The sequence below is a fragment of the Nerophis ophidion genome, linkage group LG18 (assembly GCF_033978795.1).
Source record: "Nerophis ophidion isolate RoL-2023_Sa linkage group LG18, RoL_Noph_v1.0, whole genome shotgun sequence".
NCBI lineage: Eukaryota > Metazoa > Chordata > Actinopteri > Syngnathiformes > Syngnathidae > Nerophis > Nerophis ophidion.
In genome coordinates, this window is record NC_084628.1 from 25271290 (window position 1) to 25343378 (window position 72089).

Consider the following 72089-nt stretch of genomic DNA (forward strand, 5'->3'; position numbering starts at 1 on the left):
CTCCCTGCTTGGCACTCAGCATTCAGGGTTGGAATTGAGGGTTAAATCACCAAAAATGATTCCTGGGCGCGGCACCGCCGCTGCCCACGCTCTCCTCACCTCCCTGGGGTGGTCAACGGTTATGGGTCAAATGCAGAGAATAATTTCGCCACATCTCGTATGTGTGACAATCATTGGTACTTTAACTTTATAAGCTTTGGCTTCAGCCTAATCCTTTTTTGCTCATTATTTTCCTTTTCTTTTTTGTGTGTATGTGTATGATTGTTTATGTATAACCTGTACTGTAGTGACGGGTCCGGCAACACCGATGCATCGGCGCATGCGTCGAGCTCGTAGAGCGAAACCCTGTGTCGGTACGCGTGACGCCGTTCGAAAGTCAAGTGACCGATCATGGGCTGTTTTGGTCACGTGACCGATATGCAAACTGTGTGTCGCACTGGCACCTGCGCGCCAAACTGTGTTTATAAGGAAGTGCATCTGTCAACGAGATGCTGCTGCCAACAGAACCGCCGCACTTCTGTCGTTGGTCATTTGTCATTTATCGCCGTCGGAGATCATTTCTGCCGTGTGGGAATATTTTGATCATATATCGGAAAAAATGGTATTTGAGTTCATTTCCTGTCGTTTCATCCAAAGTTTCCAGTATTGTCCCACCCACACAACCATCGTAAAAAACGGCAACAACGAATCTCTTCGATAGCTCAGTTGGTAAAGTCAAGGTCCGTAGTTGTTCATGCTGAGTTCCAAAGGCCACTTGTTCGAAACCGGCTCGAACTCATTGCCTTTTTACCATGAATTGATTAACGTGGACCCCGACTTAAACAATTTGAAAAACTTATTGGGGTGTTGCCATTTAGTGGTAAATTGTACGGAATATGCACTGTACTGTGCAATCTACAAATAAAAGTTTCAATCAATCAATCAATCAACAGTGCGTATTTAGAGCGCATGTAAAAAAAAAAAAAATCCCAGTCCACAAGTATCCTCATTCACAACACGTTCTCTTAGATTTCCATGTTATGATACAAGTTCACATTATTTATTACTGTATTTAAAAAAGATAAAAATATATTTTTATTTAAATGAAGATATAAAATAATCCTAAATGAAATACAATGACGTGGTTTATATTAGTGTATATACTTGGTCATAAAATCAGTGTCAGTTGAGTCGGTCCATATGTTGCCTGTAGGGATTTTTAATGTCCAGCAGATGTCAGTATTTTGTGACACAGTATCAATACAGCTTTGCAATGTGTTGAAACAATACATGACGCCTCATCAACCCATCACTACTGTACTGTAAAACTGAACAAACAAAACGGTTGATTGATTATATGACTGAAATAAACTTATTTCATATATATATATATATATATATATATATATATATATATATGTAGGTGTGGGAAAAAATCACAAGACTACTTCATCTCTACAGATCTGTTTCATGAGGGGTTCCCTCAATCATCAGGAGATGATCTCCCACACCTACATATTGCGCTCTACCACGGTATCGAGCACTATTCTCTGGATAATCCAATCAAGACATATATATATATATATATATATATATATATATATATATATATATATATATATATATATATATATATATATATATATATATACACACACACACACGCACACACACACACACACACACACACACACACACACACACACACACACTGCCTCGAAAGAAAATAATGTTTGCCTTGGTGCCTTAAAACAGTGGTTCTCAAATGGGGGTACATGTACCACTGGGGGTACTTGAAGGTATTCCAAGGGGTACGTGAGATTTTTTAAAACTATTCTACAAATAGCTACAATTCAAAAATCCTTTATAAATATATTTATTGAATAATACTTCAACAAAATATGAACGTAAGTGCTTAAAGTGTGAAAAGAAATGCAACGATGCAATAGTCAGTGTTGACGGATAGATTTTTAGTGGACATGTTCCATAAATATTGATGTTAAAGATTTCTTTTTTGTGTAGAAATATTAAGAATGAAGTTGATGAATCCAGATGGATCTCCATTACAATCCCCAAAGAGGGCACTTTAAGTTGATGATTACTTCTATGTGTAGAAATCTTTATTTATAATTGAATCACTTGTTTATTTTTTAACAAGTTTTTAGTTATTTTTTTCCAAATAGTTCAAGAAAGACCACTACAAATGAGCAATATTTTGCACGGCGTGGCGCAGTGGGAGAGTGGCCGTGCGCAACCCGAGGGTCACTGGTTCAAATCCCACCTAGAACCGACCTCGTCACGTCCGTTGTGTCCTGAGCAAGACACTTCACCCTTGCTCCTGATGGGTGCTGGTTGGCGCCTTGCATGGCAGCTCCCTCCATCAGTGTGTGTGAATGGGTAAATGTGGAAGTAGTGTCAAAGCGCTTTGAGTACCTTGAAGGTAGAAAAGCGCTATACAAGTACAACCCATTTATCATTTATTTCATAAATCAGAAACTGATGACATAGTGCTGTATTTTACTTCTTTATGTCTTTTTTTCAACCAAAAATGTTTTGCTCTGATTAGGGGGTACTTGAATTAAAAAAAATGTTCACAGGGGGTACATCACTGAAAAAAGGTTGAGAACCACTGCCTTAAAATATGAGCCCTCCTTATGGCAACACTTGCCTTGACCCTAAAAGTAATCCATTTGCTTTTGAATTCATGCATTTGTGAAAAATAATAATGGAGCGATAATGTTATGAAGTTATTTTTTCCAAATATAGGTCACACATGTCTCTATTGTCTTAAGAGATAAAGACAAAACAATTGGTAGCTCCCTTAATATTTGGCCTATCAGAAAGGTTCGAGTGCCATTATAACGTTTTCTCCAAGGTCTTTGCAATGGTTTCAATTCTTGTGAGATATTTAGAAACTGTCGTTTTTTTGTCCCGTACCTACATGTGTGCGTTAAAAACTCACCTTTCATGGCATGAGTGGGATCCTTCAGCATGCTTTTAAAAACAGTCCCGTTGAACTCGGAAAACTTTTCTTTTTTGGCCGCCACATGGTGTTCCACTGCATCTTTATTGCAACGCTTCCTACTCATTTTTATTATCAATAAATCCTAAATACCAAGCATTAACGGCAGACTGAGCTGTGCTAAGTGTAATTCTGCTACTGCTATGCACGTTGGGGCGTAAAGAGACTCAGGCGTCCGACTGGATTGGCACCCGGAAGGAAACATTGAGAACAGAAAATTCGTTCCTTACAGCCACTCGAGAACTCTGCGTAATGCATTCTCAACATATTTTTTAAATAAATGTAAAATATCAATTAATATTTTTCTATTCATCCCACCAATTTTGGTTACTCATTTTCATACTTGCCAACCTTGAGACCTCCAAATTCGGGAGATGGAGGTTGTGTGTGTGTGTGTGGGGGGGAGTATATTTTCAAGTATTTTATATATATATATATATATATATATATATATATATATATATATATATATATATATATATATATATATATATATATATATATATATATATATATATATGTACACGTGTACATATGTGTAAATATATGTGTATACATATATATATATTTGTGTACATATATGTATGTCGTCGGCTACCCACCCGACCCGTCTTGAAACACGGACCAAGGAGTCTAATGCACGCGAGGGTCAAAGGGCACGCAACGAAACCCCACGGCGCAATGAAAGTGAAGGCCGGTCTACGGCGGCCGAGGTGGTATCCCGGCCCCCCGGGGTCGGGTGCACCACCGGCCCGTCTCGCCCGCAGCGTCGGGGAGGTGGAGCATGAGCGCGTGCGGTGGGACCCGAAAGATGGTGAACTATGCCTGCGCAGGGCGAAGCCATGTATTCTATATGTGTGTAAATGTGTTTATGTGTATATATGTGTGTATACATATGCTGTATGTGTGTATACTTATATATGTGTATATATAATATATGGGTAAACGGGTACATATGTGCAAATATATGTGTATACATATATATATTTGTGTACATATATGTATGTATGTATGTATATCTATATATGTGTGTAAATGTGTTTATGTGTATATATGTGTGTATACTTATATATGTATATATATAAATATGTGTATACATATGTGTATACATATATACATATACATATGTATATATAAATATATATTCAAATATGCATATATAAATGTATATATACATACATATATATGTATATATATGTATATACCTATATATACATATATATGTACATATATACATATATATACATATATATATGTGTATACATATATATACGTACAAATATGTATATATAAATATATATATTCAAATATGCATATATAAATGTATATATACATACATATATATGTATATACCTATATGTACATATATATGTACATATATACATATATATGTATATATATACACATATACATACACACATACATACATATATATATATATATATATATATATATATATATATATATATATATATATATATATATATACACACAGTGGGGCAAAAAAGTATTTAGTCAGCCACCCATTGTGCAAGTTCTCCCACTTAAAATGATGACAGAGGTCTGTAATTTTCATCATAGGTACACTTCAACTGTGAGGGACAGAATGTGAAAAAAAAATACAGGAATTCACACTGTAGGAATTTTAAAGAATTTATTTGTAAATTATGGTAGAAAATAGCTATTTGGTCAACCATTCAAAGCTCTCATTGATGGAAGGAGGTTTTGGCTCAAAATCTCACGATACATGGGCCCATTCATTATTTCTTTAACACGGATCAATCGTCCTGTCCCCTTAGCAGAAAAACAGCCCCAAATCATGATGTTTCCACCCCCATGCTTTTACAGTAGGTATGGTGTTCTTGGGATGCAACTCAGTATTCTTCTTCCTCAAAACACGACGAGTTGATTTTATAGCAAAAAGTTCTATTTTGGTTTCATCTGACCACATGACATTCTCCCAATCCTCTGCTGTATCATCCATGTATCCATTTTGGTACATGGTGTGCCTTTAAAGCACGCCCCCAATATTGTTGCCCAGGTGGAAATTGGGAGAAATTTGGGACAATGGTTGCCCCGGGAGATTTTCGGGAGGGGCACTGAAATTCGTGAGTCTCCCGGGAAAATAGGGAGGGTTGGCAAGTATAGATATTGATGTGAATGATATCAGCAGGAATTATACATACTTGTATTATTTAGTAGTGTGCAATGTTAGAAAAGGTTTGATGAAGTGATGAGAAATGAGTTAAACAGAACATCATATTCATTATTCGCCGTCTGGGATGGATGCATGCTGTCTTTGAGTTGAAGTGGAGTGGTATTTGCTTTGGTGACAATAATTCATTAGGTTAAGCTCATGACGCAGCACATACTCAGTGGCCTAGTGGTTATAGTGTCCACCCTGAGATCAGCAGGTTGTGAGTTCAAACCCCGGCCCAGTCCTACCAAAGACTTTTAAATGGGACCTGTTACCGCCCTGCTTGGCACTCAGCATCAAGGGTTGGAATTGGGAGTTAAATCAACAAAAATGATTCCTGGGCGCAGCCACCGCTGCTGCTCACTGCTCCCCTCACCACCCAGGGGGTGATCAAGGTTGATGGGTCAAATGCAGAGAATAATTTCCCCACACCTAGTGTGTGTGTGACAATCATTGATACTTTAACTTTTAACGTTGAAGGATGCGGACATGTTTGTTACTGGGTACTTTCTCGTACGCCTTGGAGACTGGATGAGTAAGTAATATGCGACAATTTATATTTGATACTTGTTTATATTGTTCAATGATTATTAAGTGTGTCTAGCTTGAGTGCTATTGTGTGCTTAGCTGTTGTGTAGCTGCTAGCCCCTGTTGCCTAGCATGTTTACATTTGTGTATATGACTACAATTTGTGATAGTTGGTTCACTTTGTTAAAAAAAAAAAAAGATTAGATATAATTAATAAATCAGGTTTATAATGTGCTCATTAAAGCCACTAAAGTATTATGGTCATTTAAAGTGACAGCGCTGAACAAATGTAGAGTAGTCAGAGTACAGCTTGTCTAACATTTATTGTCCCTTCAAAATAACACAAGTCGTTCTCATCTTCTCTACCATGTTTTTTTGACAATAGTACGATAAACGACAACATTATCGAGCAGATGTAAGAAAGTAGGACACCATACCAAATACTTGAAAAAAAATGCTCCAAGAGGCAAGATTGTGCTTCAGGTGGCTCGGTTGACTAATCAAGCGCTCCTTTTTCTCCTACTTGTGCTGCCGTGCTGTCGTAAAACGTTCCCCGCTCTCGCAGTATAAACAAACACGGCGTCGATCGTGTGGGACTTCTTCGCGGTTTCAGAGGAAGACATTTCATGCGCCGTTTGCACCAAATTTTCTGCATCATCACGCTTCAACACATCAAACATCATCGGCCCCCTGAAAGGTCAGTATTTCTACAATCGTGTTTTGAATAAAGATGGCCACTGCTAAAGAAGTACTGAATATCTGCTTTTGAAGCATGCACTGCAGGAGAGGCAAAGTGTGCGCGCGCACGCGCACACACACACACACACACACACACACACACACACACACACACACACACACACACACACACACACACACACACACACACACACACACACACACACGCTGTGTACAGCAGGAGTGTCCATTTAAGGCCTGTGGCTAATTTTTAACGGCACATTTGAAGAAAAAAAAAAGTGTAATAAAACAGCAAACAGGTGAAATGTAAAGAGAACATATTGACACTAATAACACAAAACTGCCATGCAGCTATTTTTTTTTCACTTTAAAACGGTCATTGCTCAAACAATAAAAAACTTATAACCAACGGATATATTTGAAGTTGATCTGGAGATGTAAGCGTTAAAAGTAATATGTATTGATGTATGACTTATTTTTAACACTTTTATGAGTGGGGCCCTTTTGGATCCCCGAGACATTTTAGCGTGTTTTTTCAGTGTCATTGTTCAAAAAAATATGATGAATATTATGAATTACTTACATATTTGAGGTTCGTATCCAAATGAATTGATTAATCCACTTCGAACATTTTTTGGGGGAAAATATTGAATTTTTTTTTTTTTTGCCATAAAATACAGGGTTTTCATAGACAAAAAGGGTTAAAAAAACAACAACAAAAAACTGTCAAAGAAAACAAAAAAAAAACATTTGTCAACAGTTCTGAAATTAATTCATGTATATTTTAGCAATGAAAGAAAGAAAATATGTATCTCACTAAATTCAACACTTTAATGACCCTTCTGGGTCCCCGGGACCTATAGTGTGATTTCAGAATGGTATTTGTTAAAAAAATTTAAGGCAAATCAATGTTATGAATTATTTACATTAGAGATGTCCGATAATATTGGCAGTCCGATATTATCAGCCGATAAATACTTTAAAATGTAATATCGGAAATAATCGGTATAGGTTACAAAAAGTAAAATGTATGACTTTTTAAAACGCTGCTGTACAGAGTGGTACACAGACGTAGTAGAAAGAAAAAAAACAGAGCAGTTGCGTCTCCCAGTCATACTTGCCAACCCCCCCGGATTTTCCGGGAGACTCCCGAAATTCAGTGCCTCTCCCGAAAACCTCCTGGAAGAAAATGTCTCCCGAAAATCTCCCGAAATTCAGATGGGACTGGAGGCCACGCCCCCTACAGTTCAACCATGCACAGTTCGAAGCTTGAGAAGGAGGATTGCAGGTGGATCTGACGGCATTTAAAGTCATTTTTAAAAACGACTGCTAATCCTCCTCCTTTTCGACCGGACGACCGCGGAGAATTAAAGTAGGAACACTCCGGAGGCAGAAGTTTATTAAGAGGGGCGGACTCACCGCCTCTCAGCCATGTTTCCGTCACACAGAGGAAACATCCATCCATCCATCCATTTTCTACCGCTTATTCCCTTTCGGGGTAGCGGGTGGTGCTGGCGCCTATCTCAGCTACAATCGGGCGGAAGGCGGGGTACACCCTGGACAAGTCGCCATCTCATCGCAGGGCCAAAACAGATAGACAGACAACATTCACACTCACATTCACACACTAGGGCCAATTTAGTGTTGCCAATCAACCTATCCCCAGGTGCATGTCTTTGGAAGTGGGAGGAAGCATATATATATATATATATATATATATATATATATATATATATATATATATATATATATATATATATATATATATATATATATATATATATATGAAATACTCAAGTTGGTGAATTGGCTGTAAATATATTCTCCACTTAACCACGCCCCCCACCCAAACCACGCCACCGCCCCCCACCTCCCGAAGTCGGAGGTCTCAAGGTTGGCAAGTATGCCCGGGAGACTCCCGAATTTTAGTGCCCCTCTCGAAAATCTCCCGGGGGAACCATTCTCCCGAATTTCTCCCAACTTCCACCAAGACAACAATATTGGGGGTGTGCCTTAAAGGCACTGCCTTTGTGTGCCGGCCCAATCACATAACATCTACGGCTTTTCACACCCAAAAGTGAATGCAAGCCATACTTGGTCAACAGCCATACAGGTCACACTGAGGGTGGCCGTATAAACAACTTTAATACTGTGTAGAGAGGTGGAGCCGGCAGTCTGACAGCGAAGCAGGGCACACCGGAGCCCACTCCAAGATGGCGGTGACTAGGCGGGGACGGCGAGCAAGCAGCGAGGTGGGGTGCACCGAGATCGACGCCGCAATTATTATCAGATGCCTGGACCGCCCAGCTGGGCACAATTAAGTAATCCTCTCGAACTGTGCAAAAGTGCGGCAGCCATAAACGTCGGGGAGAGAGAGCGAGAGAGAAACCAGAGCCAACGAGAAGCGGATGCTAAGTGAGAGCGACAAAGAGCCCGAGGAAGAACACGACGCACAAAGCTGAAAAGCCGGGGCGGAAGAGCAAGCAGCAAACGGCAAGGCTGGAAAGCAACCTGGAAGAGACTTTGTTATTGAAAAATAAAAGAAGTCTAAACCTGCTCGCCAAGGTGTCCTTCCTTGGTGGTCCCTGGAACCCGCACGACAGCGAGCGACTTTCACACACTGTTTACAAATATGCGCCACACTGTGAACCCACACCAAACAAGAATGACAAACACATTTCAGAAGAACATCCGTACCGTAACACAACAGAACAAATACCCAGAACCCCTTGCAGCACTAACTCTTCTGGGACGCTACAATATACACCCCCCGCTACCGAGAACCCCGAGCCCCCCAACCCTGCCCACCTTAACCTCCTCATGCTCACTCAGGGAGAGGATGTCCCAAATTCCAAACTGCTGTTTTGAGGCATGTTAAAAAAAAAATAATGCACTTTGTGACTTCAATAATAAATATGGCAGTGCCATGTTGGCATTTTTTTCCATAACTTGAGTTGATTTATTTTGGAAAACCTTGTTACGTTGTTTAATGCATCCAGCGGGGATGCGACTGTATACATCTGTATCGGTTGATATCGGAATTGGTAATTAAGATTTGGACAATATCGGAATATCGGATATCGGCAAAAAAGCCATTATCGGACATCTCTAATTTACATACTTAAGGCTACAATAAAAATGGATACAATAGTCCGAGTTTAACATTTTTTGGTGGAAAATATTGCATATTTTGCCATCCAAAATAAGGTTTTCATTGACAAAAAGGGCATAAAACATAAAATAAAATTTAAGTTTATGTTGCTTGTTAACACTTTAATGACTGAGACCCTTTTGGGTCCCCAGGACCTATAGTGTGGAATGTTTTTTTAAAACTCCCATTGTTAAAATAAATAATGAAAATCAATCTTATGAATTATTTACATATTTAAGGCTCTAATAAAAGTAGGTCACATATTCTGACTTGAACATTTTGGGGAGGGGGGATGCATATTTAGTTTTTGTCATAAAACAGGGTTTCCATTGACAAAAAGGCCCTAAAACGGAAAATGGAACTTTGCCAACAAATAGATCTGAAGTTGATGTATAGATATTTTAGAGTAAAGTAAAAAAAAATACATATCTGACTGGTTTTTAATGCTTTAATGACTGAGACCATTTTGGGTCCTCGTGACCTTAAGTGTCATTTTATTTTTTAAACTCTCATTGTTCAAAAAATTATAATCAAAAGCAAAGTTTTAATGAATTATTTAGATATTTAAGGCTACAATAAAAATGGATCCAATATACTGTGTTGAACATTTTTGGGGGGGGGAAATATTGCATATTTAGTTTTTGCTGTAAAAACAGGGCATAAAACATAAAATAGAATTTAAGTTTGTCATCAAATAAATCTGAAGTTGATAGATATTTTAGCGTTGGAAGTTAAAAAGTGTATGTCTGACTTGTTAATACTTTAATGACTAAGACCCTTTTAGGTCCCCGAGACCTTTAGTGTGTAATGTTGTTGTTTTTTAAACTCCTATAGTCAAAAATAAAAAAATAATGAAAATCAATGTTGTGAATTATTTACATTTTTAAGGCTCAAATGAAAATATGTCACATATTTTGAGTAAACATTTTTTTCGGGGAAAATATATCATGTTTAATTTTTGTCAAAAAAACATTGACAAAAAGGTCATAAAACTTAACAGAAAATTTAACTGTCAACAAATACATCAGATGTGGATATATAGATATGTTATAGTAAATTAAAAAAATCATATCTGACTTGTTTTCAACATTTTAATGACTGAGACCCTTTTGGGTCCCCTTGACGCTTAGTGTGATTTTTTCCCCCCACCTCTCATTGTTTACAAAAGCAATGTTATTATGAATTTTGTTATGTTTAAGGCTCCAATTTAAATGGATCAAATATTTTGAGTTGAACTTTTTTTGGGGGGGTGGGGAATATTAGAAATTTTATTTTTGAAAAAAACAGGTTTTTCAATGACTAAAAGGGCGTCAAACATAAAAAAATATAACTTTTTCAACAAATAGATCTTAAGTTGATAAAAATATATTTTAGCTTCAAAAGTTAAAATAATATATATATTGGACATTATTTAACACTTTAATGACCGAGACCCTTTTGGGTCCCCAGGACTTTTAGTGTTCACCAAACCTGATGGAACCTCTAAGAGTAAAAATTGGTTTTGAAAATGAAAAATATTTTTCAGTGGAAAAAGTTTAGACACCCCTGCTATAGACGCTTCTACATATCTAATGCATGTTTCTATAACATAATACACATCTCTATACAAATATACATACATAAGAAATCTATAGAAATATATGCATTGCAGTCGATTCCCGCAAGTCACATTTCAGCAGTAATATTAATAAGTAGAGGACATGTTGGAGAAGGTCATAAAGGAGATTGACCTTCAGGATAAAAGCACTGACCCAGCAAGTTTTGTTACTTTTTGTAGGGTTTCTTCGCTCTGTAAAGTAGCCAAAAATTTTACCCAAGTACTTTTAAGTAAAAGTAGTCATTCAAATATTTACTTAAGAAGTCAATGAGAAAAACTACTCAAGTACCGAATAACTTAGTTTTTATTGTGTAGCTATTTTTAATGGTGCTTGTATTACAACTGTGTGCGTGTGAGACAGGGATACTACTACAGCGTTTAAACAAAAGATGCACATTTGACATTCACTTGGGAGGTTATAACAGGGCTAATGTGAGCTACAATATGACAAAAAAACATCTACAACTTAGTGCAGCATGTCTTCTCTCGTTGGAAGTGGAATTATTGTTAACATTTCTGATATGTTTTTTTTTTCCTACTTTGTAAGTAAACGTTGAAGAGTTGTGACGTTCGAGTGCGGTCACGTGACCGCTGGGCTTCGTTTGATTGGTGGAACTGAGTTAGTTCTATTGTGATTAAATACAAACCCTGTTTCCATATGAGTTGGGAAATTGTGTTAGATGTAAATATAAACGGAATATAATGATTTGCACATCCTTTTAAACCCATATTCAATTGAATGCACTACAAAGACAAGATATTTGATGTTCAAACTCATAAACTTTTTTTTTTTTTTTTGCAAATAATAATTAACTTAGAATTTCATGGCTGCAACACGTGCCAAAGTAGTTGGGAAAGGGCATGTTCACCACTGTGTTACATCACCTTTTCTTTTAACTGTTATGATCCGCTGCCTTGATCATATCATATTCTGGTTTTGTTCCGTTTTTATGTTATATTCTGCTAATGTTTGCCCAAGTTCCTTGTTTGTTCTGTTACCATAGTTTCTTATTTGTTTCACCTGCTTCTTGTTTCCGGACGCACACCTGTTTGTAATTACTGTCCTTATTTAAGCCTGCCTTTTCTGTTGACTCGTTCTCGTTTCCTAGCTTTTGTTGCACGCAACAAGTGACGACGCTGATTCCAGATTCTGGTAAACCTGCTTTGTACTTACTAGCTTCCGCGCTATGCTTTTGTGTTTTCTAGCTCCCATGCTAGTGCTGTTGATTTTGCCTTTGTGCCTCGTGCAAGTTTTTTCTGTTCTTAGTCTGTTTTTAGTTTAAATAAATCAACATTTCTTACATTACGCTGTGTCCGAGCCCGTACTGCATCATTGTTAGAACAACCCGCATCACCATGCCCAGCAAACGTCACATTAACAACACTGAATAAACGTTTGGGAACTGAGGAAACTAATTGTTGAAGCTTTGAAAGTGGAATTCTTTCCCATTCTTGTTTTATGTAGAGCTTCAGTCGTTCAACAGTCCGGGTCTCCGCTGTCGTATTTTACGCTTCATATTGCGCAACACATTTTCGATGGGGGACAGGTCTGGACTGCAGGCGGGCCAGGAAAGTACCCGCACTCTTTTACTATGAAACCACTCTGTTGTAACACGTGGCTTCGAATTGTCTCGCTGAAATAAGCAGGGGTGTCCATGATAACGTTGCTTGGATGACAACATATGTTGCTCCAAAACCTGTATGGACCATTCAGCATTAATAAAGCCTTCACAGATGTGTAAGTTACCCATGCTTTAGGCACTAATACACCCCCATACCATCACAGATGCTAGCTTTTGAACTTCGCGCCTATAACAATCCGGATGGTTATTTTCCTCTTTGTTCCGGAGGACACCCCGTCCACAGTTTCTAAACATAATTTGAAATGTGAACTCATCAGACCACAGAACACCTTTCCACTTTGCATCAGTCCATCTTAAATGAGCTCGGGCCCAGCGAAGCCAGCGGCATTTCAGGGGGTTGTTGATAAATGGGTTTTGCTTTGGATAGTAGATTTTTAACTTGCACTCACAGATGTAGCGACCAGCTGTAGTTACTGACAGTGGTTTTATGAAGTGTTCCTGAGACCATGTGATGATATCCTTTACACACTGATGTCTGTTTTTGATGCGGTACCGCCTGAGGGCTCAAAGGTCCGTAATGTCATCGCTTACTTGCAGTGATTTCTCCAGATTCTCTGAACTTTTTGATGATTTTACGGACCGTAGATGGTAAAATCCCTAAATTCCTTGCAATAGCTCGTTGAGAAATGTTGTTCTAAAACTGTTCGACGATTTGCTTACAAAGTGGTGAACCTCGCCCCATCCTTGTTAGCATTTAATGGAAGCTGCTTTTATACCCAATCATGGCACCCAACTGTTCCCAATTAGCCTGCACACCCGTGGGATGTTCCAAATAAGTGTTTGATGAGAATTTCTCAACTTTATCAGTATTTATTGCCACCTTTCCCAACTTCTTTGTCACGTGTTGCTGGCATCAAATTCTAAAGTTAAAGATTATTTGCAACAACAAAAAATGTTTATCAGTTTGAACATGAAATATGTTGTCTTTGTAGCATATTCAACTGAATATGGGTTGAAAATGATTTGCATATCATTGTATTCCGTTTATATTTACATCCAACACAATTTCCCAACTCATATGGAAACGGGGTTTGTATAACAATGGCATATATCAGTGTTTTTCAACCACTAGTGTGTCGTGAGATACAGTCTGGTGTGCCGTGGAAGATTATCTAATTTCACCTATTTGGGTTAAAAATATTTTTTGCAACCAGTAATTATAGTCTGCAAATGATGTGTTGTTGTTGAGTGTCGATGCTGTCTAGAGGTCTGCAGAGTAACCGTGTAATACTCTTCCATATCAGTAGGTGGATGCCGGCAGCTAATTGCTTTGTAGATGTCGGGAACAGCGGGAGGCAGTGTGCAGGTAAAAAGGTGTCCAAATGCATAAACCAAAAATAAACAAAAGGTGAGTGCTCCTAAGAAAAGGCAATGCAAGTTAGGGAAGGCTATGCAGAACAAAACTAAAACTGAACTGGCTACAAAGTAAACAAAAACAGAATGCTGGACGATAGCAAAGACTTACTGTGGAGCAAAGACACCGTCCACAATGTACATCCAAACACGACGTGACTATCAACAATGTCCCCACTAAGAAGGATAAAAACAACCAAAATATTCTTGATTGCTAAACCAAAGTAGATGCGGGAAATATCGCTCAAAGGAAGACATGAAACTGCCACAGGAAAATACCAAAAAAAGACAAAAAGCCACCACCATAGGAGCGCAAGACAAGAATTAAAACACTACACACAGGAAAACAGCAAAAAATTCCAAATAAGTCGGGGGGTGATGTGACCGGTGGTGACAGTACACCTACTTTGAGACAAGAGCTATAGTGATGCATGCTTGGGTATGGTTTAAAGTCATATCCAACAATTGCGACGACTTTTTTACTGTCAACTGAGTTTTGATTTTTAATGACTTCAGCTGGTGGTGTGCCTTCGGATTTTTTCAACGCAAAAAATGTGCCTTGGCTCAAAAAAGGTTGAAAAACACTGGCATAAATAAATGTAGCGGTCGGAGTGAAGCAAAGTAAGAAAGTAAAAAAAAATAAAAAGAGTGTTTTTTTCCTCACAAAAATACTGAGAAGTTATAGTATGCATCAAATGTACCGTGATAATGTAGCCACAAAGTTACTACCAATCCACATTTGTTCATGTAAAAAGTGTTGCATCATTATTACCGGGTGGTAATAGTGCTTCTTTGTATTTAGCTTGTTAGCGAACATCTAAAGAGCAAGAGGGAGGATGATGCAATACAAGAATGACATCATGTTGATTAGAAATCCGAGGGACGACCATTCATGTTTGCAGAAAGTTTTTTGAAGTTTGACGGAGCCTCTACGACTTTTTTACAGCATTAAAAGTCAATGATTATTTGCAGAACATCACTTGAATGTTGGACAGCGGGGATCTACAGCACGTGACAGGAAGTACATGCATGTTGTACTGGATGTGACAGGAAGTACATGCATGTTGTACTGGATGTGACAGGAAGTACATGCATGTTGTACTGGATGTGACAGGAAGTACATGCATGTTGGACTGGATGTGATAGGAAGTACATGCATGTTGGACTGGATGTGACAGGAAGCACATGCATGTTGGACTGGATGTGACAGGAAGTACATGCATGTTGGACTGGATGTGACAGGAAGTACATGCATGTTGGACTGGATGTGACAGGAAGTACATGCATGTTGGACTGGATGTGACAGGAAGTACATGCATGTTGTACTGGATGTGATAGGAAGTACAGTACCTGCATGTTGTACAAGTATCTCACTACATTCAATTATTGTTCACTTATTCAGGATTCTCATTTCAAAAAGTGGAACTTTTAAATGCTATACGATTACTTCTCATAATCATTTTGATGATAAAAGCGTAGAGATAATTAAGAGAAAACCAATTCAATATATGGTAAAAAAAAATGTAAAGATTTGTCAGAATGTTTATTATAAATTATAATTTTCTTTTTAAAAACATGACCTGAATTCAACTCCCTAATTTACTTTTGCAAATATTCTCTTTTATTGAGACACATATATACATCTATGTATATGTATATAACATCTATCTGTAGATATGTGTGTGTGTAATATATATATATATATAAATATATATATATATATATATTATATGCACAGAATATATATACATATATATATATATATATGCATATATATATATATATATTTATATATATATATATATATATATTATATGCACAGAATATATATACATATATATATATATGCATATATATATATCTGTATATATACTGTATATATAAATATATTGTGTATATATATATTTTATATATAAATATATAGTGTGAGTATATATATATATATATATATATATATATATATATATATATATATATATATATATATATATAGTATATATATTGTGTATATACAACATATACTGTCCATATATACACACACAGTATATATGTGTGTATATATGTATATACTGAATATATGTATGTATATGTATACTGTATATATGTATACATATATTTTGTTTATGTATTTTTATAAATTAATCATGTGTATATACACAATATATACTGTCCACATAAACACACACAGTATAAATGTGTGTATACTGAATGTATGTAGGTTTATGTGTGTGTGTGTGTATATATATATATATATATATATATATATATACAGTATATATATATATATATGTTTCAGTGTATATGTATACATAGATATATATATACACATACGTGTATATATTTGTATATATATACACATAAATAATATATACTATAAATATATGTATATAATATACATATATCTATAGAACTGTGATCTATAAAGTAGTATAGAGTATATAGTATAGGTACTAGTACAATATAATATATATGGTAGCTATAGACTCGTAATCTATAGATATTTGTGCACGTAATACATATACAAATAAAAATGTAGTATATTATAAGTACTAGTACAATATATAATCTAGTTATATATGCCGTGAGTATATAATCCATATAGATGCAGTACAAGATGTAATTATTGTAGTTTTGTGTACGATCAGCAAGAAGCAAGTGAAGAATTTGTAAGAAAATAGCAAGAACCGTAGCGTGACCTTTCACAACAAAGGCGGTCCAAAGTAAAAGCACAATGAGATCCGTTGTCTCGATAAAAGTTCATGCGTGTCATCGGGATTTAGGACCGTGGTCTTGTCGCCTCGCGTGATGGCAGCACACGTTTGTTGCGCCGCAGGACGAGCGACGTATTCTACAACACGAACAAGACCACGATGACGAGTGTTTTTTTCCTACAGGTGGCGCCCATCTTCACCTTTATGTGTCATTAGCTTGGACACAATCTGCCACCGGCTCTTCGTCTTCCTCATCCTTCGCTCCAATCAGGCGTTCCCGAGCAAAGTCTTCAAAGATGATGTCATCGTCACTGCCGGGCACACAACTTCTGCGTCAAACACCGTGAAAAACATTCCTATCATAAACATTTACATATTTCATACCATTTTTTTAGTTATTTCATACTATATATTTTTATATATTATATTTATAGTGTATATTTTTGTATATTATATATGTTTAATTTATAGTATATATTTGTATGCATTATCTTTATATATAATTTCATAGTGTATACTTGTATATATTAATAATATGTATTTTTATATATCATCATATGGATGTATATTTGATGTTTTTTAATTTATAATATATATTTGTATGAATTATCTTTATTTCTAATCTTATAGTGTATATATTTGTATATTATTCATATGTATTTTTATATATTATATTCTATATTTGGTATTTTTTCATTAATAGTGTATATTTTATATATTATCTTTATACATAATTTTATAGTGTTTATTTTTATATATTATATATGTTGTTTTATATTTGACTTTTTTTTGTTTATCCATCCATCCATTTCCTACGGCTTGGCCCTTTTGGGGCCGCTGGTGTCCATCTCAGCTGCATTTGGGCGGAAGGCAGGGTACACCCTGGACAAGTCGCCACATAATCGCAGGGCCAACACAGCTAGACGGACAACATTCACACTCACATTCACACACTAGGGGGAGTATTTAGTGTTGCCAATCAACCAATCATTTATTGCATATATCTTTAAATATTAATCGATATATTAGAGTATATTAGAGTATTATATATTTCATATTTTATTCTCTAGTAGTCCTTTATACTACAATATATATATATATATATATTTTATTCCACAGTATACACGTTTTATTATTATAGAGTACTGCGATGAGGTAGCGACTTGTCCAGGGTGTACCCCGCCTTCTGCCCGATTGTAGCTGAGATAGGCGCCAGCGCCCCCCGCCACCCCAAAAGGGAATAAGCGGTAGAAAATGGATGGATGGAGTATGTATTTTGTAGGATATACAATTGTCATACATTATTTTTATGTATATATTTTTAATGTATTATACGTTTTTTATATTATGCGATATGTATTTTTGTAATATGCATTTTGTATATATTATTTGATATGTTTTGTATCATTTGATACAAACATTTATATCTCCTGAGAGTCAACGTCCTCTACAGCGGACATTTTTGTTCTACATAAGGTTGTTAGTTTTTGTTTTACCAAAAAGGAAATTGTGACAAAAAAAGATAAAAAACAAAAATGTTTCCTGCGAAGACTTTTTGCTCCTCAGGAGAATCTTCTCAAGCTGCTGTTGTGTTGATGATGTCATTCATTGTCATGTGATCACACAGGCAGACACATTAAGACCGCAGTCATCAACTTAAAGGGATCACATTATCGATCCAACAAATGGGAAACAACACACAAACACATTAAACTTGAAAACACAAAGGGATGTGTACACACAGACTATGATACAAACACACATACTAACATACAGTATGAATGGCAACACACGTGCATAAACGCCAATACAAAAAAACATACAAACACACATGCTAACGCACAAACACTAGCATGTGAACGCAAACACATGAACACACAAAAACACAATAATGCAAGCTCACTAACACACAAACCTTAAAAGACAGCTAGAGCTGCAGCTATCGATTATTTCACTAATTGATTAACCACTAAATAATCGATAGCTGCAGCTCCAATTGAAACAACAATTTTTCTGTTTGCCATAAAGGTCTGTCTTTGTTGTCTGATAAATGCACAACGTCAACACTACAACGTGACAAAAAATAACAGAAACATTGGGTAACACACATGCATACATACACACACATTCTAATGCACAAATGTGCATGGTATGCACAAAACATGGATTTACATCTGAATTAAGATTCTTTTTCACCTTGATTCTAAATCCATTCATAAATTTCAAAAATAGAGAAAAAAAAAGACTACTATTACTAAAACATTTTTTTAAACATATACATACATACATACATACATATATATATATATATATATATACATATATATATATATATATATACATATATACACACACACATACTTATATGTGTTAATTAGATTATCCAGAGAATAGTGCTCGATACCGTGGTAGAGCGCAATATGTATGTGTGGGAAAACATCACAAGACTACTTCATCTCTACAGAACTGTTTCATGAGGGATTCCCTCCCGGCAAAATCTCCTGATGATTGAGGGAACCCCTCAAGAAACAGTTCTGTAGAGATGAAGTAGTCTTGTGATTTTTCCCCACGCATACATACATATGTACTTATATAAATATACATACATACATACATACACTTATATATACATCCATATATACATACATATAGATATACATCCATATATATGCATACATATCTATGTGTATAATTGAGGTGGTGACTTGTCCAGGGTGTACCCCGCCTTCCGCCAGATTGTAGCTGAGATAGGCACCAGCACCCCCCGCGACCCCAAAGGGAATAAGCGGTAGGAAATGGATGGATATATATACATATATATGCAAAAACGTATAATCACACACTTACTAACGCACAAATGTGAACAAACATGAATGTGAACACACAAACACACGCATGCTAACATAAGAATGTTAACGCAAACAAACAAACACACACAGTTACATTTATTGTGCGTTGCTTAAATTGTGTTCCAAAATGACAACAGGAAGTGAAGAACTGTGTTAGTAACTGCTGTGAAGTGAATTGGGGGTAGGATTTAATAAGCTCTTCTACTCATTTTTGGACATATAATGAGAAAATATGACTGAGACACCCACACACACCCACACACACACACACACACACACACACACGCACACACACACACACACACACACACACACACACACACACACACACACACACACACACAGTCTTACTTTGCTTCAAACTGGATGAGGTTGGTGTCAGTCTGTGCTTCATCAGGTGCTGGAAGACATAACGCGTGGTTGCCATTAATGAAGGGGCCTCATCTCACATGATCATACAAAGCTAAGCTAACGTGCCACGCTAACATTACCCTCATCTCCAAGAAGACATTCTTCCAGAGGTTTGGGGTGCATCAGCGTGAAAGGAAGTTCCAGCGAGACGTCGCTGAGGAAGAAATCGGTCAACGTTTCTCAGGTGCAACATTTTGTTGGGAGAGGGGACAAAAAAGTCAAAGGTTACCTGGGGGCCAAGTCTCCCAGGAGCCTGCAAAAGAGCACAAACAAATGTTTACGAGGAGACACACGTCCACCAGGGGGCAGTGTCAACTTTACTGACCCGCCTCGTGAGACCACCAGCTTCACTTTGACTTTGTAGGAAACGACGATGCCTAACATTTCCTTGTCGGCTCCTTCACGTAACCTGCACGCACAAACAATACGCACTTTTTATGTACTATGTTAGCAATGTCTTTGAACATATTTCATGACACATACCTTCAATTGCAGTAAACCAGGTACCATTTGTGCCCCCAAGGAAACACAATGTAGGATTAAATTAACTGTAAAATTACAAACCCCGTTTCAATATGAGTTGGGAAATTGTGTTAGATGTAAATATAAACAGAATACAATGATATGCAAATCATTTTCAACCCATATTCAGTTGAATATGCTACAAAGACAACATATTTGATTTTCAAACTGATGTAACCTATTTTTATGGTTTGCCTCTTTGTTATGTTTAGTTCCTGTTATACAGTATATGCCTTGAGCTCTTATTTTGAAGGGAGATAGAACGGAAATGATGTCATCTTGGAGTGGAGCGGAGGTTTTGAAAGGAACGAAAATAAAGTGGTCCTCGTGTGAAACTGGAGCCTCCGTGTTTGTTATTTTGTAGTGTGATACAGTTTAGGCGACTTATATAAACCCTTGGTTACACTGGTGGCAGCGGTGGGATGTAAGTCCCGCGAAAGAAAGACATCCAATTACGGTAAAGTCCGGAGAGTCAGCTAGCTTCATCTCAGTTAGCCGCAGCTAGCAACAGTGAAGCTTCGTCTGGTCAGAAAATACACAGACTTCTTTCATCTGGCTGCGATCTTCTAATGTATGTGGAATATGTGGAATAAAAGCGAGGACCCACTGGACTATAGCTACAGAGAGCAACGTGGAGAAAGATCTTTTGCCAGCAATGTAAAGATTGAACTCCCACAGCCATTTTCTGGTGAGGAAAAACAAAGTTTCCCCTTCTGGGCCAGACAATATGAAGTAGCAGTGAAGGCGCTGGTTGGAGGTACGGGCAGTAACGTTGACTATCAACTGGCGAGGATTTTACCCACGCAGCTGACAAAGGCTGCTTTTCTTCTATGGGATAGCTTGCCAACTGCCGTTCAGGCGGATTACGATCAGGTGAAAGAAAAATTGCAAGAGGATTTCGGACAAAAACGTTTTCTAGACTGTTTCAGATCAAACATCTCTGCCCGCCTCCGTGCTCCCGGAGAGAGTCTGGAAGTATATGCAGCAGACATAAGCAAACTCGTTCAAGAGGCATTCCCAGGCTATGGGGATATAGCTCAGAAAGAGGAGAAATTTCGCAGATTTCTGGCTGGACTCGACCCGGCTCTGAGAGCTAAATGTCATGAGCAGGGAGCGACTGAGTTGGAGGAGGCCCTGACCGTCGCTGGCCGGTGTGAGATGGCAAGGGAGGCGTTAAGCATGGACTATGTCAGCACACAGGTGCATCAGCCTCCCACAGGAAGCGGTACAGCGGCCATGCACACTCCATATCCGATGATGGTGGTGGTTTGTATAGGACTATAGACAGACTTACTGCAGATGTGCGGGAAATGAGGATGGAAATGAAACGAATGGCAGAGGAAAACACCCGACTGCGATTCAGCTACTGGAAAGATGAACAGCTAGCACCTCATCCAGTACGTGGAAGTCAGTGTCAGTGTACTTGTGGGGAGCAAGGCTGTCCGTCCCGCACATGGGGTCAACAGAGAGGGCGCTCTCCTGACCGTGGATATGACCGTGGATAGGAACCCTCTAATGAGGAAACACAGAGACGGTGAGGTGTGCATTTTCTCTCCCCCAGGAGGGAAGATGCCTGAAATCAGTCGGGAAAAGAGATGTAGCTGATGTTGCAGCCCAAACATCAGCTACAGAACCTATGGGCTCTATGGAGGGAGAGATGTTTATCCCCTCCATGAGTAATGCAATGACACCGGACAAGACAGAACAGCGAACCTCATATGTGAGGGGAAGCATTGAAGGGACTGAAATTAACATATTGATCGATTCAGGAGCAACAGAGTCGTTTATCAGTGACAACTTTCGCATGTCTGTTCCAGCCCTGCACAAGCGACCCTTAACGGCGGATTTTATTGCTGCACGGGCGGTGAATGGACAGTTGCTCTACACACTGGGCACTATAACAGTTACCCTGCGTCTGGAGAAGACTTACCGGCAGCAGGTTTTCCACGTTATTAGGGGGTCCACACAAACAGCCCTACTGGGCTTGGACTTTCTTGTCTCAAATCACGCCCTCCTGGATTATGCCCATGGCCAACTACACCTATGGGACACTGTACTTCCACTCCTGAGTGGCAAAGACCTGATTCCGGAGTGTTGCAATGTTTCCATCGCCACTGTAGTGACACTGCCCCCCCTCAGCGAGATGCTGGTGCCTGTGAGTGTGTCCCCACCTGGGCCCGTTGATCAGCTTCCTGACTTTGTGGGTTATTTATCACCCAACCTTAAAGACAAAAGTGGGTGTGTCGTAGCTCACACGTTGACATCTGTAAAGGACGGAGTTACCACTGCCCGTGTGTTGAACCCTACAAATCAGGACATTATACTGAGAAAAGGCGTGCACCTGGGGGAGTTTTTCTCCATGGATGAGGCAGAAATTGTGACACTTCCTCAGGGTCCAACCGAGACCGTCTCGGCCATTTCATCCAGTGAGGTGCCTGTTGTGTCACTGGAGGAGTCTTCTGCCAGTCAGCAACAGAAAGCACAACTGGCTGCACTGCTAGCCGAGCATCAGGGGATATTCAACCCGTCAAAAGAGGGGACTGGCAGATGCACACTTATCCAACATCACATCACGGCCAGTGATCATCCTCCTTTGCGGCAGCGCGCCTACTGGACTTCACCCGAAAAGAGAGAGGAAATAGACAGGCAGGTGACTGCCCTGTTGGCGGACGGAGTGATTGAGGAAAGCTGCAGCCCATGGGGCTCACCCGTGGTCCTTGTAAAGAAGAAGAATGGTGAGTGGAGATTCTGCATTGATTATCGTCGTCTGAACAGTATAACCGTGAAAGATTCTCATCCGCTCCCCAGGGTGGATGAGACCTTGGATGCGCTGGCGGGCTCCCTGTGGTTTAGCACATTGGACTTCACTAACGGATATTGGCAGGTCGAGGTCGCTGAGGGAGACAGGGAGAAAACTGCCTTCACCACGGGCCAAGGCCTCTACCAGTGGCGGTCTATGCCGATGGGCCTTACTAACTCACCTGCAACATTTCAGCGCATGATGGAGCTGGTACTCAGAGGGCTCCCATGGCAAGTGCGTATGGTGTACCTTGACAACGTTTTAATATACAGCCCCACCTTTGAGGCCCATCTCACCAGTTTGCGTGAAATTTTCTCCAGGATCCATGCAGCTGGCCTCAGGCTGAATCATAAGAAATGTCATCTGTAGAATTCCTGGGACATGTTGTTTCTCGCCACGGCTTACAGCCCGACCCTCGAAACACGGACAAAGTCAGAACCTGGCCGACCCCACAGAACCCAACTGAAGTGAGAGCCTTTGTGGGGCTTTGCTCTTACTACAGACGCTTTGTTAAACACTTTGCCCAGTGTGCAGCCCCTCTACACCGCCTCACCTGCAAAGACACACCTTTTAAATGGACAAGTGAGTGTGACACAGCCTTTGAGTACCTGAAGGGGGTGCTTTCATCTGCTCCAATTGTCATCATGCCTGACTTTAACACTCCTTTTAAGGTGTACACAGATGCCTCCTTGGAAGCAGTGGGGGCGGTGTTGGCTCAGGACAAGGACGGACTGGAGCGAGTGGTGTCATACGCTAGCCAAGCACTCAGTTCCCCAGAAAAGCGCTGGTCTACATTCGACAGAGAGCTGTGGGCCGTAGTGTGGGCTACACGACAATTCAGACACTACATAGGATCAGCTGCCTTTACCTTCATAACTGATCACAAGCCGCTGTTGGGCCTGCGTGGCATGTCTATTGACAAGGATCCCACGGGACGCAGAGCAAGATGGATACTGGAACTGGACCCTTACAACTGGAGTATGCAGCACAAAGACGGCAAACGGCATACTAATGCTGATGCACTCTCACGGCGTCCTCAAAACCCTGAGCCTAGTGTGGTAAACACAGGTGAGAAAACCACACACGTGAATGTCATTGGCTCAGATATAGAGCCCAGCGTTCCCCAACCAGTCACTCAACTGCTACAAACACCCACACGAAAACCCCCGACCTTTGACCTACGTACTGGGGCGCAGCATGTGGAGAACAACAGTGAGGCGCAGGACTTGTCGTTCAAACATGCACTTTCACATGATGGAACGGAACTGAGGGGGCTACAACGGGCCGACCCAGATATTAATCAGGTGTTGGACTGGATGGAAAGATGTGGCTCTCGGCCATCTAAGGGGCAGATGAGAGGTAGTTCTCGGTGGCTTCGAAAATTATGGACTGAATATCCCTGTCTCTCTGTTGTTAATGGACTACTCTGCAGGACGGTGAACTCTCCCCTCACCGGAGATGCTCTGTGTCAGGTTGTCATGCCCTCCTTGCTTATCTCTGATGTGCTGCAGCATCTACATGGGGGCTCTGCATCGGCACATTTCTCAGTGGAACGAGTGTGGGAACGTGCAAGGGAAACTTGCTACTGGCCGTTCATGTTTAACCCTTAGATGCACGAGTGACTGGACCCTACACTCTTCCACAAGTGGGTCAAAAATGACCCATGTTAGAATCAACGTGTTTTCATGCCATTTGTTGTCATTTTGGTGAAGAATAATCACTTGTATAATATTTTGTAATATATTTAGGACCACACAAGAATGATTTCATGTTTGAAATATCTTTATTCTTCAATTTTCTTCTTCACAATTTAAAACAAAATTACCCAGAACAGCAATAGAAAAAATGTGAACATCCATTGTGTGTGCGTGTGTGTATGTATGTCCAGTCATTGACAGTTCTTCTTTCTTTTCCCTGTTTTGCCTGGTCTCATCATTGTATGCAGTTCAGACAAACTACCTGTTTCTGGCTGTGATCATTGCACACAGGTACATTGCATTTCCCACAACTGTTGTTAACTTTGCGATCTTTGTTACTTGGGCAGATCTGACACCTCTTTCTCTTTGGTTGGCCCTGTCTGCTTCTCACCTGTGGCTGGATTTTGGCTTTTGTCACCCCACACCTTTCCATTGCTTCAATAATCGGGGTTTGCAGTTGGGGGCAGCCTTCCAGTCGACTCCTCATGTGTGGGGTGACAAGCTCCTTTGACAGCTCTTTGAGGAAGATCCGTCGTGCATTGGTGATGCCGCTCTTGAAATCTGGGTGCTGAGCCGTGAAAAAGGTGTATGAATTCAGCGTGGAGATGTCAATTATGTTGTACCACAACACCATGGGCCACCTCTGTGTTTGGCGCTTGCAGGTGTAGGTTCCAACCATCTGGTCAGTGGTGTCTACACCTCCTTTCGTCTTGTTGTAAAATGTGATCACTTCTGGTTTTTTCTTTCTGCTATTTTCATCCACTACTTTGTCGTGGTGCATCGTGCTCAGGAGCACAACAGCTTTTGCTTTCTTTCTGACATAGCTGACCATGGTAAGGCTGTTGTTGAATCCAAACTCTGTGCTGTGAACCTCCCTGGACTTGGAAGGCTTCATCAGAGGAGGGATGTCTGGCTTGTTCATACGTAGAGTCCCCACAATAGTGAGATCCTTCTCTAGAAGATGCTGTGCAAGAGGCACACTGGTGAAAAAGTTATCCATTGTGATGTTGCGACCTGTGTTTCTAAATCTACCACACAACTGCTTGACAATGTTTTCCCCCAGATTCTTCTGAACCTCTTCACCTGGTTGTCTCCCTGTGTAAACTATACCATCTATTGCATAGGGGATGCGTGCATCACAAACCCAGAAGATCTTTAGGCCGTACTTGGCGGGCTTGCTTGGCATGTACTGTAAGAACTTGCACCTACCCCTGAATGGCACAAGCTGTTCGTCCACAGTGACACAATCACTGGGGATGAATCGCTGTCTGCAGTTGACCAGGAACAGGTCCCAGACATAGCGGAAGGCTGCCATATGGTCTGTTTCCAGTCGGAAGGCTCTGGTCCTCTTATCATCGAAGCGCAAGGTACGGCGAATGTCTTCAAATCTTCCAACAGCCATAGTGGCCTTGTACATGGGATTATGTAGAGGACTCCCAAAAAGCTCACGGACTGAAACATCCCAGTTCTTCTCACTTCCTGCAAGCAGGGTCAATCCAATGAAGGCCATGAATTCATCTTTAGTGACATTTGTCCATTCTTTTCTTCTAGCTGTTGCTACTCTCCGTCCTTCCAAGTTTGTGCACTTCATCACCTCTTGTATTATATCATCAGTGATAAAGAGCTCCCATGCATCTTTTGGTGAGACAGTGGTGCTAAGCCCTTCTGCAGGCCCTGACCGACTTCTGATGATATTGTGGCTCTGTGTTCTACCCTGGGTGGGAGGTAACTCGCTCCAGTAAGAGCCCTTCCGACTCATTCTGTTGGACATGATATTTTCTTCTTCAGAGGACACCGAAGGGGAATCTTCTGAGTCAGATTGATCCTGTTCAGTTGGATTTCCAGGTGGACGACTGCCACTGCCACCTGGACAATAGTCTGGGTCCTCATCATCAGAAATTTCAGACTCTGAGTCCAACCCCGTTACTGCCTCTCCATCATCCAGCATCTGTAGGACCATTTCAACTGTGTATCTAGCAGCCATGACACCTTGATGAAGAAACATGAGAGTAATGTTTTCAATAGATCAATATGTAGCACTCACTTACACATACATACACACTAAATACCATATAGTAATGCTAGCTAGCTAGTGTTAGCTAGTTGTAAAGTAGGCTAATTTATTGATGAATAATACTAACACTCTTTCACACACACAAACACAATACAAATAGTAATGTTAGCTAACTTAGTTAGCTAGCTAGTGTTAGCTAGTTGTAAAGTAGGTTAATTTATTGATGAATAATACAAACACTCTCACACGCACAAACACAATACAAATAGTAATGTTAGCTGACTTAGTTAGCTAGCTAGTTTTAGCTAGTTATAAACAAGGCTAATCCGTTGATAAATAAAAGCAGTGAATAAGTCATGAAAAACACACACACACAATACTATATGACAATAATACTTACATGTATCAGCTATTGCTGTGTAAAATAGTCTTCCTGAAGGGTCAAACTTCTGATATAGCCCGTGTGGTCCACAATTTATTTATTCCAGACAGCCACAGCTGATAAGAATTGAAGGTTCCCATTGAATTCCAAAGAAAATGCATGCGGGTCATTTGTGACCCACTTATGGAAGCTTGGGGTAGTAGTACAAAAACTAAAATTTCTTAAAATTTTTAAAAGGTAAATTAGAAATGTAAATGGAATTATGTCAAAAACATGTTTTTTGAGGAATACCTGGAATATGAAATGTTAAAAATTTTTCATTACAAAGATATTTCAAGAAAACAACCTCACCGGGTCATTTTTGACCCACTTATGCATCTAAGGGTTGAAGATATTCAGCGGTGTTGTGAACAGTGCATCCCATGTCAAACACGCAAGGCACCGGTGCCTAAGCATCGGGCACCGATGGGGAGCGTTCATGCAACTTGGCCACTTCAGAGAGTAGCAACGGACATTCTTGAACTGCCAGTGACTTCTAAGGGAAATAGATATGTGTTAGTAGTGGAAGAATACTTTACCAAGTTTGTGAATCTCTATGCTCTCTCTGACCAGACAGCACGATCAGTAGCACAGTGTTTGTTTGATGACTATGTGATGGTGCATGGTGTCCCTGAAACGATTCATAGTGATCAGGGGCAGCAGTTTGAAGCCGAGATTGTTCAAAGACTGTGTCAGCTCCTGGGGATTAAGAAGACACGCACTGCACCTTATAATCCCAAATCGGACGGAATGGTTGAACGCTTTAACCGCACTCTGGTCGACCAACTGGCCAAATCGCTGCTCGCCTGCGGTGGTGAGTGGGATGATTATCTGAAACAGGTGGCTTTCGCCTATAACACATCTGTGCATGCCTGCACCAACTACAGTCCGTACTATCTACTTCACGGACGGGAGGCTCGTGTTCCAGTGGATGTGTTGGTGCCGTCTCATTTGGTGCGTTCGGACTTGCCTCTTTCTCATGCTGACTTTGTGGCCTCTTTAGCAGAGAGGCTGGAGACTGCTTTCGCTGGTGCCCGGCACGGTGGCGCCAACGCTCACGAGAAGCAAAAACTGTACCATGATGGAACCGTGCGTCACCGGCCGTATGCAGTAGGAGATCTGGTATGGCTAAGTAATCCGACAGAGGACAGGAGGAAACTTGCTCCCCACTGGAAGGGGCCCTATAGGGTCCTGTCTGTGTTGGACTCTCAGGGAGAACCTGGACGTACCTATCATATTGGCAACTCTTTGGAGTTTGATGGACGGGGGCAGGTCGTCCATTATGATAGACTAAAACCATACACGCTACCGATGGTTGCTGGTTTTTCAAGTGGCCCGCCTGCTTCTCCTAGTCAGGCTCCCTCGTTGCTGGACAAGGGGTCACTAGAGAGGGGTGCTGCGGCTGACGAGCTGTTGAGCTCTGGTGACACAGGGATTGTTCAGATTACAGGCACCAGAGAGCCACTACAAATTGTTTCTCGTTCTGGGAGGAATGTTAGACAACCAAGTCGTTTCAAGGACTTTGTCACCTTTGGTTAGCGGTTTAGAAAGGGAAGGAACATTAAACAGCACGAACAGGGGAATATTACAGTTGGACTTTCAGTTGGAGATTGTCAAGGTCACTTAACATGTTTCTTACTGTAATGGCACATGTTTCATCTGTGTACAGTATGTCTGGAGGCTATGGTGTATCAGGATTTTCTGGTGCATGTGGAAATAGTGGGGCATGCGTGATTGGGACTGTGCAATGGTGTGAGGGAAACATGCATATATAATTTTTTTGTTGTGGTTGTGTGTGCTCTGTATATTTGGGGGGACAGGTTAATATGTTTTTTTTATGGTTGTGTCTCTGTGTTGTTTTTCGGCACATATCCTGTTATTGTGTTGAAACGAGGATGTTTCTTTTTGTAGGAGGGTAGGTATGAAACCTATTTTTATGGTTTGCCTCTTTGTTATGTTTAGTTCCTGTTATACAGTATATGCATTGAGCTCTTATTTTGAAGGGAGATAGAACGGAAATGATGCCATCTTGGAGTGGAGCGGAGGTTTTGAAAGGAACGAAAATAAAGTGGTCCTCGTGTGAAACTGGAGCCTCCGTGTTTGTTATTTTGTAGCGTGATACAGTTTAGGCGACTTATATAAACCCTCGGTTACACTGATAAACTTTTTTTTTTTTTTGCAAATAATCATTAACTTTAGAATTTGATGCCAGCAATACGTGACAAAGAAGTTGGGAAATGTGGCAATAAATACGGATAAAGTTGAGGAATGCTCATCAAACACTTATTTGGAACATCCCAGAGGTGTGCAGGCTAATTATGAACAGGTGGGTGCCATGATTGGGTATAAAAGCAGCTTCCATTAAATGCTAAGTAATTCACAAACAAGGATGGGGCGAGGGTCACCACTTTGTAAGCAAATTGTCGAACAGTTTTAGAACAACATTTCTCAACGAGCTATTGCAAGGAATTTAGGGATTTTACCATCTACGGTCCGTAAAATCATCAAAAAGGTCAGAGAATCTGGAGAAATCACTGCACTTAAGCGATGATATTACGGACTTTTGATCCCTCAGGCGGTACTGCATTAAAAACTGACATCCGTGTGTAAAGGATATCACCACATGGGCTCAGGAACACTTCATAAAACCACTGTCAGTAACTACAGTTGGTCGCTACATCTGTAAGTGCAAGTTAAAACTCTTCTATGCAAAGCCAAACCCATTTATCAACAATATCCTGAAACCCCGCCGGCTTGGCTTGGCCCGAGCTCACCTAAGATGGACTGATGCAAAGTGAAAAGGTGTTCTGTGGTCTGATGAGTCCAAATTTCAAATTGTATTTGAAAACAGAGGACGTGGTGTCCTCCAGAACAAAGAGGAAAATAACCATCCGGATTGTTATAGGCGCAAAGTTCAAAAGCCAGCATCTGTGATGGTATGGGGGTGTATTAGTGGCCAAGGCGTGGGTAACTTACACATCTGTGAAGGCACCATTAATGCTGAAAGGTACATACAGGTTTTGGAGCAACATATGTTGTCATCCAAGCAACGTTATCATGGACGCCCCTGCTTATTTCAGCAAGACAAGTGTTACAACAGCAAGGCTTCGTAAAAAAAAGAGTGCGGGGACTTTCTTGGCCTGCCTGCAGTCCAGACCTGTCTCCAATCAAAAATGTGTGGCACATTCCGAAGCATAAAATACGACAGCGGAGACCCCGGACTGTTGAACGACTGAAACTCTACATAAAACTAAAATGGGAAAGAATTCCACTTTTAAAGCTTCAACAATTAGTTTCCTCAGTTCCCAAACGTTTATTGAGTGTTGTCAAAAGAAAAAGTAATGTAACACAGTGGTGAACATGCCCTTTCCCAACTACTTTGGCACGTGTTGCAGCCATGAAATTCTAAGTTAATTATTATTTGCAAAAAAAAAAATAAAGTTTATGAGTTTGAACATCAAATATCTTGTCTTAGTAGTGCATTCAACTGAATATGGGTTGAAAAGGATTTGCAAATCATTGTATTCTGTTTATATTTACATCCAACACAATTTCCCCACTCATATGGAAACAGGGTTTGTAAATATTTTGCAAACTACTGTAACACTGGAAAAACAACATCTGTTCCCTGCTTCCTAAAATTACACTCAGAGCTAGCAGCTACACAACAGCTAAGCACACAATGGCGCACTAGCTAGACAAGTGTCGGACAATATTGCAATGTAAAACAGCACGCCTGTCAATATATAAACACGTTTAAAAATCAATATTAAATGCACACACAAAGTCTCCGAGGCAGAAGCGTATTAGAAAGTATCCAGTAACAAACCTGTCCGCATCTTTCAACTTCCCGCGTCATGGGCTTAACTTCATTAAACTGTATTGGCCACTGGGTGTCACAGAAAAGCCAATTATCACTCCACTTCAACCCAAACTTTTTCCAGCGAGGGCCACATTCAGAAAAAGTTTGTACATTAAAGATGCTAAAAGCAGACATATGCTAAGCTAGCTGAAGAAAACCTCCACATTAGCTTTAGGTTATAGGTGACAAATAAAATTAGTGTAACCTAATAATTGAGTAAATTTATGCGATAAACACAACATATGTTGCATTAATCTTGTATATACACAGATTAATCACGCACTTTCTTTTGCTCCTTTACCTTCTATCTATTCTGGCATTTGCATTTATCACCAACTATTGGAATCTTTTTTCCATTTCATTGAAATGTTCAAGTTCATTGAAATCATGCAAGTGAGTTTACACCACTAGCACTACTTGGGAGTAATCACGATTAATCCAAAAGTGTGACTTTTAAAACATATTTTTTGACAGTGTGGTATCTGTTACAATACTAAATGACATGTTTTGCATATGATGAAAGTTGACATTGGTCCTGGAGCAAGTAGTCAGTTTGGGTAAACAGCGGTACCTTGTGGCCAGGTAATGAAGTATGGGTATTAAGTTTGACATCATATGTGGAACATCTTATATCCCACACGAAAAAGGCTAGTAAACGGCCTATGATCCCTGGGATGGACTACATTTTGAGGTTAATGCCAAGGGTTAGTTACAGCCTAAAACAGATGTGTGTGGAAGTCGTACAACACAACCATTGTTCAACGATTCGTCACCGGTGTCTTACTTGATCCAGTCACACCACCAATGCGGCCTTCTACCTGGGAGAAGGTTGGTCAGACCAACGGCATTACTAATAACATCTCCATAGCAATTAAATCTTTTAAATTTTTACGAGCTGCAGGCCGAAATTGACCCCTGAGCCCCACTTTGGACACCCCTGTCTTAAAGTTACTTAAGCATCGGTCGAATCTAGACGGTTAGTAATAAATAGGTTTGTGTTTTTCATACCTACCAATGTTTCTGTTTGACTCATTTCACTCGATTAAACCTTTTCTAACTAAATAATACAAGTTTGTGTGATTCCTGCCAATATCGTATCAGACCAATGATCAAGGCTCGAATATTGAATATCGGAAACGAAAAAGTGGACACCCATAGTTAAAATTCACACTTTAGTCGTGTCCGCGAGGTGTGACTCAGTCCTGTTACATAACGAATGACGTCCTCTGAATAAAGTACAATGTTCCACAAGTCACATGATCCACAAGAAGTTGCATCATTCACGTCCTCTGCAGGTCATGGACGCAAGTTTACTAAATATTCTATCTGTAGATGAATTGATATTTCTACTCACACTGTGCAGAATGGTTAGAATAAAAAACTTTTTTTTTTTTTAAATAACTTTTGACATGTGCGTGATTTTATTTCTGGAATACAGTATATATACACCGATATATATATATATATATATACAATATTTATGTGTGGGAAAAATCACAAGACTACTTCATCTCTACAGAACTGTTTCATGAGGGGTTCCCTCCATCGTCAGGAGATTTTAATGGAAGCATTCACATACAATGGTTTATATAGGGCACAGAGTGGGTAGGTACAGGCAAGCGTAGGAGCGTGGTGATTGGCTCATGTGTTACCTAGGAGGTGTTTCCGTCTGTGATGGCATGCTGATATGATTTCACTGCGCTTGTTGAGTGATGACAGGTCTGGGTGTTATATAATAAACAGTTTCTCTTTTAAGCATAGGTTGCATCTTTTATTACCACTGTTGTAAGGTGTGCTGGATGCAAGAATTTGCCATGTTATTGAATATTCAACATTATTGTCTTTGCGGTTCCAAATGTGCTTGCTGAGTTCTGTAGAATTCCGCAAGGTCTGGTTTCTAAAGGTGGCCTTGTGATTATTCCATCTGGCTTTAAACTGTCCTTCGGTTAATTCTACGTACGTGTCGGATGTGTTAATGTCCTTGCGTGTTACCTTTACTTGGTAAACGACTGATGTTTCTAAGCACCCCCCGTTGAGAGGGCAATCAGGTTTCCTGCGGCAGTTACATTCCTTATTGGTTTTGGAGTCGTTCAGTCTGGGGGTGGGCAGTCCTTTTGCAATTGCTTTGTTGTGGTTTGAAATGATTTGTTATATGTTATTTATACAGCTGTAGCTCAATTTAATGTTGTTCTTGTTGAATACTTTTCTTATGGTGTTGCATTTGGGGAAGTGTTTGTCGATCAGAGTGAGGAACTTGTGGCCGATATTAGTTGATACTAATATATATATACACACGTAAATAAATATATGATATATAAATAAAGATTGAAACTCTCATTACATTCACTTTTGATTTCTTTGTTTTCAAAATAAATGTGCTTATTGTCAATATGCTACAAAGCATGACTATAATGTGGCTATATTTTACGTATTTTTTAATTATATGCTAAAAACTCACTCCTGTTACTTTTAGTCCTTCAATATGAGAAACCTACAAAAATAAAAATACGAGAGACTTGAGATGGGCCAATAAACATGCTGCGTATTATTAAGTATTTATTCATCTCCTTATGCTCTGAGAATATTTAGTTGCCGACGAGGTATCTATAAAGTATAGGGCGAAAAGAGAAAGCCCACTCCACAACTCAAACGTTGGAGTTTCCATGAACGCGTCAGTGGACTCACAGCGTGCTGGAGGCCAGGTTGGTGTCTTCGTGCTTCAGCTTGCCGTCCAGAGCGAGGCCTCGCTTCTCCCGGTTGTTGGACAAAAATGGCGTGAGGGTGAAGACTTTGCAGAAAGTGGAACTGGAGGCCACGACGTCGCTGAGAAGAGAAACGTTTCGTCAAGAAGACATTTGTGGAAAAATGTATTTCATAAAAGCAGTACACATTGTTTTGTAAGAACAGAACTTACTCAGTTACTTTTACTTTAGTTACTTTGGATACCTCTTACCTATCAGAGTAGTTTTAATGCAACATACTTTGTACTTTTGATTTTTTATAGTGAAAATGAAACACTACTTTCACTTTGTTACTACATTGATTGAAATCATCATTTACTACTTTGTACTTTTACGTGAGTCATAATACTGCACACCAGTGGTTCTCAATTCTTTTCTGTCCTTTTTGTTAATAAATATTGTTTGTGATAATAAAATGTTTTATTCAACGGCAACATTTAAAATGATCTCACTATGACAACTGCTCTTCAGTTGTTACATCTTTTATAATCACATTTCTGAATTTTAGCAAGTAAAACATTAGGTTGTAATTACAGTTGTGTATATTTTAAGGGGTGTTGTTTTGGTTGCGCCATGAAAAGAGTTAATAGTGTAGGCTTTGTATCTTTTAAGCAGCAGCTGTTTGATTGTAACGTGCATCTTAGTTGTAGTTGTCATTACCAAATTTGGATGTGTTGAAATCACCATGTAAAATCGCTAATGCTAATCAGTAGCATGTCAATAGCAAAGCCAATGTATATTAGCATCAAGCTAGTGCATTTTTGGAAAAGTGGAGCTTTACTTTACGAATGTTGGAGCATTTTTTGTGTCAGTTTCTTTGTTGGCAATAAAAATTGCAACATTACCTGTATGGACCTTTCAGCAGTAATGGTGCCTTCACAGATGTGTAAGTTACCCATGTCTTGGGCACTAATACACCTCCATACCATCACAAATGCTGGCTTTTGAACTTTGCGCCTATAACAATCCAAATGGTTATTTTCCTCTTTGTTCTGAAGGACACCACGTCCTCTGTTTCCAAATATAATTTGAAATGTGGCCCCGTCAGACCACAGAACACTTTTCCACTTTGCATCAGTCCATCTTAGATGAGCTCGGGCCCAGCAAAGCCGGTGGCGTTTCAGGGTGTTGTTAATAAATTGGTTTGGCTTTGTATAGTAGAGTTTTAACTTGCACTTACAGATGTAGCGACCAACTGTAGTTACTGACAGTGGTTTTATGAAGTGTTCCTGAGCCCATATGGTGATATCCTTTACACACTGATGTCGGTTTTTGATGCAGTACAGCCTGAGGGATCAAAGGTCCGTAAAAAGCCAGCATCTGTGATGGAATGGGGGTGTATTAGTGACCAAGGCATGGGTAACTTACATATCTGTGAAGGCACCATTAATGCTGAATGGTCCATACAGGTTTTGGAGCAACATATGTTGCCATCCAAGCAACGTTATCATGGACGCCCCTGCTTATTTCAGCAAGACAATGCCAAGCCACGTGTTACAACAGCGTGGCTTCGTAGTAAAAGAGTGCGGGTACTTTCCTGGCCCGCCTGATGTCCAAACCTGTCCCCCATCGAAAATGTGTGGCTGAGTCAGCTCTCAGTGCTGTTTGAAGTGATCGCCATGACCCAAAGTGCACGTCACTCGCAACATTGATTTTGTTTTAAACTTTCCCTGTTCAAAAAATTATAACAAAAAAGGGTAATGTTATGAATTATTTAGACATTTAAGGCTCAAAACAAAATGGATCATATATATTCAACTTTGAAGATTTTGTTGTAGGAACTATTGCTTATTTAGTTTTTGATAAAAAGCGCACAAAAGATTAAAAAAGTTTCAACTTTATGTCAGCGGATGGATCTGAAGTTGCGCTATGAATATTTTAGCGTTGAAAGTAAAGAAAAATACATCCCAGCAGGCACACGACATTGAAATAAGGTTGAGAACTTGTTAAACTAGGTCCTGACGTTGAGCAACTCAAGCATAACGTTGAAACATGCTTTTTGATGACGTAAAATCAATGTTGGGTTCTGACGTTGATTTGATCATTGAATTTTGGTCAGTTCCCAACCAATATTCTACAACACAAACACAAAGTTGAAACAACATACTTTTTGATGATGTTTAAACAATGCCATGTTCTGATATTGATTTGACCATTGAATTTTGGTCATTTCCCAATCCATATTTTACAACATAAATACAACGTTGAAACAATTTTGGGTTTTGGTGTTGATTTGACCATTAAATTTTAGTCATTTCCCAACCAATATTCTACAACACAAACACAACGTTGAAACAACATGCCTTTTGACAACGTTGAATCAATGCTGGGTTCTGGTGTTAATTTGAACATTGAATTTTGGTCATTTCCCAACCAATATTCTACAACACAAATACAACGTTGAAACTACATACTTTTTGATGACGTTGAATCAATGTTTGGTTCTGACGTTGATTTGACGATTACATTTTGGTCATTTTTCAACCAATATTCTAAAACACAAACACAATGTTGAAACAACATGCTTTTTGACAACGTTGAATCAATGTTGGGTTCTGGTGTTGATTTTACAATTGAACGTTGGTCATTCCCCAACCAATATTCTACAACACTGAAACAACACGCTTTTTGATGACGTTGAATCAATGTTGGGTTCTGACATTGATTTGACCATTGAATTTTGGTCATTTCCCAACCAATATTCTACAACACAAACACAATGTTGAAACAACATGCTTTTTGACAACATTGAATCAATGTTGTGTTCTGATATTGATTACCAATAACCAACAAAGTAGATTACACACCAACGTTGTCTCAATTTACACAAATACAACAATTTTGCAACGTTGTTTCAAAGTCAGTTTTAAGGGACCTGTATTTACAATCAACGTTATATCAATGTTGGGATCTGACTAATGTTAACACTTTAGTGACTGAGACCCTTTTGGGTCCCCAGGACCTTTAACATGCACCAAATTGCTCCAATAAATTTTGTAGAGGTTTGGATACATATCCCCGGTATAGTAACGTGCCACCATTGGCTTTCATGTGAATCGGTGTCCGGTTGGACCAGCAGGATTCGGTCAATGACAAAAAAAGTACAGAATTCGGTACCCATTCCTTACCCAGCTTTGCCTACTCTCTGTAATAGTTATGATGATGCAGGACTAAGTCGCCAACTCTATCCCTTTATCAAAATGTTGACACAATAATACAGACAGATGATTCAAAGAAGGACAACATCAGTTCTGAGAAGACTCACTCAGACTCCTGGGTAGCAACAGGACATTTGTACTGAGCGGTGTTGAACAAGCAGATGTCGGCGTATTGTCGCACTGTGGAAGCACGAGCACAGTGTCGTTAAAAAGTCACGCCAGACGCCAGGGAGTCATTCACGTACCTGACACCTTCATCTTCTTCACCGTCTTGTTGGTGTTGTTGGTGACGTGGACGTTGACGCTGATGGGCTCACCGTGGTAGTAGATCTGAAAATTTCAGCTTTCAGTTAATGGTGCAGACTTGAATTCACTGTAAGGGCTAACTATTGCAAGTCAGTCCCTCCATGATTTCATTGGCGTTTTTTTAAATGGGCGCTGGATAAAATGCCAGAATTCATGGCAGCTTTTTCAGAAAGTTTCCATGTATTTGAGGCTTTTTTTCCCCTAACATTGAATCAACGTGTGATTCTAAGAATTTGCTATCAATCTTTTAATTGTTGCTTGTAACGAGCAATTATTTAGCAAATGTTTTACTTTTTATTCGACACCTTTTACCGTATTGCTTTTTGCACTATTTTGTTCAGCTCATACATTGTTTATATGTACACGACGAGTTGAGTTTATACCAAAATGGATACATGGATGATACAGCAGAGGATTGTGAGAATGTCTTGTGGTCAGATGAAACCAAAATAGAACTTTTTTGTATAAATTCAACTCGTCGTGTTTGGAGGAAGAAGAATACTGAGTTGCATCCCAAGAACACCAAACCTACTGTGAAGCATGGGGGTGGAAACATCATGCTTTGGGGCTGTTTTTCTGCTAAGGGGACCGGACGATTTAACTGTGTTAAGGAAAGAATGAATGGAGCCATGTATCGTGAGATTTTGAGCCAAAACTTCCTTCCATCAGTGAGAGCTTTGAATGGTTGACCAAATACTTATTTTCCACCATAATTTACGAATAAATTCTTAAAATTTTCTACAATGTGAATTCCTGGATTTTTTTTCACATTCTGTCTTTCACAGTTGAAGTTTACCTATGATGAAAATTACAGACCTCTGTCATCATTTTAAGTGGGAGAACTTGCACAATCGGTGGCTGACTAAATACTTTTTTTGCCCCACTGCATATATATATATATATATATATATATATATATATATCAACTTCAAATTTATCCATTGATATACAATCTTTTATTTTATTATGTTGTATGCCATTTTTGTTAATGAAAACCTAGTTTTTATGGCAAAATCCAATATTTTCCATCCTGTGGAATATTTGACATGACATAATTGGAGCCTTGAAATTGTCAATCATTAATAATGTTTTTGATTCATTATTATTTTTTGAACAATGACATTAGCATGAAAAAAAAATCAACCTAAAGTTCTCAGTAATCAAAAAGGCTAAAAATAAGTCATATATTAGTATATAATGCTTTTACTTTCAAAGGTTAAATCTGTGGATCAACCTCAGATGAATTTGTCGATTCGAATATTTTATTATTGTTTAAAGTAACAATTGCAGCTTTGTGTCTACCCAATGATGTTACAACTGTAGAATGATCGAGTGCGAGTTCTTGGTTTCTTATGTGGGTTTATTATTAGGGAGTTTCATTAACGTCCTCCCAGCGCGGTAACAACACACAACAACAAGAGTCACGTTTTCGTCTACCGTAAAGCAGTTTGTTTGCCGTAAACAGCAATATTGTGACACTCTTAAACAGGACAATACTGCCATCTACTGTACATGCATATGTGACAATAACATCTACGGCTTTTAGAGAGTGCAGTGCACAACTGCGCACACAACAAGGAGACGAAGCAGAAGAACAAGAAAGATACAACCGTGGCAACGCCAACGACGAGTAAGATGAAGAAATACGTGGTTAAGTTCCAAACCGCAGCTGTGGTTGGACCTGGATAGCCTCCAGGAAGAAGTAGTGGACTACCAAGTGCTTGGCACTGAAGATCTTATGAATATGAATATAATGGTCATGGTAAATGGGTTGTACTTGTATAGTGCTTTTCTACCTTCAAGGTACTCAAAGCGCTTTGACACTACTTCCACATTCACCCATTCACACACACATGGAGGGAGCTGCCGTGCAAGGCGCTAACCAGCACCCATCCGGAGCAAGGGTGAAGTGTCTTGCTCAGGACACAACGGACGTGACGAGGTTGTTACTAGGTGGGGATTGAACCAGGGACCCCGGGTTGCGCACGGCCATTCTCCCAACTGCGCCACGCCGTCCCTAATATAACGAACTAATGTTAGCATGCTAAGGTTTTATCCTAGCTTTTTTGCTTATTTTATTCATATCAAGCTAAAAACCATGGCTTTCAATACAAGGCGTCTTTTAAAAAGTACGCTAACCTTTCCTGAAAAGTTTTCAAACATCCATTAATGTTACAACACATTTCCTATGTTTTATGCTAGCATTTTAGCTAATTTTGTATGTTTGAACCTAACCATCCTGACTTTTGATACTTAACGCCATTTTACAATCATGCTAACTCCCTTTAGCATCATGCTAATGTTAGCATGCTAATGTTTTATGCTAGCATTTATATATATATATCTTAGATCCATGCTCACTTTTTTCCATGTTTGATGCTAGCATTTTAACTAATTTTGTATGTTTGAACCTAAAAATCATGTCTTTTGATACTTAACGCCATTTTAGAATGACCCAAACTTTTCATAAAGTATCATGCTAATGTTGGCATACTAAAGTTTTATGCTATCATCTATCCAGAGTTGTATTTATTTGTACCTAAAATTCATGGCTTTTGATACTTGCCGCCATCTTAGATTTCTGCTTACTTTTCCTATGTTTTATGCTAGCATTTGAGCTATTTTTGATAATTTAAACAAAAAATTAATGGGATTTAAAACATGTCTAAATTTTGCAAGTATACTAACTGTTACCAATATAACAAACTAATGTTAGCATGCTAAGGTTTTATCCTAGCTTTTTTGCTCATTTTATTCGCATTAACCTAAAAATCATGGCTTTCGATACGATGCATCTTCTTAGAAGTGCGCTAACTTTTTCTGAAAAGTGTTCAAACATCCATTTATGTTTCAACACATTTCCTGTTTTATGCTAGCATTTTAGCTAATTTTGTATGTTTGAACCAAAAAATCATGGCTTTTGATACTTGACACCATCTTAGAATTATACTAACTTTTCATAAGGCATCATGCTAACGTTGGCATATTAACATTTTATGAAAGCAACTATTCAATGTTTTTATTTACTTATACCTAAAAATTATGGCTTTTGATACTTGCCGCCATCTTAGATTTATGCCAACTTTTCCTATGTTTTATGCTAGCATTTTGACTATTTTTTATAATTTAAACAAAAAATGTATGGGTTTTGAAACATGTCTCCATCTTGCATTTATACCAACTGTAACCAATATAACAGGCTACTGTTAACATGCTAAGATTTCATCCTAACTTTTTTGCTCATTTTGTTCATATCAACCTAAAAGTCATGGCGTGGCGTTTTCTTAGAAGTACGCTAAGTTTTCCTGAAAAGTGTTCAAACATCCATTTATGTTTCAACACATCAACATACGCGCTTTAAGAGCATTTGTGAACTGTTGAGAAAGATCTATTCCGTTAATGTTTGTTGAGAGATTATCATCACACTTCAACATCTCTAAGGTGTGAATGCCACCTCCTTGCTAGGTCGACATTGCCAATAAAAATATGTTCTTAATTGTCTTTCTTTGGATAAATTCATGTTGAATGAATATAGGAATTACGGTATTTCCTTGAATTGCCGCCGGGGCGCTAATTTAAAACCTCTTCTCACTCCTGCGCTTACCAAAGGCATGCGGTAAAAGTAAGCATGTGCTAATTATTTTAAAACCTCTTCTCACTCCGGCACTTACCAAAGATATGCAGTAAAAATTTGAGTGTGATGTAAGCTTGGACCTTAAATCCTACTGAATAGCTCTTAATCTTCTTCCCTTTATGTGATTTCAAATTACCGGTATTGAAATCAGCCTCCTCCATTTTGAAAATGATGACAGGGGAAATGTCACTCGTGATGTCACAAGTTTGACCAGGCGGTAATACTAAGCATACGCTAATTATTTTGGGAAGCGAGTTTGACCCGGCAGTAATTCAAGGCAGGCGCATACTATATGCCCTGCGGCAATTCAAGGAAATACGGTAACTAAGAAGTTAACTGTTTGAGTACTACATTACCCACAATGCTTAGCGCTGTAGACAGGAACAGAAAGTAGGCCTGATCTGTTTGATCAATCAATATATTGTAACACCTTGTTGTTCCTGTTTCGTCTACATTACAAAACAAACAGAAGTTTTTGGATTAGAAAGTCTGATTGGCCAAAATGTTGCAGTTGTGGTCTTTGGACAAAGTACGCGCATAATTCCTGAGGATTAGTGGAGTTAGCGTGAATTGGCACGATCGCGACAACACTAAATTCCTGGAGGAGGTGACCAGCGGAAAGGAATCGGGGACAATAAGACCTCTGATCCCAAAGTGAGAACCACAACTTTTCATCCACCTCCTTGTCCAGAGACGCCTCCAGGTGCAGAGCCTTGTCCGACATGAGAAAATGTCTGGTGGTCTCGGCGGTGGGCTGCGGCCCCGGCTTCTCGGGGGCGAACTGAACCTTCCTGATCACGAGACGGACTGAGTTCCTGCACCACAGATAATCGCATCATGTCAATTAGACAGAATGTTATTGATCGCACGCCTCAGGAAATGTTTGGGCTGCTAATGCGTGCATGCCTGCATTTCCATTCATAATGCATGTTGTGCTGCCCGCCCGCCTTTTACCTTTTGTGGATCTTTTCTTCCACATTGTCGGCGCAAAATACTTTGACTTCAAAGTCCACACCGCAGGCCTGAGGAGCAAAGGGTTTGTCAGCCTTACAGTGCAGTAGTATTCCTATATATCGATGAACATATTCACTTCTTCAGCTACTGCCTCGTCAACAGCACATCTCCACATCGGGTATCGAAAGGGCGAGACGTAGCGCCACTTGATGCTAAAAAAAACTAGCTATAAGCTATCAATGCTAAGTGGAAATGAACCCAGTTTACACAGATACCTAACAAGATGTTGTTAGTCAACAAGTTGACCAGGATTTTGCTGAACAACTTACACCCGTGTTTTGGACAGGAGGAAGTATTCATTGGGGGTTAAAGGAGAAAAGTGAGAGTCAAGTCTTTTACCTCAAATCTGTTTTTTTTGTGTGTTTTTTAAATCCTGTGTTATCATTAGATAGTAGGTATAAAAAAAACGGACAGTTCAGTTAAATGATAGAGGTTGTTTGTTCAGATCAGGGGTGTACAAACCTTTTCCTCTGAGGGCCGCAAACTAAAAAAAGTTTTTTTTTTTTAACTTTTAGGGCTCCCCTCAAGTTTGTACCGAGGGACCAAAAAGGAATCAGTCATAAACATTTTTAAAATAATAATAAAAAAATACGAATATATATATACTGTATATATATATATATTTTTTTTAATTATTATTTTATAATATATATTATAAAATATATGTGTATATACAGCCCTGAGATGAGGTGGCGACTTGTCCAGGGTGTACCCCGCCTTCCGCCCGATTGTAGCTGAGATGGGCGCCAGCGCCCCCCGCGACCCCAAAAGGGAATAAGCGGTAGAAAATTGATGGATGGATGTGTATATACATATATGCATATATGTATGTATTTATATGTATGTATAACATATATATATACATACATACGAACTTATATATATATATATACACATGTATGTATATACATATATACATTTATAGCTCGGTTGGTAAAGCGGCCGTGCCAGCAACTTGAGGGTTGCAGGTTTGATACCCGCTTCCGCCATCCAAGTCACTGCCGTTGTGTCCTTGGGGAAGACACTTTACCCACCTGCTCCCAGTGCCACCCACACTGCTTTAAATGTAAAAATTAGATATTGGGTTTCACTCTGTAAACCGCTTTGAGTCACTAGAGAAAAAGCGCTATATAATATAATTCACTTCACTTTACTAATAAAATGAAAACTTGGATTAAAAAAATTATGAATAAAATAAAATAAAGCGCATAAACAATACATTGGTTTAAAAAATTATGATTACAATAAAATAAATTGTAATTAAATGCAATAAACGGCGTAAGAAATAAATAAAATAAAATAAATTGAGTGATTTTTCTTTAAAAGTAATGAAATTAATTTCATTGCATATTAATAAAATAAAATGGTGTAAAAAATAATAAAATTAAGTAAACTGTATTTAAAAATAAAATAATAAACTGAAATAAATTGGATAAAACAAAAGCTAAATTAAATAAATTGCGTAAAAAATAAATAAACTAAAAATAAATTCCATGAAGAAAACTAATTTAAATGAAATACATATGAATAAAGAAACGTGGGGCAGCATAGCTAAATTGCTATAGTGGCTGTGCCAGCAACTTGAGGGTTCTAGGTTCGATCCCAGCTTTTGCCATCCGGTCACTGTCGTTGTGTCCTTGGGCAAGACCTTTTACCCACCATTCCACCCACACTGGTTTAAAATTATACAAATATAATTAACCTCACTTCACAGATAAATTGCATGAGAAAAATAAAAAATGCAATAGATTGCTTACAAAATAAATTGCTGAAAAAATAAAATAAAGTTAAAAAAAAAGATATGGTATATCATCCATCCATCCATATTCTACCGCTTATTCTCTTTGGGATTGCGGGGGGCGCTGGTGCCTATCTCAGCTACTATCTTAGCTTCTGGTGAGGGTGGTCACATTCTTCGTTCCCTCCTTCCCTGCTTGCTCTCTTTGTCTTTGTCCTTGTCTGAACTTTTTAAAAGTCTCTTTCTTTGCGCTGTCCTCTAATCCAAATTTCAATATGAATATGATCAGCTGGACTCTTGATGCAATTGACACAGTCTTTTCGACAAGAAAAAGAGGTTCGAGGGAGCCTGGCTGCCATACAAAAACATTCACCACCTCTCCCGAGTTAATTGGGCATATACGCACACACATGACCCCTACCCTTGAATCAACACCCTCACCACCGCTTATCTCCTCTGGGGTTGTGGATGGCTGAGCGGCGCTACAGAGCGAACAGCGGGCCCGTGCAAACCCACCCCTCTCTCTGTTGCAAGTTGGTGTGATATATGTATGTTTAATGTGTGTCATGCTATGTGAGGTTTTTTCCTTGGACTCAGGCTAGACCTCTCCTGAGGGTCTAGCCTTGGACTGATATTTTTTTACTCCCCCCCTCTCCTAATGTCACCCTTTTCTTATCTTTTTAAGGAGCGCTGTAACCGGCTGATCCGTCGGCGGTCTCGTCTTGTCGCCCCCCCGGAATGTATGTCTGCTCTTAGCGGGACTGTGCCGAAAATGTAATTTCAGTTCTGATGTGTCTTGTACATGTTGGAACGGACAAATAAAAATGATTCTGATTCTAAAGGCAGGGTACACCCTGGACAAGTCACCAGCTCATCGCAGGGCCAACACAGATAGACAGACAACATTCCCACTCACATTCACACACTAAGGCCAATTTATAGAGCTTTTCAACAGATACAGCTTCAATAGCCGTATTCCCATGGTCAAGCCACTCCTGAACTTTAGACAACGGAAGTTCCCTCAGTCAGCAATGGTTTGGGGAGCCATGTCTGCTGCTGGTTTTGGTCCACTGTGTTTCATCAAGTCCAGAGTCAATGCAGCTGTGTACATGCTTCCATATGTTGTAAAGCTCTATGGAGATGATGATTTAATTTCCCAGCATGATCTGGCACCTGCTCACATTGCCAAAACCAGCAGTAACTGGTGTACTGACCATGGCATTACTGTCCTCCATTGGCCTGCCGACTCTCCTGACCTAAACCCCATAGAGAATTTGTGGGGTATTGTGAAGAAGAAGCTGAAAGACACCAGACCCAATAATGCAAATGAGCTGAAGGCCGCTCTTGAAGCATCCTGGGCATCCATAACACCTCAGCAATGCCACAGGCCGATTGCCTCCATGCCACGCTGCATTGATGCAGTAATCCATGCAAAAGGATTCCCAACCAAGTACTGAGTGCATTAATTGACATTTTCAAATGTTTGATTTTGTTTTGCTGTTATAAATATTTTTTTTTTACTTGGTCTGAGGAAATATTCTAATTTTTTGAGATAGGATTTTTGAGTTTTCTTAAGCCATAATCAGCAATATTAAAATAATAAAAGGCTTGCAATATTTCAGTTGATGTTTAATGAATCCAGAATGTATGATATTTTCATGTTTTTAGTTGAATTACAGAAAACAAAGGACTTTATCACAATATTCTAATTTTCTGAGACAGTCCTGTATAGTAAATCAATAAAATAAAATGAAATAAAATACATTCTGTAGAAACTGCGATGAGATGGCGACTTGTCCAGGGTGTACCCCGCCTTCCGCACGATTGTAGCTGAGATAGGCACCAGCGCCCCCCGCAACTCCAAAGGGAATAAGCAGTAGAAAATGGATGGGATGGAAATTCCGTAGAAAAAAAAGAGAGTAATCGTGCAAAAATTAAATAAAAATAAGTTGTGGGGAAAAAAATCATGAATAAAATGAAATCAATTGTTTAAAAAAAAAAAAAAGAAAATAAATAAATTTCATTAAAAAATCAAGTAAAGAAATGTAGAATTATCAACAAGATGTGTTGTGTGCGTTAATGGAGTCCTGACAGGAAGCAAATACCTTGCCGGTGTCCTCAGGGCCAGGTTGCAGGGTGACAGAACACGGCAGGTTGAGCGGGATCTGCAAAGACACTCACATTATTTGTACACCCACTGAAGAACTCCCCGAGTGGGAGCAGTACCTGGAAAGCGAACTGGTACCTGGAAGGTGAAGGGGTACGCATTTTCTCCCAGTTTTTTCATCAGCCGCTCCTGCAAGCGAGTCAATGTCTTCTGCTCCTCAGGGGGAGGAGGAAACGCCTGCGCATTTGCCACAAACAAATCTTTACGAAAGGTCAACCCGAGAACGTCCAAATCTTCGCGTCCATATCGGAAAGCGCAGGTGAGTGTCACAAAAACTGACACAGACACACAAAGAACAAATTACTCAGCTTGCATGAGGAAGGAAGCGTGATGACAAGTGAGCTGGCATACAGAATCATCTCTTCTAAAGGTGACACGTACTGTAGAGCAGTGACATGCGGTGAACTTACAAGTCCGCAAGGTTTGATTGATTGATTGATTTAAACTTTTACTAGTAGATTGCACACTACAGTACATATTCCGTACAATTGACCACTAAATGGTAACACCCGAATAGGTTTATAAGCTTGTTTAAGTCGGGGTCCACGTAAATCAATGCACGGTAAAGGTTCATTAATACTTTGCTTGTTAAAACAAGGAGAAAACCAAGACAGGAATTCACATCAGTTAAATTTATTTATTTATTTATTTTTTTAAATACTACTCAGGCCCATGCGAATCAAGCACCCATTCACATGCTGCATGTTAGCATTTTAGCTAATTTTCTGTGTTTGAACCTAAAAATCTGTTAACTTTTCCTGTGGCATTATGCTAACGTTAGCATTAACGTTTTATGCTACAGTTGTTTTTTTTACAAATGTTATTTATTTATATCTAAAATTCATGGCTTTTGATACTAAGCACCATCTTAGAAGGATGCTAACTTTTCCCATGTTCTATGCTAGCATATTAACTCATTTTTTATGTTTAAACCTAAAAATCACGGATTTTGACACTTAACGCCATCTTAGAATTATGCCAACTCTTCCTATACCATCATACTAACGTTAGCATAATATTTTATGCTACCATTTTTACAAATGTAATTTGATTATACCTAAAATTCATAGCTTTTTATACTCGGTGCCATCTTGGAAGTTTGCTAACCCCTCCAATGTTCTATGCTGGCATTTGAGCTAATTTTGTATGTTTAAACCTAAAAATCATGGCTTTTGATACTTAACGCCATCTTAGAAATATTTTAACTTTCTATAGCATCATGCTAACGTTAGCATGCTAATGATTTATGTTATCATTTTTACAAATGTTATTTATTCATACCTGAAATGCAAGGCTTTTGATACTAGGTTCCATTTTAGAAGTATGCCAACTTTTCCCATGTGTTATGCTAGCATTTTAGCTAATTTTGTATGTTTAAACCTAAAAATCATGGATTTTGATACTTAAGGCCATCTTAGAAACATGCTAACTTTTCCAATGTTTTATGCTAGCATTTTAGGTAATTATGCTAATTCTTCCCCTGGCACCAGGCTAACGTTAGCATAACATTTTATGCTACCATTTTTACAAATATTATTTATTTTTACCTAGAATTTATGGCTTTTGATACTAAGCACCGTTTCAGAAGTATGCTAACTTTTCCTATGTTTTATGCTAGCATTTTAGCTCATTTTGTATGTTTAAACCTAAAAATCACGGATTTTTATACTTAACGTCATATTAGAAATATGCTAACTTTTCCTATATTTTATGCAAGCATTTTAGCTAATTATGCTTACTCTTCCTATGGCATCATGCTAATGTTAGCATAACATTTTATGCTACCATTTTTACAAATGTTATTTATTTATACCTAAAATTCATGGCTTTTGATACTAAGCACCATCTTAGAAGTATGCTAAATTTCCCCATGTGTTATACTAACATTTTAGCAAATTTTGTATGTTTAAACGTAAAAATCACAGATTTTGATACTTAATGCCATCTTAGAAGTATGTAAACTATTTTCCTATGTTTTATGCTAGCATTTTAGCTAATTTTGACAATTTAAACCAAAAATTCATGGTTTTTGAAACATGTCTCCATCGAGCAAGTATTTGAACTGTTACCATTATAACAAACTAATGTTTTACACTAGCTTTATTGGTAATTGTATTTGTATTAGCCTCAAAATCAAAAATACTTAGTGTATTATTTATAGACTGCATCAATTGTAGTTTTCCATGCCAACAAAACAAGCGTGCCTGATAGAAAGCACTCAAAAGTAAGGCTCCACCTGGCAAAATGCACTAGCCATATGCATGCTACCGATTATTAATAGCGATTTCAACACCTCCAAATGTTGTAAAGACTACAAACAATCAAATAGCTGGTGTGTAATAAGTACAATACTTAAAGTTTAAACATTTTGTAGACAAGACTGGCACATTCAACTTAATGGCAAAGATTACTTCCTGACTGAAATTAATGCAGACTCAGAAGTGTAAGAAAATAAAATATAACAACTAGATAACACAGTTATTATTATCAGCTTAAATGTTACCTAGAATGTTTTTTATTTATTATTAAAAAGTACCGGAAATTGATATGGTTGAGTATAGAGTGCCAGGGATCGGTACCGTGTCGGTGCAAAAAGGTACCATCCCTAACCTTCACCGCACGTCACTGCACTAAAACTGCAAATCTACTTTCAACTTCCAGGTTCGATTTGTTCCAAATGATATTTCTGACAAACCTTTTCTCTCCTTCAAGTACTCCGGATCAATCAGGATCACGCCATCTGACAACAAGACCAAAAGAGAAAGCAAACCGCTGTTTTACCCTCAAAAAGGTGCCAAATCTTTACAAGTGACTTACCCACAGGCTCCACTCGGTCCACGTGGTCCACAAAGTCTCTCTTCCCCAGATAGACGGTGAGCTGAAGGGGTAAGAATTTGGTACAGCCAATCAGCTGCCAGCAGAGCTAATGATGCTTAATCAGTTAGCCAATCACCTCAAGGAGGAAATAAAAGGAAGTCAACGAGGAAGACAACCTACCTTCCCGTTGGGGCTTGCTTTCTTAAACACTCTGAAAAATAAAACATCTCTTCAGTAGGGCTGCCCCAAAACTCTTATTAACTGTCTGGAATGGACTTAAGCTGTCTTTAAGCTGAAGTGGAGTGGTAATTGTTTTGGGGGTTTTTTTTTTGCGTTACCCATACGTTGTACATGTGACAATTAAGATATTTTTTTCTTCTTCATGAGGCTGTATGTAGACTGATGCGGACACTTTAGTTACCGGGTACTTTCTAATACGCTTCTTCCTTTTTATATACAAAAAACAAAACCAGTGAAGTTGGCATTTTGTGTAAATGGTAAATATAAAACAAAATACAATGATTTGCAAATCATTTTCAACTTATATTAAATTGAATAGACTGCAAAGATGAAAAATTTAATGTTCACACTGGAAAACTTGCAAATTGGAATTTGATGCCTGCAACATGTTAAAAGAAAAAGCTGGCACAAGTGGCAAAAAAGTCAGAGAAAGTTGAGGAATGCTCATCAAAAACTTACTTGGATTATCCCACAGGTGAACAGGCTAATTAAGTACAGGTGGGTGCCATGATTGAGTATAAAAGCAGCTTCCAAGAAATGCTCAGTCATTCACAAATAAGGATGGGGCGAGGATCACCACTTTGTCAACAAATGCGTGAGCAAATTGTCCAACAGTTTAAGAACTACATTTTTCAACCAGCTATTGCAAGAAATTTACGGCCACCAATTGACGCCGATCGCGAGCTACCGGTCGATCGGCAGCCGGGCATTTAAAAAAATAGACCCAAAAATTAGCGTTCGTCAATCTTCACCAAGACGTCACTTTCGTCACTTGATTGACATTCACGACACCAGAGGGTCTTGTGAGATGACACTTACTGCTGCGAGCTCATTTTTAAGAAAAAGTGATAGACAGGAAGGCGAGAAACACTTTTTATTTTAACACATTCGCGGCGTACCTGCTGTCAAAACTCGAACGACCGACTGCACAGTTCCTATCTTCACAATAAAAGCGCTGCTTCCTCTTGCCTGCGCTAAAAAAATAAGTCTCAGAAAGCTGGCGTGCACAAGCTAGCAAGCGACGGAGCTAATGGGTTTCTTGTATAAAAACGAATATGGAAGCTGGATAAATAAAGATGCCAAAAAACAACCACTTGCATGTGGTATTGGACAGAAAGGAGGACTTTTGTTCTCCTCCATTTGAAAATGCCGACGTTATCCGCACTTCTGTCTGATTCCAATCAATGCAAGTCATCCGAATCAGGTAATACACCAACTTATATTCTTGTCTTCATGAAAGAAAGGACTCTATATGTGTTAAAAAATTATTGCATTATCATTAAAAACATTTAATATGTTAATAAAAACGTATGTTTCATAAATAAAAACATATAAATGATATATATGAATGAGGTAGATCCCCTCGACTTGGTCAATGGAAAAGTAGCTCGCCTGCAGAAGAAGTGTGGGCACCCCTGAGCTACGGTCTGTAATATCAAAAGGTTCAGAGAATCTGGAAAAATCACTGCATGTAAGCGATGATATTACGGACTTTGGATACCTCAGGCGCTATTGCATCAAAAAGTGACATAAGTGTGTAAAGGATATCACCACATGGGCTCAGGAATACTTCAGAAAACCACTGTCACTAACTACAGTGTGTCGCTACATCTGTAAGTGCAAGTTAAAACTCTACCATGAAAAGCCAAAGCCATTTATCAACAACACCCAGAAACGGCGCCGGCTTGGCTGGGCCCGAGGTCATCTAAGATGGACTGAAGCAAAGTGGAAAAGTGTTTTGTGGTTCGACGAGTCCACATTTCAAATTATTTTTGGAAACTGTGGACGTCGTGTCCTCCGCACCAAAGAGGAAAAGAACCATCCGGACCGTTATAGGCGCAAAGTTGAAAAGCCAGCATCTGTGATGGTATGGAGGTGTATTAGTGCCAAAGGCATGGTTAACTTAGACATCTGTGAAGGCTCCATTAATGCTGAAAGGTACATACAGGTTTTGGAGCAACATATGTTGTCATCCAAGCAACGTTGTAATGGAGGCCCCTGCTTATTTCAGCAAGACAATGCCAAGCCACGTGTTCATAGTAAAAGAGTGGAGGTACTAGACTGGCCTGCCTGTAGTCCAGACCTGTCTCCCATTGAAAATGTGTGGCGCATTATGAAGCCTAAAATACCACAACGGAGACCCCGGACTGTTGAACAACTTAAGCTGTACATCAAGCAAGAATGGGAAAGAATTCCACCTGAAAAGCTTAAAAAATGTGTCTCCTCAGTTCCCAAACGTTTACTGAGTGTGGTTAAAAGGAAAGGCCATGTAACACAGTGGTAAAAATGCCCCTGTGATACATTTTTTGCAAAGTGTTGCTGCCATTAAATTCTAAGTTAATGATTATTTGCAAAAAAATAACAAGTTTACCAGTTTGAACGTTAAGTATCTTGTCTTTGCGCTCTATTCAACTGAATATAGGTTGAAGAGGATTAGCAAATCATTATATTCTGTTTTTATTTACAATTTACAATGTGCTAACTACACTGGTTTTGTATAAGTAATATGCAACTATAATTATTTGATACTTGTTGATATTGACAAACGTCACCTTTTACACTGCATCATTTTAATAATATCTGTCAATAAAGTATCTTTCCAGCTTGACAGAAAAAAACATATGTACTGCATGAAATTGCATACCCTCTAAACTTTAATATTATTGAATTATGCAACAAGTATTATATTATCACACTTTACAAACAATTTTTGTAAAAAATAAATAAATAAAATAAACACATTTCTGCTTGACTTATGAGTTTCAAAGCAAGTCATACATCTAATTGTACACTGTAAAAACTGACAGATAGTTTAATAGTTTAACAGGATGAACCTTGTCAAATGATATAAAACTGTCTTAATCACCAACATGATTATCAGGCTGATGTACAAACCCCAACACCAGTGAAGTTGGCACGTTGTGTAATTTGTAAATAAAAACAAAATGTAGTGATTTTCACATTCTTTTCAACTTACGTTAACACGACACAATGTCCACAGTTTCCAAAAATTATTTAAAATGTGGACTCGTCAGACCACAGAACATTTTTCCACTTTGCATCAATGATGAGGTTGGGCCCAGCAAAGCCGGCAGCTTTTCTGGGTGTTGTTGATAAATGGCTTTCGATTTGATTTCGATTATTTTATTGTATTATATATTGTATATACATATTGTATATGTATAGGGGTGGGACCTAATAAGTTTACTTCTTCCCACTCCCCTTTGAGCCAATCTTGACATCTACAAAAGATGAGGCACATGTAATGTTTTCAATGTAGGTGTAAAAATAATGTATCTATATATTTCTTTTGTATTTTATGTCATTCTCTTGTTTTGTTTGCATGGCTCAAATAAACCCATTCATTCATTCATTTGCAAATGTAGTGACAAACTGTAGTTACTGACAGTGGTTTTCTGAAGTGTTCCTGAGCCCATGTGGTGATATCCTTTCCACAGTGATGTCACTTTTTGATGCAGTACCGCCTGAGGGATCGAAGGTCCATATTATCGCTTACGTGCAGTGATTTCTCTAGATTCTCTGAACCTTTTGATGATTTTACTGACCGTTATGTTGAAATCCCCAAATTCCTTGCAACAGCTTGTTGAGAAATGTTGTTCTTAAACAATTTGCTTATGCATTTGTTCACAGAGTGGTGACCCTTGGCCTATCCTTGTTTGGGAATGACTGAGCATTTATACCCAATCATGGCACCCACTTATTCCCAATTATCCTCTTCACCTGTGGGGTGTTACAAATAAGTGTTTGATGAGCTGACCTCAACTTTCTCAGTCTTTCTTGCCACTTGTGCTAGCTTTTCTGAAACATGTTGCAGGCATCAAATTCCAAATGAGTTAATACCGGTATTTGCAAAAAATAAGAACATTTTCCAGTTCAATCATTAAATATCTTGTCTTTGCAGTGTATTCAATTGAATATAAGTTAAAAAGGATTTGCAAATTATTGTATTGTGTTTTTATTTACCATTTACACAACGTGCAAACTTGACTGGTTTTGGGTTTTGTGTAAATCAAATAGACTGCAAAAGAAGGGACCTTCAAAACTGATGAGAAATACATTTACATAATAAAATCTCACTAAATGAATGATAGATCTGTCTATCTGTGTTGGCCCTGCGATGAAGTGGCGACTTGTCCAGGGTGTACCTCGCCTTCCACCCGATTGTAGCTGAGATAGGCGCCAGCGCCCCCCGCGACCCCAAAAGGGAATAAGCGGTAGAAAATGGATGGGATGGATGGATAATAATTAATGTTTTTAATGAACTGTCAATAAAATGAAAGTGCAAATGAACGCTTTGGTCGTAATCATTGTGCCTAAGAAACCCCTCAGGGACTTTAACTCCAGACTTCTTCGGTTTGTTTGACATTGTCCTTACTGCCCCAAGTGGTGGAAAAGTGTATTACTACTGAGTACAGCTCGCTGACAAACTGGCCATTTGCTTAGTTCATGCTAGCCTGAAAAACTGTTTTTTTTTTCTCCTTCACACAGTTGGTTTTAGAGTTTATTTTGGGGAATTTTCCTGTTGCATTTATTTTACGGTGTTAACGGGTTTTTTTTATAGCATTTGTCTCTGTCGACCATCAATTGGGTCTTTAAAAAAAATAAAACATTACATCAGCGGACGTTTTGACGAAGGCGTCCACCAAAAAAGTCTCGTCAAGTCTCCCTGTCTCATTAGCTCCTCCGCCTAATATACTTTTTCCCTGGAATTCCTCGTCCTATCGGGAGATGATGAGCGGTTCCGAACTTGTTGTCATGGTAACCATATTCCACACTGTCACGGCTCTCAAACAAAAACACGCACACACACACTCCTGGTGTGTTGCAATTTTAGGAGCACACAAAACAACCATTCAGGATTTACGACCAAATCAGATGTCACGTGCCTGGCATGAGACGATGTCGTACACACACACACACACACACACACACACACACACACACACACACACACACACACACACACACACACACACACACACACACACACACACACACGCACTCACACACAAGCACACGCACAAACAAATAGCTACCTGGTTCCTTTATCTCCCATCCTGACGGCGACGACAAGGAGCAAGTGGACACACTAATGGTGAGGAGGAGGAGGAGGAGGAGGAGGAGGAGGGATCCTGTCACCGTGGAAACCGAGGGAAGTGTTCTCTGTGTGGCGATGCGTCACATGATCAGAGGAAAAAGCCCAGAGAAGCCCCCTCCCGTGCCAGCGTTTAAAAGGGCAGACTCGCCAAAAGGGTTGAATAAGAGATGAACATTCTGTCATTCCAAACCTTCCTCCTTCGAAGTTCGGCGTTTAAAAAAACGTGGCCGGCTGCCTCTGTTTCCTTCAGATTCCAAATGTGACATGATGTTGCTCCTCAGTCATCCTGGCCTCCCGGGCACCCAGAAACATGAAATGAGCAATTATTTGGCATGAAAGTTTTATGACAGGAATTTGTCATGTTGTTTTCATACAATTAAGGCAACATTGGACAGGGAAAAAACTGTGAAAACTGTTGAAAAGGTTGCAATTTTCATGTCATTTTATGAACAATGTGCAAGAAGCACTTTTTTCTTCTCCGGTTTCCTTGTTGTGAACGTCTTTTTGTATGCCTGTATAATTATAATTCCGGATTTGCATCTCCAAAAATGTGTTGATTTTTTTTTCCAGCCGTGTGGATGAAGCAGACCAGGGGTGTCAGGGGCCGCATGGAGAAAAATCAATTCCCAAGTGGACAAGATGGGTAAAATCACGGCATGATAACTTAAAAATAAAGACAAATTCAGATTGTTTTCTTTGTCTTACTTTGGTCAAAAATGAGGCCATCGCAGACGCCAGCTGAGGACAGACCGACAGCCCAGCCACCAGCTGCTCCAGTTCTGGAAACACCATCCTCGTCTCCTCGTCTCCAGCGGGCCATCCCACGGCGTCGTCATCTTCCTCGTCACCGGCGCCGCCATCTTCTCCGTCTTCAGTGGGCAGTCCCACGGCGTCGCCATCCTCTTCGTCTCCGGCGGGCAGTCCCACGGCGCCGCCATCTTTCTCGTCTACGGCGGGCCGTACCAAGGCGCGTCCGCCATGCTCGTCACCTCCACGGCCTTCGGCTTTCCTGCCGCACGGACGGCCATCGGACGCCCACACGTCTCCTCCTCATCGGCCAAGAGAGTTCCCGTTCCGCGGTCGCCCGACTCGCCAGATGCAGCGCCATTCAACGCGTCGCCGCCACCTGACTGTCCCTCGCTGGCTGCGGGGACACAAGGCTTGGCGATCCGCTGCAAACTGCACCCTTCACTTTCTCGTGACATTTGAACCTTGTTTTCTGGGGGGGACGTCTAGAATCCATCCCTTAAGGGGGGGGTACTGTGACGATCTGTCACAGGCACGTTGAGTTGTGTTTCCTGGGTTGGTGTTTATTTCCTGTCAGTGCTCTTATGTTGGTTCCATTTCCTGCTTGTTTCCCTGTGCGCTGTTTCCCCTCATCTGTTACTGATTGTCAGCCTGGCCACACCTGTTGTCAATCAGCTTGCTGCTATTTATGCCTGCCTCGCCCTCCAGTCAGTGCTCGATGACTGATTGCTGTCTCCTGTTATCCTGGTTTTCCTGGTATCCTGTTTCCTGGTTTCTGTTATCCTATTAAAGTCATGTTTTCCTGCAACACGCCTGCCACCTCTGCATCTTGGGGTTCACCTAAAACAAAACATAACACCACGAAGAACACAATGAACTCAAGACTTTGTCTTAGTGTTTTTACAAATCCATTAAACTGTAAGCACTTCCCACCATTAGAGACGTGTTTGGAAAAGCAATCGAGTGTTTCCTCAAACCGCCGCATTGGTGACATCCGCAACTGCCACAACACATTCATTTATCATCATTCAAATATTACATTTAATTTTTATTTATAAATGGTTGATTTATATCGGCTAGTAAAGTAAAGTCTTGTCCCTGTCAGGTACAAAACTTTACCTTACTAGCCGATATAAATCAACCATTTATACATATACATCAGTAGGCTAAATAAACCTCTTAATCATTCAAATATTACAATTATAATACAAACAAAACAATGATCAAAAAGACACCAAAGCCGAAACATAACATAACATAACTACAAAGTTAACCAATGCGAACAAACGTAACAAATGTAGAAACACACAATGGAGTTCAGGGTGCGCATTCAACCAATTGCAAGCACTGCATGGATTTTGAACTGATGGATGATGGTCAAGTTGAAGTAAGTCTTTGCATCTTACCAATTGATTATTTTATCCGATGAGTGGATAATTTATTCCAATCACCTGCGCTGATTGGAGTAGTGGCAGCCAATCCAGACAGCGCTTAAACACTGTCATGGGTTACACTTAAATAGTTATTGCAACATCCGGTGAACACATTTAAAACAGCAGTCTTTTTCATAAAAAAAAAATGCAGGTCATTTTTTTTATTCAGCAAACTGATCCTACAGGCCGGAATAAACTTGTTAGCGAGCCTGATACTTTTGACACCCCCGATGTAGACGCAGCCTGGAAAAAATGAAGGAGTCGTTTAAAACTCGCAATCTTTTTTTTTTTTATTGAATTCGGACGGACGGGTACTGGGAAACCAGGTAATGAGGCAAAATTTCCGGCTGTAATTTAATGAGGGACAAGTACGTGTGAGTTTCTGCACAAGTACTGTTCAAGTTTCTGCGCATGGGGTGACTGCAGTGAAAGTACCCGATTCACTTAATGAATCATAGGAACTAAAGGGAATCAGGTTTCCCATCACTACTTTGGAGGAAGATGGAGGCGTCATCACAGCAAACGGAAGTGCAAAGTGTAGTGGCAGCCCGGCAAGCAGACTCTTGTCTTTCATTATCATTCATTGGTGCTGAGGGCTTACACATTTTATCACCTCCAACATGTTTCGTACGTTTGTGAATCATATTTACGGCTTAAACCCGGATTATCCTCCCTTCACCACGGGCAGCTCAAGAGAGATGCGGAAGGTTATTGTCGCTCGATCCAATCTGTTAATTACACCACTCACTTTTATTGCAAGTGTTGATCCAAAACCAGAGGACAGCGTCAACATCAAGTAAAAACAAAAAAATATATGTATATATACACATAAATAAACAAATACATTAGGGTTGTACGGTATACCGGTATTAGTATAGTACCACGGTACTAATGAATCGTATTCGGTACTATAACGCCTCTGAAAAGTACTAGTCCTTGTCCGCCCCCGCCCCCGCCCCCCGTCGTCGTCATGTCGTGTCATTGCTGGTTTACGAACAGAGGAGCATGTTCGGCAGCGTACACACATGGAGTACTTACAAACAGACACAGTGTGTCACGAGGAGGACTTGGGCGTGGATTGTTTTCCCGAGGTGCAAAGCGATTGGAGTGGACATGGCGTGAAGGTAAAGACATCTTTTATTTTAACACTATAACTACAAAAAAAGCAAACAAAAGGCGCGCACAATGGTAGAGAACAAACTTGACTAATGAAAACAAAGACTTGCACAAAGGCAAGAACCATCACGTGACTAGAGGTATTGAGGGTGATTGATGGTGATGTTGCCAGGACGAACAACAGAAACACACCGGCTTAAATAGCATTGACATAATCTGTGAAAACAGGTGTGCGAGTGCAAAACGTGAGACAGGTGCGTGACATGAGGACAGGTGAAAACTAATGGGTTGTCATGGTAACAAAACAAACAAAGAAGTGCAAAAACAGGAACTGAGTGTCCAAAAAACAAAAGATGATCACACCCATGACAGAGCTCGGACTTGTTGTTAGCCGTGGTGCAGCTAGCCGTGATGCAGGTGGAGGTGGCCTAGCTGGGGGTTGCAACTTGGCAGGCCGAGTGGTGGTGGCCGGACCGGAGGTTGCTAGCGGGGTGTATAAAATAGTCAGGAATTGTCACGGATACAAAGGATTCTGGGTATTTGTTATGTTGCGTTTATGTTGTGTTACTGGGAGGATGTTCTCCCGAAATGTGTTCGTCAATCTTGTATTGTGTGGCTTCACAGCGTGGCGCATATTACTAAGAGTGTTAACATTTTTTATATCACAACCATTAGTGTACTCTGTATCACCCAGTATGCTTTGCAGTCGTGTGCGTGTTGCCGCGGAAACCACACACAACATGATGCTGGACTGACAAGCAGATCGTACATGTTGTAGAAGGCGGCAAAGCCAATGGCTTCATAGCACGCCCTGATACTTATTATCTGGGTGACTGCCGGCAGTCATTCTAGAGAATAATAGCGTCTCCTATTGTCTTCTTTGCTTTATGACACGGGTCTTAAATGACTCTTTGAATGGCAAAGGATACCGATCCCAGAACCATGTTTATCAAATATTTCCGGATGGTTCAACAGGGTGTACCCCGCCTTCCGCCCGATTGTAGCTGAGATAGGCGCCAGCGCCCCCCGCGACCCCGAAAGGGAATAAGCGGTAGGAAATGGATGGATGGATGGTTCAACCGCCACCCGCCCGAATCTAATTAAAATCGATTTTTTCGTCATGTCACCTGCCCGACCCGCGGTTGACCACTGTATGATCCTGTAACCATTTGGTATCGGATTAATACCCAAATTTGTGGTATCATCCAAAATTTTGGAAAAGCATTGAAACAAAAGAAGAATATTGGGTTATTCAATTTTAACAGAAGTGTACATTGAACATGTAAGAAGAGAAAGCAAGCAGATATTAACAGTAAATTAACAAGTAGATGAACATTTGATTTTCTACCACTTTTCCTTAATAATTTTGACAAAATAATATAACGATAAATGACAGAATATGTTACTGTATATGTCAGCAGACTAATTAGGAGTCTTTGTTTGTTTACTTACTACTAAAAGAGAAGTTGTCTCGTATGTTCACTATCTTATTTAAGAACAGACTTGCAATTAGAAACATATGGTTAATGTACCCTAAGATAGGATTCCTGTGACAACAGTCGGCCTCCAAAAGTTGCGGTCTTTTGCAGCTTCCTCCCAGTTGTTGTGGTCGATACGTGCCTGTTTCATGCACACGTCCTTGAAACGTAGTCGGGGCGATCAAGGGGTCTGGAGCCAATTGACATTTCGCCGTACAGGACAGCTCTTGGGAGGGGCTGGGGTCCATCCTGTGGACATGGCCAAGCAATCTGAGGCGGCTTTGGCAGAGCATGGTGAACAGGCTCGTGGAGTGAGCACGTTCCAGGACTTCCATGTTGAGAAACTTGTCCTGCCATGAGATTGCCAAGATGCTGCTAAGACAACGCAGGTGGATGCTGTTTAGCTGTTTATCATGTCTGGTGTAGGTTCTCCAGGCCTCTCTGCCATACATCAGTGTGCTAATGACGCAGTCTTGGTAGACCTGGAGTTTAGTCCGTGTGGATAGCTGGTTGTTCGACCATACTCTTTGGACGGCCTGGCCATCACTTCGGCGGCTCTCTCAAGACGGGTGGCATGTTCTGTGTTGAGTGACAAGTCGCTGGAGATTGCGGATCCAAGGTATGTAAAGGTGTTGACACATTCCAGAGTGTGATTGTCGATGGAGATGGGGAGAGGAGTTTCAGCATCTTGGCTCATGACATTGGTTTTCTTAATGCTGTTGGTGAGACCAAACTCTTTACAGGCAGATCAAAGCCTGTCCATCAGCCTTGGGAGCCTGGACTCGGTGTGGGATGCTAGAGCTGCAACGTCAGCAAAAGCATTTCCCTCAGGAGGACACTGGTATGATTGATTTTGAAACTTATTATTAGTAGATTGTACAGTACATCACATATTCCGTACCATTGACCACTAAATGGTAACACCCGAATAACTTTTTCAACTTGTTTAAGTCGGGGTCCACGTAAATCAATTCATGGTCACCTTGGTCTTGGAGCGCAAACGGGCGAGGTCGAAAAGTTTTTCATCAGCTCTTGTGTATGGGAGACGCCTTAAGAACATGTGCCGAAAGCAGCAGACAGAACGAGGGAGAAGAAAATTCCAAAGAGTGTTGGCGCAAGAACGCGGCCCTGTTTTACACCGCTGTGGACTGAAAAGGCCTCTAATGATTCTCCTCCCCAACAGACGGAACCCTGTCTGTTTTCGTGGAATGATCTTATGATGGCGAGGAGTTTTGGGGTCAACCGATCTTTGCAAGCAGCTTAAAGAGACCATCCCTGCTGACATGGCTTTTGTGAGATCGACAAAGGTGACAAGGGTCTCCTCTGTTACCGGCACTTCTCCTGCAGCTGCCGAAGGGTGAAAATCATGTTCACTGTTGATCTTGTTGCCCGACAGCCAAATTGTGACTCAGGGTAGACACGTTCTACAAGGAGGTGGAGTCTAGCAAGGGCAACACAAGCAAATACTTCCCCCACGATGTTGAGCAGGGAGAAGCTGCGGTAATCATTACAGTTACTACTGTCTCCCATGTTCTTGTACAGCGTGACAATCTTGGAGTCACGCAGACCCTGGGAGACGGCGCCATCTTTCCAACAGAGGCAGAAGGGATCGCAAAGGTGCGGCAGTAAGGAAGATTTCCCAAGTTTTATGGTGTTATCCCGTCAGCACCTGGGGCCTTGTCGCATGCAAGGTTGTCAATAGCTTTGCTGAGCTCTTCCTACGTGAGTTCCTTGTCAAGCTCCTTCATAACAGGCAGGTTTGCACCTCCATTCAGACCCTCCTCTGACACAATGCTCTCAGTGGCATATAACTCTGTGTAACGTTCGGCATATCTTCCCATCTGCTTGTTGCGGTCAGTGATGACTTCACCAGACTTAGCTTTAAGTGGCGCGGTTTTCTTGATGGACACCCCCTCAAACATGCCCTTGATATTTTCCTGTGTCCGAGGCCCTTTGTATGTTTGAGGAGAGCTCAAGCCAGTAGTTGTTGGCACAGCTATGTGCCATTTGCTGGGCTTCGCTCTTGGCCTTTCTCAAGGCGTCAAGGTTCCTCTGTAAGGGGTTTCCCTTGTGCTGTAGGAAAGTGGTACACTTTGCCTCTATAACTGGTTCCATTACTGCAGCACCAGCCTCAAACCAGTCTGCATTTCTTCTTGTTTTCTTCCCGTACGTGGCAATGGCTTGGTCGTAGATGGTATCACGAAAGCATTTCCATTTGTCCACAGCTCTTTGCAGGATTGATGGTCACAGAGTGGTTGGTCAAGGGAGGTGAGGAAGCATTGTGTGACAGCCAGGTTGGTAAAACAGCTGGCATTGATGAGTCGACGGTATGGTATGGTGTTCTTCGGATGCAACTCAGTATTCTTCTTCCTCCAAACACGACGAGTTGAAATTTATACCAAAAAGTTCTATTTTGGTTTCATCTGACCACATGACTTTCTCCCAATTCTCTGCTGTATAATCCATGTATCCATTTTGGTATAAACTCAACTCGTCGTGTTTAGAGGAAGAAGAATACTGAGTTGCATCCCAATTAGCACCATACCTACTGTGAAGCATGGGGGTGGAAACATCATGCTTTGGGGCTGTTTTTCCACTAAGGGGACAGTATCATTGATCCGTGTTAAGGAAAGAATGAATGGGGCCATGTATCGTAAGATTTTGAGCCAAAACCTCCTTCCATCAGTGAGAGCTTTGAATGGTTGACCAAATACTTATTTTCCACCGTAATTTACAAATAAATTATTTAAAATTCCTACAATGTGAATACCTGGATTTTTTTTTCACATTCTGTCTCTCACAGTTGAAGTGTACCTATGATGAAAATTACAGACCTCTGTCATCATTTTAAGTGGGAGAACTTGAACAATCGGTGGCTGACTAAATACTTTTTTGCCCCACTGTATACATACATATACATGTGTATGTATATATATATATATATATATATATATATATATATATATATATATATATATATACATATACATATATATATATATATATATATATATATACACACACATATACATATATATACATACACACACATACTGTATATACATATACATACATACACATACATATATATACGTGAAGCTTAGAGGTGACAGAGCTTTCGCTGTTGCTGCTCCCAAGCTCTGGAGCGACCTACCTCTGAGTGTTAGACAAGCCTCCTCTCTTCCTGTTTTTAAATCTCTCTTAAAAACATACTTTTATTCCTTGGCTTTTAACACTAAGTGATATCCATCCTGCAATGGCGCCCCATTATACACCTGCTGTGAACCTGTTTTTATGTTTTATTTATTTATTTCTTATCATGTTCTGTTTGTGTTGTGTTGTTTGCTCGGTCTTCGTATTATCTTTTAACCTGTCCATTGTACAGTACTTTGGCTACCCCTGTGGTAAATCTTAAATGTGCTTTATAAATAAAGTTGATTTGATTTATATATGCATATATAAATATTTATATATATATATATATATATATATATATATATATGTACACATATACATATGTACATACATATATACATACATATATACACACACATATACATACATATATATATATATATATATATATATATATATATATATATATATATATATATGTATATATATATACTGTTGGATGTGGTTGTCTTTTTATTTCCTAGTCAGATTTTAGAACAGCTAAAGTGTGAGCCTTTTTACATAGACCTTGAATTTGGAATGTGTGAATGAAGACATAACAATCTGTTATCTCAACTGTCCAAGGTAGGGAGTAGAAGAAGAGGGGCGGGTGAGAGTGAGTGAGGAGGGAGAAACTGCCATTTTAGGATTAGATCAATTCGGACCGAGCTTTGAAATGTTGTATCTAGATTGATCTCCCAAGGCGCTTTGGTTATTAAATAGAAAAATGAGCAACCTGATTGATTTAAAACCAGCTAATGTGTCATCAAACAATCTGGGGGCGTTGACCGAAGGAAGAACAGGTCCAAAACGCAACAATTTGGGGGCTCGTCCAGGGGTGACACGCTGAAAATTGGACTGCCCTTGCAAACTTACGGACAGACTCACTTGGCCAACATCAAGGTAAGCAGTGCCTTTTTCTAAAATCTGCATTAGGAGTCTGTCCAAAAGTCTTGTAAGTCAAACACTGTTATATACCACAGAGACGGGGTGCTGATTTTGATAGGTTGGTTGCATTATTGTCTTGTCCGTCATTACATAATAGTTGAAAATAAGTGGTCAACTCAAGGCATTGTGTCTAGATTACCGTGACAGGCTGCTTCACTGACGAGTAGGCAAATAGTCGGGTGTGGCTCGCCCTGGGGAATTGGTCTCCCCTAAAAGAGTAACGGGACGGATAACTGTTGTGTGGATAGTAAATTCTCCCCGGTTGTGAGATTCAAGTGACATTAACGTGTGCACGGAAATTCCGAGGTTGGAGGCCATTTGTAAAGAGTACAATAAAGTTCCCGGTTGCAAGATCCAAGTGACACTAACGTGTGCACGGAAAATACGGACCGTAAGGGTGGAGGCCCTTCTATGCCACATGACAAATTCCGAGGTTGGAGGCCATTTGTAAAGAGTACAATAAAGTTCCCGGTTGAGAGATCCCTGCGGCATTAAGGTGTGCGTTAAAACTAAGGAAAAAGACACAATAGCAAAGGAGTGTGACAGAGAGGAACGTAATGGCGGCTGGGAAAATGTGATCAATCGTTACGGCTTGATGAAAAATTGAATGTACTGTTGTCGACAATAAAAAAAAAAAGGAAAAAAAAGAAGAAAAAAGAGAGAAAATAAAAAAGAACGTTTCTTGAAAGGGGTAAGAGGGTGTTTACAACACTCGTAAAGTAGTGAACTCAAATGTTTGGTAAATTAAAAAAAGTAACTTGAAGTTTTATGGTAAAGTGGAACGTACAAAGAGAGAGCAAGAGAGGTTTGAAGGTGAAGAGAATGGATGGTGAAAACCTTACGTAAATGGTTTCTAGGAGAGAAGAGTAGAAATAGAAACAGTCTGAAGAGTAAGGAAGAGATGGATACCGGATGTGGTTTGAAAATGAAAAAGCAAGTCGAAGTAAGGAAGAGAATGTGACAAATGAAGGTATTGATGGTGTTCGTGTGTCAGCGTATGCTGTTGGGGGTTCACTGCATTTGTTTGTTTGTATGGCTGGTTGTTAACTCCTAAAACTTAAATACATTTGTGTTTTATAGTTGTTTTTATAATACTTAGTTCAGAAATCGTATGAGTGAGTGATCCATCTATTTAATTATCTTCCTCCGCTTATCGGAGGTCGGGTCGCGGGGGCAGCAACCGAAGCAGGGAGGCCCAGTGACTTCACTTACACAGGGCCAGTTTGTGAAGGTCAGAGTGAATGATAAATGTTGTTTGCAGTTACCAAGGGTTGATATGATGCAGCTGCGCTTCTGGGTGAGCCGTGAGATAAGAGTTGTCTTAGAAACAAGGGCATCTTTGAGCGTGTTCCGCCTTATCTCTTGGAATGTGCGTTCGCGCACACAATAGGTGTGTGTGTGTGTGTGTCACATTGATAGTTTTAGACGAATGAGAATAAACACATGCCCTTATTTTGTAGAATATCACACACGACAGGAAGTCAGAATGCACAACTAACTAACTGATAGACACAAACAATAGTCTCAATAACTTATATATAAGCCAAAGCGTGTGCAGTTCAAAGGATTCTTAGATAATCTTTAGTTGATTTAGGAAAGCTACTTAAATATACATAAAGGAATGTGTATAAATCGTTGAAATAGGGGTATTTATTAACATTTAATGGGACAATTAATGTTGTGGTTTTAAAACTTGATATGCCTAATTGGGCGAAGCAGGATGACGATGATAAGACGGATGACAGAGTAACAAGGAAACGACTCCTTAATTTTCAAATCACTGTAGAAAAAAATGTCAAAAGAACCGAAAGAACAAAAATCAGCTAAAGTATATTCAGCAGTGGGTGACCTTCCTTTTGAGTTCCAGCAGGCGGAGAAAAGATTCCGCAACAGATGTGAGACCAGACAGATGGACTCGGATGGTGGACAACGCGGTGCTTCGAGGTCAATCCGGGGTGGAAACTGTTTCGCCTGTTACCAACCTGGTCACTGGATACAAGACTGTCCCAACATTTCCGAACAGGAAAGGTCCCGTCATGCCGCCAGGCAAACGCAGAGGCGTGGCAGAGGGCGCCCACAACAGAAGCCCCAGCAGGAAATGCAGACAGGCCCCATGCTGGACATAAGTGTCAATGGACAATGTCATCAGTTCGTGATTGACACTGGTGCCACCCACTCATCTCTGAATAAAAAGGTACCAAAGAAACTGTGTGCTTCCCTTTTGAAGGTCAAAGGCTTCGCTGAGGTCACAAGAAGGTTAACTGTCACCAAACCGCTTCCGGTTCAAATTGCTGGACACACACTGAAGCATCCCTTTGTGGTCGACCTGAACACACCGTGCCTGCTTGGTAATGACCTGCTTTACAAACTGTGCCCAGACATTCAATATCGCACAGAAGGGACCTTTCTGGTGTTACCTGACGGTACAACCACCAAGCTGCGGCACCACTATCAAGGCACCTTCATGAGCATGGCCTCATACCACAGCCTGGAGCACCAAACATGGCTGGCGCCTACTGAGTACCTCAACTCCTGCTACAACTGTTCTATCAGTGAAAACCCTGGCTGACTGAGCTGTGTCTGTGTGCACCACCACCCGACCCGCCATTTGTTATGATCACAAGTAGACGACTCATACCAGGAGGCCTTTGACTCCTTTTTATATATCAATCAATCATATATATATATAGTATATGTTGGAACTCAAGGTGTGGCTACTCACGTTGACATATCTGTGCAACAACTACCACGGAATATGATAGACACCAATGCTGTCCCACATTGTTCCCTTGCTCTCTGTCCCCCCTACGGAAACTAAAGACTTGGGTCCAATGATGAAACCACACAAATACCACATTATTAATTGTTTCAGTTGTCTGTTAAACACATAGCTGTGGGCTGCACTTTGGACACTGCGGCTGTAGGCTACAAGGAGCTAGCAGCTACACAACAGCTGAGCTAAAACTACACAAGACATTTAAGCATATCAAATAATTACAGTTGCTTATTACATGAACAAAGTAGTCAAGACAGAAGTCTAATAGAAAGTATTCGGTAACAAACGTGTCCGCATCATTCAACTTTCTACAACATGAGCTTGACTTAACGAATTAATGCGGCCACAAAGTGTGGTAGAATGTCAAATTACTATTGCAAAAGCATCCGCCATAAGGTTGGTGTTTTTCTAGCATTTGTGTCAATATAAATATAAGCATATTTTGTCGCCTTCACCAGGTTGAATAATTTACTTGACTATCAGCTAAACTTTTTCTTAGATGTGTCTGAAAGTAAAAGTATTACAAACACCTTTGATGTCCCTTCTTCAGAAACAGAAGGGGGAGGAGTTGAGGGTGGAGTCAGACTCCTTATAAAAAAAAAAATCGACACTCATCCGAATCTGACAATTTCCATAGTTTTAACATTTTTCAGTTAAAAACAAAGTCAAATTGAGAATGAGGTAATAAAATCATTGACTAAAAAGTATTTGTTATTTAGAGACCTGACATTCAACAAACCCATACTGATGAAGTTATTGACAAGCTTCGATGTTGGCTTTGATTAGGAGAAGATAGGAATGAGATTGTTTAGGTTAGCAGAGTGGCTAAGTTTCCCAATGGTTACTCTCTTGGTTGTCACAACAGAAATGTAAAAGGTTCCATGATTGGATGTAGGCAAGACTGCTGTCAGGGCGAGGTAAGGGAGAAGTGGAGTAGTTGTAACATTTTTTCAGTGGGTGAAAAGATGTAACTAAATTTAATTTGAAAATACGATGTTGCACATCGATAGTGGTTTAGTAGATTAATCTGGAATATGGAGGAGGTGAGGTAACATCTGTGAAAAGGTTGTGATTTCATTTCATCAATCAGGTAAAAGGGAAAAGGTACTTGCTGACTTGCGTTGACAATTACAGTGGTTGGCCGGAAACAACCACAACCTAAAAAGAGGATGCAAAATCAGTAATAAAAAGGCTTGTTAATGACCTAATAGCCCGACATTGTGACCCCAAAAAGATTAGGTCAGATAACGGCACCCATTTTAAAAATGCTCACTTAGCCTTGGTCGAAAAGGATCTCGGACTAAAACACAGGTTTTGTTCGGTGTACCATCCTCTTTTTAGGTAAGGTCGAGAGAATGAACAAGAATTAAAACAAATTGGCTAAAATCTGTGCAGAGACCAAATGGAAGTGGGTTGACGCGTTACCATTGGCTTTAATGACCACTCGAATGTCCACGAACAAAACTGGTCTTTCACCCTATGAACTGCACACAGATCAGCTCTTCCCAGGTCCAGCCACCCCCTGGAAGGAGGAATCAGCGTGAAACCAAACTGGTAAGTTGAGCAAATTCAGAATTATGTGCCAGTTCCTCTGTGCAGATTTGAGGTTGACAGCCCGCCACACCACATTCCCTTCCGCCGGTGGAGAGGGTCGAGGTCATTAACCGCAAGCGGACGGAGCCCAGGTGGACCAGTCCCTTTGAAGTCGTGGAACTGACGTCTCACTCCCTTCGGCTGGCAGATATCACTGCCGACCCCCACTCGGTCCCCTTGCAGAACTTACACACATAGCCTCACCACCCAGAAGACGACGCAGAGAGAGATCTCCCCACGTTGAGCTGCCGTCTACCGTCGTGTAGATCTACCAGACCTACTCAACTGCTGTTTCATATATCCAAAGCTATCATTACTTGAGATCAACCTATATACTTGATGTTATATAACTTCTCTTACTTGTTTTCAGCATAACTATTGGTGACGCTACAATAAGTGAAAAGTTTGATGTTTATCCCCGTTTAGTTACCTAAATTACTCTGATTTTGATAGACGAAAGGTAGGATTTTACACCCAGCAGTATTCCCTGACAGATTGGTACTTAGGCTTGTTCTAATGTCCTTGTGCCTCAGTCCTCCCTTCCTGACGACAGTGACTGACAAGTGTCTTAAAACATAAGGAGGACTTGAAATAGACTTGATCAAGGGGGACAGCAAGACTTATTTTTTTGATCTGTGCAGTGTGATTGATAGCGAGGGACATAGTAGCTATTACCGTGGTAGTAACCTCAATTTTTGATACGACACAACTCTGAGCTATTGGTGTCGGAAGCAGAATACATACTCTAGGGTGTGGTGACCCTGGTGAAAGCAGGTAACCCACTACACCGGGCATTGGAATCCCACTGGCCCCCAGTATTACATCAAAACTACTCGGGAAGGGATGACCTTCCAGAGGAACTTTGATCGTTCCCAGAACCCTATCGCCCTTACAAATGCCAATGGGGGTGTCATGCCCAATTGGCCCAGTCCGTTTTATGTTGTTTTAGGGGTTGACCAGACTGGTAAAGAATCTAAAGGGATTATCAAAATTAATGTCCTCGAGAGGGCGCCAAAATATGGGTGATTGTGTTGCTTGTTCCGCTAAAAGTCCTTTTCCCCACACTTACCCCGCCCCTTTTAAGTTGACTGACACAAATGGCCCAAACTGTCTTATCTCCTTGTTTTCTGAAACCACGCCGCCAGGGTGCAATTTGTTGGCAAGTGTGTACCCTCCTGTTGACAATTTCATCCGACTTCTTCCCCTTGTGGCCCAAAAAATTAATTACACGTGTTTTCAATTCACAGGACCCTCTTCGGCTCCCAACAAATTGGGTGACATTGACCCTTCCTGGTGCACCACACTGATAGATGGCTCCAAAATAGGCCCCTTGGGGACGGGCTGACATATTCTGGTATTGTGGGGAACACAGATTGTACATTTGAATCCCGACATCAGCCGTTGGGCATTGTGCTATGGTTAGATTAGTGACCCCACTCACCCTAGTGGGTACCAAATTAACACCCCCTGTAACTCCTGTTTCATCGGCCTCTTTAACTTCCTGCCGACGCCGTCATGTTCTATCTAGGAGGAGTGTAAGGGGCTCCTTTGATTTGATGAGAAACCCTGGTGGTGTTTACTTTCAGGTAAAAGGGCAACCAACAAGGGTCCCAAGACAATATAAATTGTGGTGTGAATCCTGTGCAGGTTTCGAGAACCTTCCTAACTTTGGTGCTATTTTCCCTGTGACTGCTACTAAAAATGTAGAACGCATTAACTATGTTTTTTATAATCTGTTAAGACTGACCAACCTGACTCGTGACGCTGTTGAGGGACTTGCTGAGCAACTTGCCCCTACCTCCCTCATGGCCATTCAGAACCACATAGCCCTTGACCGCATCCTAACCAAGGAAGAAGGTGTGTGTGCAATGTTTGGTGACCAATGCTGTACCTTCATTCCAAATAATACCGCCCCGATGGCTCGGTTCAGAGGGCATTAGAGGGCCTCCAATCCCTGTCTAGGGAACTTACTGAAGTGTCCGGAGTCTCTGACCCCTTCAAATATTGGCTTCAAGGCACCTTTGGCAGGTGGACTGACCTAATTAAGTCTGTCCTGGTCTCCCTTGCTGTTTTCGTGGCCATTCTAGCCTCATGCGGTTGCTTCATCGCCCCATGTGCTAAGTCTCTTTGCACCCGCATCATTGTTAGAGCCGTAGAAGGTCAACCCCACCCTGTTTCTGGGTTTGCTATGTCTTTGAAGGGAGTGAAGCAAAGTGATGACTTTCGAGAATTTTTAGTTTCCCTTTCTAACCCTGATGACTTTGACGTGGACCCCCTCCCTCTATCTAACTCCCAATTATAACTATTATTTTATTTTAGTGCGAGCTTGCTAAAACTTCAGTGTGAGGTAGGAGCTTTAGAAGTATTGTAGTTGTGTTGACAGATCTTTTTTAGAAGATCTGAAGGGGGACTGTTGGATGTGGTTGTCTTTTTATTTCCTAGTCAGATTTTAGAACAGCTAAAGTGTGAGCCTTTTTACATAGACCTTGAATTTGGAATGTGTGAATGAAGACATAACAATCTGTTATCTCAACTGTCCAAGGTAGGGAGGAGAAGAAGAGGGGCGGGTGAGAGTGAGTGAGGAGGGAGAAACTACCATTTTAGGATTAGATCAATTTGGACCGAGCTTTGAAATGTTGTGTCTAGATTGATCTCCCAAGGCGCTTTGGTTATTAAATAGAAAAATGAGCAACCTCTGTCTCTGATTGATTTAAAACCAGCTTATGTGTCATCAAACAATCTGGGGGCGTTGACCGAAGGAAGAACAGGTCCAAAACGCAACAATATATATATATATATATATATATATATATATATATATATATATATATATATATATATATATATATATATATATATATATATATATATGTATATATATCTCCTGATGATTGAGGGAACCCCTCATGAAACAGATCTGTAGAGATGAAGTAGTCTTGTGATTTTTTTTCCCACACCTACATATATATATGTATATATATATATATATATATATATTCCTCTTTGTCAAAGTAAACCCATTTTTTATAGCGAAAACATAGACGGTGCAATATTCATCCACATTTTCACACAACTCTCGTGTCACTACCAAGTCACCAACATGACATACAAGTTGTTGTGAGATTCAAAGCAACTATGCGTCTAATATGAATATTTGGAACTCTATTGTACCCTGGCGGTATCTAGTGGTTGAAGGGTGAAATTACACCACTAAATGATTTTCATGTATTTCAAAGGGAAATGCTTGGATTCATTTACATATCGAAAAATGGTCATTATAAAGGGGAGTCAATGGGGGACAAAAGGGTCCCTGGGAACCCCAGTGTATACTCACTCAATAGCTCAATAACAGACAATGTGCATTTTAAGATTAATTCTTTTACAACTGTGGCCATATTTCGTCCCGCTAACCGAACAATCCGTTACATGATGTCCTCATCAAAGGCAATAAAAATACAAACAAAAGGTCCCAGGTTCCCAGTGTACTAGTTCCTTGGAATTGCTTGTCATTTTTTCCAAACGATTCCCTTAAAGGTGCTGTTTGCAACTTCCTCACAGTAACATTTTTCCAAGCAAAAAATATAACAAGAACACCACCTTGTTACCATTCGTGCTTCATCAGAACACAAGTGGTTGACAATTTTCTATATTTGTCACAATTACAAAGTTTATGTAACACATTTTTTTACGGGGCCAAATGAAATGATTGGTGTTTATGGCATACTTGCCAACCCTCACGAATTTTCCGGGAGACTCCCGAATTTCAGTGCCTCTCCCGAAAATCTCTCGGGACAACTATTCTCCCAAAATTTCTCCCGATTTCAAGCCAGACCTGAGTGAGGACAGCCTGTCGTCACGTCTGCTTTTCCTCCTCATAAACAGCGTGGCGGCCCAGTCATGTTATAACATCTACGGATTTTGGAGCTCAGTGCACAACTGCACACACAACAAGAAGGAGACTATTATATATGTCTCCGTTATCCATAGGTTTATCTACAACCCATAAAGTAGGCAGGCACGGAGCTATTTCTCAGCATGTGTTTATTTCAGCCGGCACGTTAATACAATGACACACAACATTCGGATTCCAATCATGCATTGGTTCAAAACTACGGCAAGTAGTAATGTCCAAAAACATAACAGAGACGAAACAAAAGAGCAAAAAGAGACAGTCATTCTGACGACGAGTAAGAAGAAGAAGTACGCTTGCAAACTCCAAAATGATTGGAAACAGGAATTTCTGTTCATCCAGGACAGCTCGAAGGGGAAGAGGTACGCTTGTGAGAGATGGAAGATTCCAGACTCTGGTGCATTTGATGAAGGCACTTTTGTGCGTGCCACACAGCAATGCATAATCAGAGAGTGTGTTCAGCATGGTTAGAAAGATAGGGACAGAGAATCTTTTTTTTTTTTCCAAGATGGCGCTGCTGTAGT

At 40.0% G+C, this 72089-nt stretch overlaps 3 protein-coding genes across 4 annotated transcripts in view; 1 reads left to right on the plus strand and 2 right to left on the minus strand.

The window, feature by feature from the left end:
- urb1 (URB1 ribosome biogenesis homolog) overlaps window positions 1-3202 on the minus strand; it is a 76121-nt gene extending 72919 nt beyond the window's left edge. Inside the window, exon 1 of one of the 2 annotated variants that reach the window (XM_061877842.1) lies at window positions 2942-3201. In XM_061877842.1, the coding sequence (XP_061733826.1) occupies window positions 2942-3068 (127 nt within the window). In that variant the 5' untranslated portion in view covers window positions 3069-3201. Of the gene's footprint in view, window positions 1-2941 lie in introns of both variants that reach the window. The other variant, XM_061877843.1, reaches the window with a different exon arrangement.
- Window positions 3203-16518: 13316 nt separating this feature from the next.
- arrb1 (arrestin, beta 1) lies at window positions 16519-54467 on the minus strand. Its single transcript, XM_061877845.1, has 16 exons — window positions 54329-54467; window positions 49212-49242; window positions 49032-49092; window positions 48910-48954; window positions 46293-46489; window positions 46153-46212; window positions 42250-42317; window positions 41975-42110; window positions 37601-37685; window positions 37463-37535; window positions 34142-34279; window positions 20466-20549; window positions 20370-20393; window positions 20221-20294; window positions 20081-20129; window positions 16519-17191 (listed from the first exon to the last, which is right to left on the minus strand). Exons 1-16 carry the CDS (start codon window positions 54346-54348, stop codon window positions 17083-17085), a joined length of 1254 nt encoding a protein of 417 aa, XP_061733829.1. The 5' UTR covers window positions 54349-54467; the 3' UTR covers window positions 16519-17082.
- On the plus strand, window positions 34120-55936 carry LOC133537430 (uncharacterized). Its single transcript, XM_061878437.1, has 5 exons — window positions 34120-34298; window positions 46326-46473; window positions 48927-49005; window positions 54961-55033; window positions 55122-55936. The coding sequence occupies exons 1-5, from the start codon at window positions 34120-34122 to the stop codon at window positions 55597-55599; spliced, it is 957 nt and encodes a 318-aa protein (XP_061734421.1). The 3' UTR covers window positions 55600-55936.
- The last annotated feature ends 16153 nt before the right edge of the window (window positions 55937-72089 follow it).

What these genes read in the sequence shown, in the direction of transcription:
- LOC133537430 (XM_061878437.1), top strand. Translation starts at nt 34,120, where the DNA reads ATGAACGCGTCAGTGGACTCACAGCGTGCTGGAGGCCAGGTTGGTGTC. An exon ending in GCTGAGAAGAGAAACGTTTC is followed by an intron (nt 34,299 to 46,325) that starts GTCAAGAAGACA and finishes ATTTTCTCCCAG; the next exon opens with TTTTTTCATCAGCCGCTCCT. An exon ending in TTCCCAAGTGGACAAGATGG is followed by an intron (nt 55,034 to 55,121) that starts GTAAAATCACGG and finishes AGGCCATCGCAG; the next exon opens with ACGCCAGCTGAGGACAGACC.
- arrb1 (XM_061877845.1), bottom strand. Translation starts at nt 54,348, where the DNA reads ATGGGAGATAAAGGAACCAG. An exon ending in CGTACCCCTTCACCTTCCAG is followed by an intron (nt 46,213 to 46,292) that starts GTACCAGTTCGC and finishes GTGTCTTTGCAG; the next exon opens with ATCCCGCTCAACCTGCCGTG. An exon ending in GCCCTGAGGACACCGGCAAG is followed by an intron (nt 42,318 to 46,152) that starts GTATTTGCTTCC and finishes TTTGCTCCTCAG; the next exon opens with GCCTGCGGTGTGGACTTTGA.